General features: G+C 44.3%; 6 protein-coding genes across 7 annotated transcripts in view; 4 read left to right on the forward strand and 2 right to left on the reverse strand.

The window, feature by feature from the left end:
* LOC8086291 (probable xyloglucan endotransglucosylase/hydrolase protein 27) lies at positions 17,599–22,723 on the forward strand. The gene is made up of 3 exons (XM_002464825.2): positions 17,599–17,974; positions 18,139–18,239; positions 21,689–22,723. The coding sequence occupies exons 1-3, from the start codon at positions 17,791–17,793 to the stop codon at positions 22,457–22,459; spliced, it is 1,056 nt and encodes a 351-aa protein (XP_002464870.1). The 5' UTR covers positions 17,599–17,790; the 3' UTR covers positions 22,460–22,723.
* LOC8055130 (histone H3) lies at positions 27,919–30,599 on the forward strand. The gene is made up of 6 exons (XM_002464826.2): positions 27,919–28,247; positions 28,510–28,684; positions 29,421–29,498; positions 29,597–29,673; positions 29,819–29,909; positions 30,026–30,599. Exons 3-6 carry the CDS (start codon positions 29,421–29,423, stop codon positions 30,194–30,196), a joined length of 417 nt encoding a protein of 138 aa, XP_002464871.1. The 5' UTR covers positions 27,919–28,247; positions 28,510–28,684; the 3' UTR covers positions 30,197–30,599.
* LOC8055131 (protein rpi-1) lies at positions 31,218–33,588 on the forward strand. The gene is made up of 3 exons (XM_002464827.2): positions 31,218–31,433; positions 31,566–32,068; positions 32,644–33,588. Exons 1-3 carry the CDS (start codon positions 31,367–31,369, stop codon positions 33,256–33,258), a joined length of 1,185 nt encoding a protein of 394 aa, XP_002464872.1. The 5' UTR covers positions 31,218–31,366; the 3' UTR covers positions 33,259–33,588.
* On the forward strand, positions 40,450–42,996 carry LOC8055132 (protein HAIKU1). Its single transcript, XM_002464828.2, has 2 exons — positions 40,450–41,778; positions 42,402–42,996. The coding sequence occupies exon 1, from the start codon at positions 40,698–40,700 to the stop codon at positions 41,655–41,657; it is 960 nt and encodes a 319-aa protein (XP_002464873.1). The 5' UTR covers positions 40,450–40,697; the 3' UTR covers positions 41,658–41,778; positions 42,402–42,996.
* LOC8055133 (WEB family protein At3g02930, chloroplastic) lies at positions 45,747–49,817 on the reverse strand. Of its 2 annotated transcripts, none has more exons than XM_021457859.1 (3): positions 49,536–49,817; positions 48,733–49,021; positions 45,747–48,642 (listed from the first exon to the last, which is right to left on the reverse strand). In XM_021457859.1, exons 1-3 carry the CDS (start codon positions 49,553–49,555, stop codon positions 46,099–46,101), a joined length of 2,853 nt encoding a protein of 950 aa, XP_021313534.1. In that variant the 5' UTR covers positions 49,556–49,817; the 3' UTR covers positions 45,747–46,098. The 2 variants fall into 2 exon arrangements, with proteins under 2 accessions (XP_021313534.1, XP_021313525.1); XM_021457850.1 differs by lacking the exon at positions 49,536–49,817 and having other exon boundaries at positions 45,747–45,938; positions 46,062–48,642; positions 48,733–49,527.
* Positions 69,595–70,785, reverse strand: part of LOC8086292 (WEB family protein At5g16730, chloroplastic) — a 3,833-nt gene continuing 2,642 nt past the window's right edge. The window contains exon 3 of the mRNA XM_002467386.2: positions 69,595–70,785. This exon is cut by the window's right edge and continues 1,491 nt beyond it. Coding sequence (XP_002467431.2) covers positions 69,859–70,785 — 927 coding nt within the window. The 3' untranslated portion in view covers positions 69,595–69,858.

The following is a 70,785-nucleotide window of genomic DNA, read 5'->3' on the forward strand; positions in this document are numbered from 1 at the left end:
ACTGTCCATCATACAATCTCTAAGACAGTTCATAAGCAGACTAAATCTAGATGGGCATGAGCTTAAAGAGGATGAACAAACGAATTAGGATAGATTTAATCTATGAACTTTAATCGATTTACTTTCCCGTCAATGCATTGAAACTGCAGAGAAGCAGTTGCCAAGGCCGGCACTGCCGACCTTAAGCTCCGGCACTGCCGGAGGGCATCTTTCAATACGTCGAGAGAAATCAAATCCATTCAAATCCATCCACTAAACCTCTTCCTAGTTCATCATCCATCCCCTAGAAACTGAAACTTTTGCCCAAAAATAGACATTGCATAGATCGAGATAGGTTAGGGTTTCACCTAGCTTTGCTTCCTTGGATTGAGGGGATGACAGAAGAATGTCCCTCCTTGGAGAGGGAGCAGCACACCCCAATGCACCACTGGAGATGACCAAGGAGGCCTCCTCCTTTCTCCTTCTTCCTCACGGCAGAGAGGTGGCCGAAGGGAAGAGGTTCCCTGGAACCTTGCGTGAGGGAGAGAGAGAGACCGAGAGGGGGATTGCGGCGCAATGAGGAAGAGAAGGAAAGGTCACGGGCACGACCAGAGAAAGAAAAGAGAAGCGGGCCCGAGAGATCCAGTCCAAGGCAATTTAGCCTGAACCGCTTAGGGCGGCACTGCCGCCCTCCTTGACAGCAGAGGGATTTAAGAGAAAATAACTTTTCTCTATTGCATTAGATATGAACACATACAACCCAAACACCATGACTAGATACAAGGAAACAATCAAACTATAGTCATGATATTTGAGACAAATTTTAAGAGTTTTTTTTTGAAAGACATAATTAAATCTTTTCAAGTATTTTCTCCTATGCATACTAGTTTTTCAAACAAGGTGTGTGCTGGAGTTCAAACCACGTTACGAGAATCCAAGATATTCAGTTCACTACGCAAAGCACAAAACCTTGTCTCGTCTAGAGGCTTAGTGAAGATATCGGCTAGTTGCTTTTCGGTGCTCACATGGCGAATTTCGATATCTCCTTTGGCTTCGTGGTCTCTCAAGAAATGATGTCGGACGTCTATGTGCTTGGTTCTTGAGTGACTTACAGGGTTGTTTGCAAGTTTTATGGCACTTTCATTGTCACACAAAAGTGGGATTTTGGTGAATTGACATCCGAAATCACGAAGGGTTTGCCTCATCCAAAGTAATTGAGCACAGCATGCACCGGCTGCAATATACTCGGCCTCAGCTGTGGAAAGGGCTACACAATTTTGCTTTTTAGAACTCCAAGACACTAAGGACCGTCCAAGGAATTGACATGTCCCCGAAGTGCTTTTTCTATCTACTTTGCAACCGGCATAATCAGAATCTGAATAGCCAAGTAGATTGAACTTGGAGCCCTTAGGATACCACAAGCCAAGGTTAGGAGTGTGTACTAAATATCTCAAGATTCTCTTAACAGCCACTAAGTGACATTCTTTCGGATTAGCTTGAAATCTAGCACACATGCACACACTAAGCATAATATCAGGCCTAGATGCGCACAGATAAAGTAAAGAGCCGATCATGGAGCGGTATACCTTGATGTCCACGGCCTTCCCTTTATCATCAAGATCAAGATGTCCATTAGTTGGCATGGGAGTATTGATAGGCTTCGCTTTCTCCATGTCAAACTTCTTCAGCATATCAAGGGTGTACTTGGTTTGACTTATGAAAGTCCCTTCCTTCAATTGCTTGATTTGAAACCCGAGGAAGTACTTCAGCTCACCCATCATGGACATCTCAAATCTCTTTGTCATGATCCTACTAAATTCCTCGCAAAACACTTGATTAGTACTACCAAATATTATGTCATCGACATATATTTGGCACACAAATATATCATTACCAATTTTACGAGTGAAGAGAGTAGAATCAGCTTTGCCTATTTCAAAGCCTTTCTTGAGCAAGAAATCCTTAAGGCATTCATACCATGCTCTTGGTGCTTGCTTAAGCCCATAGAGCGCCTTTTGGAGTTTATAGACATGGTTTGGAAACTTGGGATCTTCAAAACCTGGTGGCTGCTCAACATACACCAACTCTTGTATAGGGCCGTTGAGGAATGCACTCTTGACATCCATTTGGAACAACTTGAAGTCGTGATGGGCAGCAAAGGCTAAAAGCATTCGAATTGCTTCAAGCCTTGCCACCGGTGCAAAGGTCTCCTCGAAGTCCAAGCCCTCTACTTGAGTGTAACCTTGAGCCACCAGTCTTGCCTTGTTCCTTGTCACCACGCCATTCTCATCTTGCTTGTTGCGAAAGACCCATTTGGTGCCAATCACATTGGTATTTGGCCTTTCAACGAGAGTCCACACTTGGTTTCTCTCGAAGTTGTTGAGCTCTTCTTGCATGGCCAAGACCCAGTCCTCATCCGCCAACGCCTTCTCTACCTTATCTGGTTCAATGGAAGACACAAAAGAGAAATGTTGACAGAAACTTGCTAAATGTGAACGTGTCAACACTCCCTTTCGAAGACTTCCAAGGATGTTGTCGGCAGGATGATCTCTTTGAATTATTTGGCGTAGTCTTGGATGCTCAACACCGTCTTGTTCTTCATATAACTCTTCATCAGCTTCAAGCTCAAAGACTGGTGCAAGATCCAGCCCTTGAGGTGTTGAGGAAGTTGCTGCTGCTGAGGGAGGGGCGGCACTGCCGCCCTGGACAGCCTCACTGCCGCCCTGTTGCTGAGCAGCAGGTGTGGCTGACACATTTGCATCGAGTGCATCAGCGGAAGACTTGTCAGCAGCATCTTGGGGATCCTCCTGAGCAGTGGCTTTTTCTTCTTGTGGCCTTATGTCACCAAGAGCCAATTGCTTGATTGTCTCACATGGTGGATCCTCCTTTCCAAAATAGGTCCGAAGTCTTATACTCATCAAGCATTGTTCTTGCCATATCAATGAGTGTTCTATTCTTCCTCTCTACCACGCCATTTTGCTCCGGGGTGTATGGAGTTGAAAACTCATGCTTGATGCCTTCATCATCAAGAAATTCTTCAACTTGGGTGTTTTTGAACTCGCTGCCATTATCACTTCTTATTTTCTTGATGGGCAGCCCAAACTCTCTTTGTGCTCTTCTCACAAAGATCTTTACTTTCTCTTGTACCTGAGATTTCTCAAAGACAAAGAATACCCAAGTGAAGCGAGAATAATCATCAACAATAATTAATCCATATTTGTTACCCCCGATGCTTAGGTAGGCGACCGGTCCAAAGAGGTCCATATGTATCAACTCCAATGGTTGAGTGGTCGTCATGATACTCTTTGGTGGGTGTGGTACACCTACTTGTTTCCCGGCTTGGCAAGCACCACATATCCTGTCTTTCTCAAATTCAACATTTGTTAGTCCAATGATGTGGTTGTCCTTTTGGAGTTTGGCCAAGTTCCTCATGCCAAAATGTGCTAGACGGCGATGCCATAACCAGCCCATGCTAGATTTTGCCATTAAACAAGTCTCAAGCTTGGCCTTACCTTTGTTGAAATCAACTAGGTAAAGCTTGCCCTTCAAGCGACCCGTAAAGACAATAGAGGAATCCTCCCTCTTAAAGACTTCCACACCTTTCTCCGTAAAGAGACAATTGTAACCAGCCTCACACAATTGTGAAACTGATAACAAGTTGTATCCCAACGGATCCACATGCAAGACATTTGAAATGGAAGAATTTGTTGTGATAGCAACCTTACCAAGACCGACAACTTCCCCCTTGGAGTTATCACCAAATATGATAGATTCTTTTGAATTTGTAGTTGGGGAATACGTTGAGAACATACTCTTCTCTCCGGTCATATGATTTGTACAGCCGCTGTCAAGCACCCAACTTGACCCACCGGAGGAGTATGCCTGCAAAACAAGTTTAGTTCCTTGGTTTAGGTCCCCAATCTTTCTTGGGGCCTTGCATGTTAGTCACAAAAATTTTAGGAACCCAAATGGAAGTGTTAAGATACACATTTCTGCCCTTGCCAACATATTTGGCAATCACTTCTCCTTTGCTGTTATTTTTCAACACAAAGGAAGTATTCACAATTGGGCTTTGTATCTTTGCCTTTGGTTGATAGAAACTTTTCTTTGGAGTCCCCCTGTTCTGCTTTCTGGGTTGCTGGGACTCCCCCTGAGGCTGGCATACCTTCTTTTGTGCTTTCACAGGCTCAGGTTTGAGGTTGGTAGCCTTCCCTTGTCTGGGGAGGGCGGCACTGCCGCCCTTCAGGGCCTCACTGCCGCCCTTGGCTGGCCAGTGGGCTCGGGACTGCTTTTGTACCCCCTTCTGTGCAGGCTGCTCTACACCAACCTTGCCTTTGCTCGTGAATTTAACACACTCAATGCCATTCACCAGGTCTCTTCCATTGGTCTTTCCTCCTTTTGTGTGGCCAAGTCCATCCTTGACTTTGGGATTTCTTCCATCCTTGTAGTTTGGCCTATTTTGCTAAACTTCTTTACCTTGTGGTTTGTTTTCACACTTGGTGTTCAACAGAAGTGTGAGCCTAGTAATCTCCTTTTTCATAGCCTCCATGTTTGCAAGATTTGTGGAATACATGTTTAAGTCAAGGTTATTGCATTTTCCACAACTTTCACTAATGGAGGGAGTACTAGTCTCATTTGACTTAGAGGACTGTGAGGTACTCTCCCAAAGAAGATTGTATTGCTGCTCAAGACCTTTATGCTTTTCATCTAAGCCATAATACTTTTGCTTGAGTGCATCTACTTCCTTCTTTGTGAGAGTGTGGCTTTCTTTTTCTTTCTTTATACTTTTCTTTAGTGCAGCCACCTCACTTTCCAATGAGTCAATCTCTTTAATTTGAGCCAGATTTTTCTTAGCTTGCTCCTTGATGTCATCATTTCTTAAATCAATTTCATTATTGAGATCTAGTACTTCCTTCATTAGCCTAGAGATGTAGACTTTAGTTTTATGATCACACTTTTTAGTCATTTCATTAAATTCATCATCACTAGAGTCATCATCACTAGAGGAGTCGCTTAGTTCACTACTAGAGATTTCTTTGGGGATTGGAGAAGATTTGGATTTGGTTTGTACCTTCCCACCCTTTGCCATAAGACAAATGTGGGGGCTGCCATCTTGCTCATCATCGGTCATGTTGTCGAAGAGCCTTGGTGAAGATGTTGACTTGAGGACAGCCATGGTAGCCATCTTCTCATCTCCACTTGAGGTCTCTTGAGTTGAGTCCCATTCATGCCCGATGTGTGCTTCTCCAACCCTCTTGTAATCTCTCTTGTTGTCATGCCTTTGTTCCTTCTTTTTCTTTGCCTCTGGACATTCTGCAACAAGATGCTCGGTGCTGCCACAGTTAAAGCACAATCTCTTCTTCTTGTTTTGGAACTTCCTTGGAGTGAACTTGAATCCATGTTGTTTCAGCCCCCGTCTATGCTTGCTTATGAAGAGGGCAATATCATCTATCTTCTCATAATCACCATCATCACCATCACTATCACTAGAGGATGAAGATGGATCACATTCTTGAACTTGCTTTGCTTTCTTGGGCTGACTTGTTGATACTTGCTTGCTGCTCTTGGATTTGCTGCAGCCACCTTGCTTGTTTGATTGCTTTGCCTTGAGTGCTATATCATTGACCTTCATGCCTTCTAACTTGGCTTGCAGCTCGCCAAGCTTCCTTCTCTCATTAGCCTCTTCTCTTTGCATGTCAAATGTCAACAATCTTCCAAGCACATCACTTGGGGTGAAATGCTCGAAATTCTTCTTGTCTCTAATGAGAGTGACCACGGTCTCATTCCTTGGTGAGTATGCTTCCAACATTACTTTCACAACTCTATGGTCATCAAGGTCACCACCATAGCCTCTAATTTTTCCAACTAGCACCATCAACCTATCAAACATTTCTTGTGGCCCTTCATCACCAATAATCACAAACCTATTGAGCTTGGCCATCATCAAATCAATTTTGGCCTTCCTCACTTTGTCAACACCTTCATGAGCTAAAACCAAAGTATCCCAAATCTGCTTGGCCACATTCACATTCATCACCCGATTGTACTCATTTCCATTGAGAGCACTAAGGAGAATGCTTGTGGCTTGATTATTGAAGTGGACAGCAATCATTTCTTCATTTGTTGGATTCTCTGGATCTGCAGGTTCCTGAAATCCATCACAAACAACATCCCAAAGACCGGGGTGAAGAGCTCCAAGATAGCGACTCATCAAATGCTTCCACTTAGCAAAGTCGGTCCCATCGAAATGAGGCAACTTGCCAGCGGGCACGTTGACAAGACACTTCTTGTCTCGGTTAGACAAATAAGAATAGTTAAAGGATACAGCGGAGTATTTCTTTTTGTTGTTGTTGTCCTCCTTCGTTGATTTGCCCTTCTTGTCCTTCTTGGAGCGGTTATATGATTCATCATCATCACCATCATCCGTACTAGATGATAGCTCACTTGATGATGCATCATACACCTCCTTTTCTTTCTTCTTCTCTTCTTCTTTCTTTGCTGCCCTTCTTTTGGCTCGCTCTTCTCGTTTGGCTTTTCTTTCTTCTTTTCTCTTTTTCTTGGCAGCTAGCTTTTCATCTTCTTTTCTTTTTGCTTTAGCTTCTCTTCTTGCTTGCCTTCTTTGCCTTCTCTCGGGGTCGGTAGTCATACCACCATCAGGCTTGAGGGTGGAGTTGCTGGCTGTTGAGACTGATAGCTCACTGCTATCACTCTCAACCAGCACATCCTCAGCTTGTGCAGCTGGAATGGACTTATCCTTTGCCCCCGAGCTTCCCGCAACTTCCATACTTCACGCGGTGAAGCGTATACGAAGCAACTCTGCTCTGATACCACTTGTAGGATCTCTGGATGTACAGGAAGTGGCCTAGAGGGGGGTGAATAGGCCTGTTCAAACTTTTTCAGCAAAGTTTATCAGTCACACAGGCAAGGGCGGCAGTGAGGCCCTCCCAAGGCGGCACTGACGGCCTCAACAGAAAAACAGACAGAAGCTTAATTGAATTGATTCAAAGTTTACCCAGGGAAATTTAGATCGACTAAATTTCCAAGCTTCCTGCAAGATGTTAGAGCACAGGTACGTGGCTAGAATGTGCTGGAGCCTCCCCACCAAGTAGATCGGCCTCAAATCCTAACACAAACTCATACACAAGTGAAAGCACACAAGACACACGATTTTTACCGTGGTTCAGCTGTTGCCACAACAAGGCTTGGCCTACTCCACGTTGTTGAGGTGCCCACACTAGGACCGGCTTAGCCACACAGGCTTACCTTCTCCTCGTTCTCAAAGCAAGGATTTTACCCCTTGCAAAGAGTAAAGAATGTATTAGCTGCAAGGGTAACCTTACAAACCTTCCCTTGGCTGCCACACAAGTTGGCAAGCTCTAGGGCGACGCCTAGCCGGCTAGGAGCAAGCTCCAAGAGTAACAAACTCAAGGCTGCCGGCCAAACGTGAACCAAAAGCTCCTTTTGACGCTGGGAATCAATGGATCTGCTCTCCAATCGAAGTTTGCTGCCTTTTCCCTCAAGTTTTGATGGCTAGAATCAAGGATTGGCTTGGGGGCTTGAGGAGCAACAATGGAGGGAGAGAGAGGTGAGCTCTGGTCTGTTTGCAACGGTTGGGAGCGAGGAAGAAGAGCAGGTTACCGTTTGAGACGGTCTGGAAGGGTATTTATACCCAGCTCTCCAACTGTCACAGGGTAGGGCGGCAGTGCCGCCCTTGCCTGAACCAGCCTGAAAACACCAAAGTGTAGAGAGAAAGATATGCTGGCTAGGCTTGGGTCTGAGGATGTTGATGAGCTTTTGAGCCTTTGGTTCACAATTTGATCCACAACCTTGGAGTCCCTCTTTATAGTACGGCTTTTCCTATACTCAAATTCAAACCGAAAATGAATTAAACCTCCTTTGGAGCTAGGAAAGCCATCCTTTAGAAATGGGGGATCCTCCATGGTATTCAACAACCTCTTTGTTATATTCCCTGCTTGTCATCTCAGCAAAACTCATTAGTTCCCTAATTCGGTGGTCATCAACGCCAAAACCCACAATAGGCTTGATTGCACTTACAGAAGGTGATTGCTATGTGTGTGCAAGAGGAAGAAAGGCTCAAGAATGCAAATGGTGGTTCTGTGAACTTTGTGAAAGGATAGAACAAGAAGCCATTCTACAACAAGAAAGCTCCAGATGCCTCCACCTCCCAGAACAAGGGAGGAAGCACTTCACAGCCTAAAGCACAGCCAAAGCAAGACAACCAGCACAGGCAGGAGGACCCGGATCGCTGTAGATGGTGTAATGAGACAGGGCATTGGAAGCATGACTGCCCTAAGTTCATGAAACATTGCCTAGTGAAAGGTGAGGACATTATAACTTTTGTTGATGAATCCTTATATCTAAGTTATGCTAGATCCACATGGTGGATTGACTCAGGTGCAACTGTTCATGTTGCAAACTCTTTGCAGGGATTCAGTGGAGGGAGAACTCTTCAAAGAGGAGAAAGACAGATTAAGGTGGCCACTGGTGTTGAAGCTGAAGTTCAAGCTATAGGAAATTTATCTCTAGATTTAGCTAGTGGCTTCACCCTTGAGTTGCATGATGTTCTTTATGTTCCCTCTTTAGCTAGAAATTTAATTTCAGTTTCATGTTTGTCAGACTATGGTTTTGATTGCCATTTCAGCAAGAATGATTGTAAGCTACAGTTAAATAATAAATGTGTGGGTCTTGCCTTCCGACAAGACAAACTTTATTTATTATCTTTGTCTGAGAATGTGAATGCTGAATGTAATAATGCTGAGAATGCAATACCCGCAGATGCTAGCAAGAAAAGAAAGAGAATTGATTCCTCATCGAAATTATGGCACTGTCGTTTAGGCCATATTTGGAGGGGGAGAATAGAACGCTTAGTCAAAGAATCAATCCTCCCACCATTAGAACTCTCAGAGTTAGAGCAATGCGTTGATTGCATTAAAGGCAAGTTAGTAAAGAACATAAAGAAAGGCGCTAAGCGAAGCATGGGAGTACTAGAATTGATCCACACAGACATCTGTGGACCTTTTCCAGTGACATCTGTGGATGGTTTTGATTCCTTCATCACATTCACAGATGACTACTCTCGTTTTGGATACATCTATCCAATCAAAGAACGCTCAGAAGCTTTAGACAAATTTAAGATATTCAAGGCTGAGGTTGAAAACCAACTAGACAGAAAAATCAAAGTAGTAAGATCTGACCGTGGGGGGGAGTACTACGGTCGACATACCCCTTATGGACAAGTTCCTGGACCTTTTGCAAGGTTCTTATAGGAAAATGGCATAGTAGCCCAGTATTCAATGCCAGGGGACCCACAGCAGAATGGAGTAGCAGAAAGGCGTAACCGTACTCTAATGGATATGGTGCGCAGCATGATGAGCTATTCCACTCTGCCACTGAGTTTGTGGATGGAGGCCTTAAAAACCGCCATTCATATTCTCAACAGAGTTCCAAGCAAGTCAGTACTTAAAACCCCGTATGAGTTGTGGACCGGCAGGAAACCCTCAGTCAACCATCTGCGTGTCTGGGGGAGCCCCGCTGAAGCAAAAGTGTTTAACCCAAACATAGGAAAGCTAGACCCCAAAATAGTAAGTTGTCATTTCATTGGCTATCCAGAAAAGTCGAAAGGTTATCGTTTCTACTGCCCTGGTAGACATACCAAGTTTGTGGAAACGAGACACGCTAGTTTTCTAGAAGATCAGATGATCAGGGGGAGCAAGGCAGCGCGAGAAATTACCCTTGAAGAGAAGCGGGTGTTCGTGCCCATTCCCATAGTGCAAGAACCCTACTTTACACTGCCTGTTGTTGTTGGATCTACACCAGTAGTGACAACACCTGTTGCTTTTTCGCCTATGGCTAATTTGGAACCTGTCCCTCAGGAGCCGAATGAACCCATAGTTGAAGAACAGCAGCCCCAACAAGAGCAACCTCAAGAAGAAATGCCAGTAGCAGAAACTTCTGGCAGACCTCAAAGAGCGAGAAAGTCTCCTATTCCAGATGACTATATAGTCTATGAATGCGAAGAAGTTCAGATGGAGGATGAACCCACTTCATTTGAAGAAGCCATGAGGAGCACCGAAGCATCTAAGTGGCAAGAAGCCATGGAAGATGAATTAAAGTCTATGAGTACCAATAAAGTTTGGGACCTAGAGAAAATTCCTGAAGGAGCCAAAACAGTAGGCTGCAAATGGGTCTACAAGGTGAAACGTGACTCCAAAGGGAACATAGAAAGGTACAAAGCAAGACTGGTAGCCAAGGGTTTTACTCAGCGAGAAGGGATAGATTATAATGAAACATTCTCTCCCGTCTCGAGCAAGGACTCTTTTAGAATCATAATGGCCCTAGTGGCACATTTTGATCTAGAATTGCATCAAATGGATGTGAAGACAGCTTTCCTCAATGGGGATCTAGAAGAAAGAGTATACATGGCACAACCGAAAGGTTTTGTTGTGACAGGCAAAGAAAGAATGGGCTGTCGCCTGAAGAAATCCATTTATGGATTAAAGCAAGCATCCAGGCAGTGGTATTTGAAGTTTGATAAGACAATCAGAAAGTTTGGGTTTAAGGAGAACGTTGAGGACAATTGCGTATATGCAAAGTTTAAGAATGGGAAATACATTTTCCTAGTACTGTATGTAGATGACATTCTACTAGCCAGTAGTGATGTCACTCTACTGCAGGAAACCAAGAGATTTTTGTCCTCAAATTTTGATATGAAAGATTTAGGTGAAGCTTCTTTTGTCTTGGGCATAAAGATTCACCGAGATAGAAGTCGAGGGGTATTGGGATTGTCCCAAGAGGCATATATAGAGAAAATATTGAAGAAATTCAATATGCATAAGTGTAGACCTTCACCTGCTCCTATTGTAAAAGGTGACAAGTATGGGGAACATCAATGTCCCAAGAGCAAGTTCGAGCGCGATCGCATGCAAGCCGTTCCATACGCTTCAGCTGTCGGAAGCTTACAGTATGCTCAAGTGTGCACACGCCCAGACCTGGCTTTTGTGACCGGGTTACTTGGTAGATATCAAAGTAATCCAGGTATGGAACACTGGAATCTAGTAAAGAAAGTCTTAAGGTACTTGCAAGGCACGAAAGGGCTCATGTTAACCTATAGAAGATCTGATGACCTACAAATAGTAGGGTATTCAGATTCTGATTACGCGGGAGATGATAGAAAGTCTACCTCAGGGTATATATTCACTCTCGCGCAAGGAGCCATATCATGGAAGAGCTCAAAACAAACAATAGTCACTGCATCGTCCACAATGTATGCTGAGTTTATTGCTTGTTATGAGGCATCAGGACAGGTGAATTGGCTTAAGAAATTTATACCCAGTTTAAAGGTGGTCGACAGCATCGATAAACCACTAAAGTTGTATTGTGACAACGAGCCAGCAGTGTTGTATGCTCACAACAACAAGTCAAGCAATGCTGCCAAGCACATTGACATTAAATATTATGTTGTCAAGGATAAAATCCGGGATCACGTCATAAGTCTTGAACATATAAGCACAGAAAAGATGCTAGCGGATCCGCTTACGAAAGGCTTACCGCCCAGTGTGTTCAGAGAACATGCAGCCGGCATGGGTTTAAGGGAAAGCCTGTGATTCCTGGATAGTAAGGGGCCCAAGGCGAGAATTCATCTCTAAACAGAAAAGTGTTTGTGGCTGTCTAATCTAGCAGTGATAACTGTTAAGATGAAGCATGCTCAATACACTGATTTGTGATGGGGTGAGTTGACAAAGCGAGAAAGCATAGATGAGATCAAGGGGGAGAATGTTGGATTGATCTCAGGCCCAGCCCAACGGCTGGGGCCTTTTTCCCTCTGGATCGCGCCCTGATCGGGGGCGCCCAACCGATCCATGGTTGGTGGGCCCCCGACGCGCTGCGCTATATAAACAGGAGTGGGGGCCGCAGGCACGCCGACCCTAAGTTCGTCGTGCATACACCCCACTCGACAAAACCCTAGGCCTTCCGATCGGCAGTGCGCAGTGGCGTCGGGAAGCACCACCGCGCCGCCTCCGTTCTACTCCTACCCCGCCGTCGTCGGTCAGTGCCGGTGGAGGCCCGAAGGACGACGTGATCTACTCCGCCACCGCGTCAACGCCCTCGCCATGGACCCCACTGGATCTGCACCCGCCGCCAACGACGGTCGAAACCCTAAACTCCTGATCTACGTGTTTCTACTCAGTTGCAATAGATCTACTTAGTTGTAATGTATCTAGTGCATATATATGTATCATTGTTTGCTGCTATATGTTTTGTTCCCCGACTCGATACACTGCTAGTAGATCCTGTTTCTATCATACAGATCTGATACGGACAGTTTGTTTTCATATTTTTGGTCGAATTCGGATAGATAATCTCAACTCTGTCGGATAAGATACGATTGGATGTCGACGTCATAAATATACGATTTAAGTATTCGGATACGGATACGGTATTGAATGTTAAATATTTAGACTCCGATACAGATAGATCTGAACCCCTCTTAACGAATTCGATCTCGAATACTATCGGAAAATATGCGTACCATTTTCATCCCTATATCGACCCCAAAACGTACCTGCGGCCTGCCACGCGTGAGCGTGATGTATATCGACCCCAAAATGTAGCATGATGAATCTGAAAATCTGGCAAAGCTCTTTGGCGGGCCGGCGATAGGTTTAGCATCCGTTGTTGGGTTGGGCTCCATGCAAAACTGATATGATACGACGGTGGCGTTTCAAGGGCTGAGCTGGGCTGGTGAAAAGATAAACTGGAAATGGGCTGGATGGTCAAGGGAGAAGAAGAAGGAAGAGGAGGAGGAGAGTTAATGGGTCAAAACTGATTCAGCCCAAGGATGAATTTGTAGGCTGCAAATTGATTGAGGGCACTCTCGGAGCTTTTGGATCCAATTCAAATTTCCATAAGTTCAAAAAAAATCCATGTTTTTTAATGTAATTTTAGAGGTTCTAGGTGTAGGAGACCAAAAAATGCAGGCACATATGTGTAACATTTATGCAAGTTCAAATTCGAAATTAAATTCATTTTACTATCAGTCAGTTGATCCTTATTAATCCTAGGATCTTGCATGAGTATATACGTACTCTACTAACTAATGTGTGTGTGAGAGAGAGAGAGAGATAGTGATGTCATAAAGAAACAAGCTAGGGGTGGGTATGTATGTATATATGTAGGCACCTCCTCCATCCACCCATTTTCCTTTTCCGTGGATTGCGGGGGGTTTCATCCCATCCGGCTGTGACCACAAAACTCTCGCTCTCGGCATCATGCATCAGCCATGTCGTTATGTGCATCAGATATAGATAGATAGATTGATGATATGCACACATACGGACGCTGCTTGACTCTCAGCTGAAGAGGATCACACAGGTATGGACCAAGAAAGAAAGGGACTCGATGAAACAGCAGCTAGCTAGCCTAGAACCAGCTTGCAAGGTCTGATAATTGGTATCTTATCCGGCATACACATTCACTTGTGTGATGCCTGTGGTTCCTGCAGTCCTGCTAGCTGGAGCTTCATCGCTCGATTCTCCCAGGCTGCCCAAATATTGTTTGCATTGGAAGCTCGTCTGAACATATAATACAAGGGGTTACCACTGAAACAAACGAACCCAATTTCTGTGGCACAGTGGCTGTGCACCTGTGCAGACGAGGGCCTGCATGCGCAGCACTGCACTGTGCTATGCTATCAATTTGTTGGTTGTTGGCAAACATTTTGAAGAAACTTATTTTGGTTGGCAAACTTAACAAACGTCGTGATCGGTCCAAGGCTCGGCCAAAACCAGAGAGACAGAGACATGAGACATGCCTGCCGGCGAGGCAAGGGCATGCGTGCCAAAGCGCGTAGCAGCAATCAAATGGGATTTGGGAGCCGCCGCCGCTGGGAGCTAAGCTAGCCCATCGTCGTCACTCGTCAGCAGAAAAAAGAGGATCACATCGGCATGAACCAATCGACAGCAGAAATGTGTGGACAACAGATCAGTTCCCTTTGCCGTCCACGACCCTTCTTTTTTCTCTCTTGCTGTTTTCTTCATCATCAGCAACAATCGATTAATTAACTAATATACTATCGCTGCGGTGCTTACGTGCTGGGCTTCTGAGAAAACAAAACATGAGCCACCAACTGGCGACTGCACTTTCATGTGATCTTCTGAATGAATATCTGTTGCTAGCAGGGATGGTGAGACATCGTCGTCATCAAGAACGGACTATTTCACGGTGACAAGGAAAGAAAGTTACTTATCACCACACCCAGCATAATCTGGTATAGACTGGTAGCACGCACAAGCAGAGTCGGTCAGTCGTTCTAGAGGAAAAAATATATACACACAGATCAACAACAACTCGTACAAGTAAAAAGAAAAGTCATAATGATGACGATAGGCGTGTAAGATTCAAATGCTAGAGAACTTTGCCCCGCGGGTCGTTGAATTGTATAATGCTGAGGTTATTAGAAAAACATCTAGAAGAGTTTTCTTTAACCTCTGGACAGTTGTTTTAGCTTCTCCACAAGTTGTATCAATAGCAAAAATTTCTAAGAGAAGGTTAGGGCATCCGCAATGGTGTTCAAATCGCTAGCTATTTGATCTCTAGGAAGAATGTTATTGGTTCTCAATGGCAATTTGTAAATAGCTAGCTTAAGAAGTCGCTCGCTATTAGAAAGTCACTAGCTATTGTGGAGAGTATTGTGAGAGAGTTATTTCTAGAAGATTGTGCTAGATTAGCTATTTATGAGTCGCTAGCTATTAGGAAGTCGCTAGCTATTTGATCTCTCTCCTCGATAGCCAATGAGAGTGCTACTTTTTTATTATTTTTATACATCATCTCACTAGCTATTTGTAAAGTGCTATTGAGAGCCAATATAATTTCTCCTAGCTAGCTATTTGATAACCATTGTGGATGACCGAGGGCTCTATGGGTCCGGGTGCACTAGAGCCCGTCCCCCCACCGCTAGATCCACCCTGGAGGTTATGGGTAGGACCTTATCAACATTTTTAATGACTAGTTCTAGGTTAGTATTAGATGTTTCTTAAACAAACCGGCAAAAGAGTTGCCTACTAAATTGAAAAGAAAAGTAGCCTAGACGGTCCTGTACAACCCCACCAAAAACACAAACAAAGACATTACGATGCAAAAACAAGGAAAAAACACCAATGGGAGGAGAAATGTTGATAAAAACTGAGGATGGTGGAGCACAGCTAGAAATATGCTTTGCTCCCACCATGATCCAAAATCTCGCCTTTTCTTTAATTTTCTGTAGCACCGTGAAATTTGTCAACTCCGTGAAGCTCAAGCATTTCTTTACTTTCAAATCTCCTAGCATACTTAGATAATGTGTGAGTGAAAGCCTTTGGACATTTTACTTGTCTGTCTACGGTCTCACTAGTTGGCTATCTAGGTACTCATGTGCAGGTTAGAGTTTGCAATCCAGGTAGCGATGTCTCTTCGTAGTCGCTTGGTGAACCTGCGGGCTCTGAAAAGGTGTAGCCCTATGTCACATGAGGGAGAACGAAGACAAAAACTATTATGTTATCGGATTTACCTCAATCCTTGGAGTGGATTGAGGTAGAATTTAGTTCAAGTTCCACTCCAACCCACCCCAACACATGTGGATTGATGTGAATCTGACTACATCCAAACAAGGCCTTAAGCTATTAGAAAGAGACAAGCTAAGCTGTTTTGCACATCCCAATGTATAAGTAATAACTCCTCTATCTATGAGGCACAACACTAAGACCAGTCTTAGGTCATCCCCAGTAAGGATTTCATGACCCAGTTTACAATGCATCTATATTTTAGAAACAGTGTAGAAAAGTTTCATCCCCATGAAACTTTCTCTACTCCTATAAAACTTTTATCACCTCTCTCTTTATTAATACAGTGTCACATCATCATATTCAATGTCTATGAAACTTTGATGAAACATCATTGTGACCGGCCTCAATGGGAGTTTTATATGCATTAGATAAGATGATGTGGCATAGTTTAAATAAAGAGAGAGATAAAAATAGTTTCATGGGATGAAATGAGTTTGATCGAGTATGGAGGATGAAATTTGTTTACATTGTTTCTAACACCAAAGAGTCTTGAAAACAGATCCATGAAACTCCCATTAAAATTGGCCTAACAAAATTTGTTAGACAATAAAAATGACATTAATAAGCACTACTCAAGCTTAGTCTAACAAGAGTACCATTATGCAACTCTAGTGTGAAAGGTTGTTGGATTTATAATGGGCTTGGCCCATTTTAAATTAAATGAATTAAACTCTATGGTCCGTAACATAACATGGTGATTAATTAATACCGTACGTCTCAACTTATAGTGGGATTTCTTCCGTTTACATTGAGAAGTTAAGAAAGGTATGAATATATGCCACACACACGCAGTGCCACCACAGTCAGCCGGTCGGGCTAGGCCGGGGTGTGCCGTGTCTTGATGTCTCTCATAATTCCAGGAGTTTCTTCTTTTGGATTATGATGATTAACTTTGTTGTTACAAACCTCTCGCCTGCCTTTGTCTCTTCACCTGTCCGCGAAGGCGATCTCCATCCTGGTGCTCTGTGTGCACGAAATATCACGAGAGCAGGTGCCTCCAGAACCGTCGTTTGCCTGAGATCATGCTCGGGGTTGTGGGTGATTAGGTTTTTGGGGAGCGAATACGCGACTGCTCCCTCGTCTTCTTCCTCTGGTGGATTCACGGAAATCGGCACTGCGAACACCTTCCTGCATCAACTGAGGTCCACAACATCGAACAAACTCACTGCTTCCATGGCCTACTAGTGAGAATGGAGCCTCCAATTCCTTCGACATTGGACCCTCCTCTGGGTACACTCTCAAGCACATTTTTGTTGTTCTCATGTTTCATGTCATGGTTTTTTTATGAATATCTGGTTATACCCGCTGCAATGTTTTACAACATGGTTATGCTTGATGGTATGATATATAATTTGAACATGCCATGTTTACATGTCTTAAATCATGATGCAATGATTTATTTGATTACATGTGACTGTATCTTTACCATGATAAATTATTTATGTCATCATATTTATTTGCATATTTTTCTAGATTAAATCGACATGAAAATTGCTTAATTATCTAAAAAAGGTAAACAATAGGCTACACACTAGAACAAGCAACTCCTCGATTACACTAGCAAGAAGGACAACTAGACAAGCAAGCTAATTCTACTCAACTACACAAGCTAAAGAACAACAAAACTAAAGAGCGGTTTATTAAATCCATTATCTAAAAAAATAGTAAAGAGCAAGTGTAGCCAGATGATCCCAGCAGTCCCCTTCATTCCATCCACATAATCCATTTTCCCTCGCTATCCCCCAATAATGTAGCTAGCATGCGCGTGCACATCAGAATTCAAAAGGAATGAAGATCTAGTAGCAAGAAAAAATACGAACAATTGAAGGGGGCGATGCTGATTTGTCATAAGAAAAAAAAAAGTAGAAGTTACTACTGATTTATTATGAAAATAAAATGTTATTTTATAGTTAAAAAGTACTGGTGATAAGTTCGCAAATATGGCAGAAGTCACTTTTTCTCCACTCTAACGCGGTACCGCCGTACTGGTACGACACCGATATCGATAGGCTGGCCGGTACGGTGCAGCTCCTAGAAAGAGAGCAAGAAACGAAGCAAGTCATCAGAGAGAGCGAGGACGTGCGAGGTTGCTTGCTTGCCTAGCTAGCCACTACGGAGTACTACTAAGGGCCGGGCTTGAGCATGCTTATATAGGACGTGTGTACCGGTAAAGATACGGTAGCTAGCAGCCATGGCATCATCAAGTGCTACCCTCGCTTTCCTGACGCTCAGCTGGGCGGCGGTTCTCGCCGGCGCGTCGCTGGACACGTCGCCGGTGACGTTCCACGCCGGCTACATGCCGCTGTTCGGCGGGGGCAACCTCGTGCCGTCGCCCGGCGGCCGCTCCGTCCGCCTCAAACTTGACCGCCACACCGGTAAGAATGAATATGAATGATGATACTGGTATTAATCTCTTTCTGCAGCTAGGTAGCTAGCGCGTGTATCTTTGATTAATTTGTTTCTTCTTCCGATCCTCTTCGATCTCCTTTAAATTTCTTAGGGTTCAATCAATCTTGATTGATCGTGGTTCCACCTGCAGGCTCCGGGTTCGTATCAAAGTCGGCTTACCACCATGGATTCTTCAGTGCTTCCATCAAGCTGCCCGACGATGACACCGCCGGTGTCGTCGTCGCCTTCTATGTAAGTTGCTTCTTGTCTCCAAATTCCATCGATATCTCGCTCTAGATGCTTATTATGTGGTTGATGTCAAAGATTAACTGCATGGGGCATCAAGCAAAAGTTCAGGAATGAACCACTTGCTTGCTCCTCGATGTTAGTTTCTTAATTTCTTCATGCATACATAGTCCAAGGTTTTATGTGGAATTTGGGGAGGACTCTAGTCCTTATGAAAACTATAAATTCTGTGTTTTTTTTTAAAAAAATTCAAAATAAAGACTTCTTCCATCCATATACACAAATTTCTAGATTCCCCAATAAAGAAATAAATGTGTAGACAATAGTGTGTTGATATAGATGTGCACACCCGGCCACTTAATTGCTCGTCTTTCTTCCTTTCGGTCTGCCCATGAATGAATTGATCATCATATCAGCCATAGAATTTGGCCATGGCACGAAGCGTGCGCCGTGCCTACACAAGTTGGTTACTGGAAAGTACCCTAGCTAGAACGCATGGAAAGAAAAGAGTGGTTGCAAAAAACCTACCCAGTTGTTTTTTTTTTCTTTCGTTTTTTTTGTGACAACCCAAAAGGTCTATCCACGCCTACCTTTTAGAAGTTTCCTATACGCACGGTCCTAACGAGAAATGCTTGACATCCTTTTCATTTCGTTCTCTCGAAGCATTGGACTAGACCTTCTCGACCTTAATCCCTTTTTTCCTTTATACATATGCTTTCTCTGTCCTTAACAACTTCAATTCCTAGAATCGGTGTTAGTCAAAATTTTTTAAGTTTGACCAACTTTATAGAAAAGAGTATCAATATCTATGACATAAAATGAGTATCTTATAAAAAATATATTCTATAATAAATCTAATGGTACTAATTTGGTGTCATAAATCTTAGTGTTTTTTTAGAAATTTAATTAAATTTAAAATTTTTGACTTAAGATAATTCTAGAAAAGCTTTAAGAGCCAAAATGAGTACACACGACGGACCCACAAATCTGCTAAAACCCGGGCTGAACCATGTAATAGATGACTAAATTATTTTTCCCTTTAATTTTTATAGCTGATGAAGTAAGTTTATATAGAGTTTTATAGCCAAGGGTCAGGGCTATAACACGGATAGTCCTTCCCCGAGAAGCCATTTTTTTCTAGCTTTCCTAGCTTCCAATTTAACTTTTTAGAGCAGAAAGGTTAAAGAAGATGGATAACTGACTTGTTACTACAGCGTACTCCCTCTGTCCCGAAAAATAAGTGACGTCTTTTACTTACATTTGTGTTGACTGTTTGTCTTTTTCAAAAAATTTAAATGAATTATAAAATAAATAAATTATTATTAAAGTATATCTAATAATAAAATAAGTCAAAAAATAGATAATATTTATACAAAATGTTAAATGAAACAAACTGTAAAACAAGATGTCTAGAAGTAAAAAAAGTGACTTATTTTAGGATGAAGAGAGTATAATATTTTTTTTCTTAGAAAACAAAGCCGTTTTATATGAAGAGAAAGTCCTCGCATACTCTTTATTTTGATACTGTTGCCCCACCTGCCCACCCGGCAAGATGGATGTAACGGATTGGCCATTATCTGTATGTCGACGTGTCATGTATCTTATTTCCTCTTAGCTTTAATTTGGTACTCCTAGCTCCTAAACTACAAGTGCTTCGCTGCCTTGTATGGCTCATTAGTGGTCGATGGTTAGTTATGAGTAGTGGTTGCAGATCGAAAGCAAAAGCATCCATTAAAGATGACGGCCATTACATTTGCTAGCTAGCTTAACTGTAGTAGGCGTGGTGGACATGGTAGGAGGCATGTACCTGTCACGCACTAACGGTCTCACGCATGTACATTACCTTGAGACAGAACAAAGACGAAATGGCCGGCGCTTACAAAATTTCTAGCCGCGCATCGCATCATTATCATCGTTCTTAAAGCTACGAGACACGTGTCAAGTCTTGCTGATGCACTAAGGACATGCTCAATGCAAATTACAAATAGCTAGTTATTTGTGTGAGAACATTCTAGATTAACTATTTAAAAGTCGCTACCTATTTAATCTCTCTCTTTGATAAAGTTCTTGTTAGACTAGCTATTTGGAAACTATTGAAGACAGTAGGCAAGTTTCTCATTGTTTTTCTTTTTTTACTAGTGCAGACATAATCCTGGATATGCTTTGTGTTTCTTTGTCATTGATTCAGTCTTAACAAGCTTTCTTAGTTGGTTTAAAAACTCCTTTCGTTTCAAAATTGTAATCATGTTTTAACTTTTCTAATAGATACATCTTTTACTATGGCCCTGTTTGGTTCCACCAACTAAATTTTAGCTAGCTAAAATTATTTTAGCTACTCTTGGGTGACTAATGGAACTAAACTATTTTAGCTTCTTTTAGTCAATGTGTTTGGAACTTTAGCTACTAAGAGCATCTCCAAGAGATTAGCTAAATCATTTTCTAAAGGACAATTTAGCTGTTGTTAAAGGAAAAACGTTTCCAACAGACTCTGTAAATGACTCTTCAAATTTAGTAGCTCTCTATCCCACCTTATTTGCTCTCTACTTTTGGATAGCCTACCTCACTAACCATCCTTTTACAGAGTCTGTTGGAGTACTCTAATATTTTTTGTCAAATCTATTTTAGAGAGTAGCTAAATCAGTAAATTTGGCTAGTGTTTTTGGCTAATCTCTTGGAGATGCTCTAAAGTGACTAAAATTTAGCTAGCTAAAATTTAGTTGGTGGAACCAAACAGGGCCTATGTATCTACAAGGTCAAAAGTGTATTTAAGAGGTAGTCAGGCACACCAACGATGGAAAACCCCTCTATGACGAACCAAATAATTATTCAAATTATTTCTCCATGAATTTTCCACCGTGGGATAAAGTCAGGGATCCCAAGAGTATGTGAGCATCCAAAATAGCCAAACGTAATAACAAACTACAATAATAGCTACTTGCGTTATACATATAAAGTACTATAGAAATCATATTTTTAATAAACTTTTACTACTAAATATAGCCGCACTGTTTTTCCTGTTGCATATGTAAAACAAGCGGTATAAAAAACATACTTAAACCTACTTTTACATATGTATTATTTTTTATAGCTTCAATAAACATAACACTATTAATTTTAATGTAATACCAAAACACCTATTATGGATCTAAGAGTTTTATGTATGATTTATGTTATAAAACATAGTAAAAGATATGTACATAGAAAATGCCAGAATTCCAATTTATAACTGAGGGATGGAATAGTATTTAGTAATCTTTTCCTTATATGTTGTTTTTAGCATTTTTTTTAGATATATAGTTTTTTTCGATCTTATATGCATCTAATGTATACTTTAGTAAAAATATTTATATAAAAATTAGGGCTAAAACGATCTCACCGATCGAAGTAATACTAATACAGTAGCTTGATTTGATTTAACTAATAAATTGTGGGTGTGCTGTGCATTAATTCATCAGCTGTCGAACGCCGACGTGTTCCCCGGCAACCACGACGAGGTGGACTTCGAGCTACTGGGCAACCGCCGTGGCCACGAGTGGCGCGTGCAGACCAACATCTACGGCAACGGCAGCACCTCCCGCGGCCGCGAGGAGCGGTACCTCCTCCCCTTCGACCCCACCCTCCGGCCGCACGCCTACGCCGTCGCCTGGACCCCCACGGCCATCCTCTTCTACGTCGACGGGACGCCCATCCGCGAGGTGGTCCGCGTTCCGGCCATGGGCGGCGACTTCCCGTCCAAGCCCATGTCCGTGTACGCCACCATCTGGGACGGCTCCGCCTGGGCCACCGAGGGCGGACGCTACAAGGTCGACTACGCCTTCGCGCCCTTCGCCGCCGACTTCTCCTCGCTCGTCCTCAGCGGCTGCGGCCCCGTCGCCGCCGCCGACGACGACGACGACGCCGAGTGCCAGGTCGCCGCGATGACGGCGGACTGCGCCGTCATGACCCCCGCCAAGCGCGCCGCCATGCGGCGCTTCCGCCGGCGGTACCTCCTCTACACGGTGTGCCACGACATGTACCGCTACAACGGCACCGTCTTCCCCGAGTGCGACGCCGACGACTCGGAACGCCACGACTTCCACAGGTGGGGCGAGTCCAAGCGCGTGTCGCCCAGCAGCCGCGGGTACAAGCAGCCGCGCGCGGACAAGGCCGCCGCCGTCGACGTCGCCGTCGCCGCGCCTGGACGGCCCGACACGTGGCCGGTCATTGGAACGTTACGTGTCGACTAATAATTGGGTTTATACTACACGAGTAGAGATACGTCCAGGATACAAATCTCATATAGCTAGGTACAGTTACATGGTGCTACTCCATGGACACACATAGGGCCTGTTTGGATCGTAGGATTTGTAAAGGAAAAGTACAGGAATCAAGATTCCTCTATTTTATGCACTGTTCATGCGTTTGGAACACAGGATTGAGTATATCCTTTCCTATGGAAAGTTTCCTTCACCCATGCATTTTGAAGGAATCAAAACATCCAGTCTAGGCCATTGGAAATTTTCCTGCGACAATGATACGCATCTGTCTAAGCTCGAACACTATTGCCATGCATCAGTGACAAAAGGAACAGGACACAAGAGCCGAGGAAACATTTTTTATCTATTCACGTCACTTGTGTTCTTGCCATGCACCAACTCCAGAACTTTGATCTACGATCTACGCTTCAGACCTCCATTGTTGAGTTAATGACCTACCAAAGCTAATCTCAAGCTACCAAGTTTAGCAAGACAGGCACATCATTAGTCCAAATAAAATGATATTCTTATGCTACCTTATTCCTGCATTCCAAACACTCATTACTGTAAAATTCCTGTGTTTTTCAATTCCTCTGTTTTACCACCACATTCCTTTCCTAATCCTGTATTTTCTCCTATTCCTACATTTTTTATTCCTCCGTTCCAAACAGGCCCGACATAGATAGAGATTCCATATATATGTACACTTTACTTTTTTTTAAGTCTAATAATATATAGTATCTTCTAATTTTATTTGTACTAGCAGTGTCCGTAGTCAGGCAGTGCAATGCAACAAAGCTGCTAAGTTCATAGCAACATCAGTTAATTAGATTATGTTTGGCATAGCTTAGCTTCGCTAGTGAAACTATTTGTTTGGTTTCAACTTAATTGGTAAAAACAGAGCTATGTTCGTGATTCCATTTAGCAAAACAACTTTACATAGTAGACATCGGGGTTGATTAAAAGCCACTGGATTCTGCAATGAGAAAATTCCAAGCATCGGTGGTTCCTCGGCGTGATGACACGCGTCTTCATAACTTTTACAGAAAGACCCTTTGTCTTTAAGGTAACTAACCCGCGGTCCAACATGTCGTTTCTACACAGCAATCAGGTTTGGATATTTTATGTACGGGACCTTTTGTAACTTTTATTTCAACACAAAGAAGAAAATTTGGCAACCTCACCGTTTTGCAAACCACCCCCTGAAAGCAACAAGGAGAGCCCCTACAGCCAACCCTACCGCAGTTTTGTTTCTCGGTCTCTCTCCCCTCTCCCCATCCTTACCGCCGCCGCCACCTCTCCCCTCCATGCCCTCTCCTCCGCACGCCGCCTCCATGGCTCTCCCCTCCCTGCCCTCTCCTCCCCGAGTTGCCTCCAAGCTGGCATGAGCATACCTCCTTTGCGTGACGACTTGACGAGCAGCGGTCCCCGTCCTTACCGCCGCCGCCACCTCTCCCCTCCATGCCCTCTCCTCCGCACGCCGCCTCCATGGCTCTCCCCTCCCTGCCCTCTCCTCCCCGAGTTGCCTCCAAGCCGGCATGAGCAGACCTCCTTTGCGTGACGACTTGACGAGCAGCGGGGGAAAATCGGAGAGGAGGAGGTGTCCACGGATACCGCGTGCGGAGGACCGGAGGATGCTTCCTTACTCCCGAAGATCCCCATGCTCTCCGGATCTGAGCTCACATCAAACAGATCCAGCCTCGACGACCATCGATCTGGCTGGCCTGTAGAAGCCCGTGGTGTGCGCGCAGCAAGCTCCACGAAGCAAGTGAGTGGGGGCTGAGCTCGAGCTCCTGGATTCACCTTTCTTCTATATTTCTTTTTTATGTGTACACTGGGATCTATGGCAGCTAGATGTTTACCTTGCTTCTACTAATATTTTTTTCATATGCATATAGAGCTCTGGCCAGGTAATATTCGATCTTGACCATGTACCATGTTGTACTGAAATTGATAATTTATTAATTCCTCCTAATATTATTTGTATTAGGAAGTTAAGAATAATTTTATATGAATGGATACAAACAAAAATTTCAAATGACAAGATGATTAGGTGAAAAGAACCCATTTTTACTAAAAATTTCACACGTTCAGCGAAGATATGGTGGTAATTTTTCTAGGATAATTGGATATTTATAGTTAAGATTAGCCATCCCCATTGTGACACATTACCTCTATTGATTAAAATCCTGTTTTTGTATTGGATGTTGATGATTGTTTACTTTGCAGAATCATCAAGGCAACCTAGGAGGCATCTCCTTCAGAGCTGTTAGAGTGTGTTTGTTAGTTCAAGAAGGTAGCAGCTTTCACAGAGATTGTTCTCTTCTCTAGCAAGAAAGCTGGATGTGCTGTTACTCAGCTCATCTTGTGAAGCATACTTATATTATTAAATTGTTATTAAATGAGCTTTTCAGTGGATGAATTCTTTGGTTAACATTAGTATGGTTTTGATTGTTAGGAACACAATCTAAACCATGTAATATTTTTTATTTTAGCAACATATATTTGTCTTTCTCAAATCAGTACATAGATTACAGTTTCATCTAATGGTTGCATAGTTGCATTTTGATTAAAGTTAAACATGGACCAGTTATACATACTTTTCTACTAACTAATAAACACAACAAATGATTTGAATAACTAAACTAAGGCCGCCAGTCAAATAACAAGAATGGAGCCACAAAATTTATTGTTCTTTTAAATAATAAATATCCAGTATCGGGCTTTGTAATAGTTTTCCTCCCGATTTAAGCTGAACATAGTTGCATGCATCTGAATCGGCTTGGCTTGCTGCTATGGGTTAGTCTGATTAGGTATCTTGATCATGGTCATGTGTTATATGTATTGTAAATACATGAGTTTGGTAAATTTCAGGGCACTCCTAGCTGCAGAAAAAGAATATGTTTTTGCATTGCGCTACTAGCCAAAGACGAGGTTGGTCTCTTTGCTTCATAGAGCTTTTTTTTGCTCTTGTAGTGTTGTCTATTTGGAGTAGAATGAACCTGAAGTTATAGCCTTTTTCCTCGTGAAGTTCAGAATGTTCAGCTTGGCTTGCTATTTTTGGTCAGTGCCATATAATTTTGACTATATTTTCTTTTGTCAAAAAGATCTGTCAGTAGAACATCATTAGTTTCTGCACATATCCTTGCACATGTTTCCACCCATTTGAACCAAAGTTAGTTGTGGTCTTGGTTAGGATAGTATGACATAAATCTCTTAGCACATGTTTCCACCCGTTTGAACCAAAGTTGGTTGTGATCTTGGTTAGGATATAGTATGACTTAAATCTCTAATGCTATTGAACCAACGATGCATCATGATTGTATATACTTCAGTAATCAGATTATGTATCTTGATCTTGGACATATACTTTACATGTCCTTAATGAGCTTGATAGTTTCCATGATACTCCTAGCTGCAGACAGAGGATGTATGGCCTCCAGGCTGTATAGCCGCCATATGGGTCTCACTGATGCTGTTTTTGTTCGCAATAGAGTAGAGTGACCGTGCCTCCCAATTCTACTAGAACAAGAGGCATCATTTGATCTATGAATTACCAGAATGAGATGGCTATAGTGTATGACCCTCATGATCTATTTGTGACCTTCATGTGTGAAATTAATGTGGTTGTTCTCACTAATGATGGCATGTCCTTATGTGTTGCTTAGTGGAGTATTTGAGTTTGGAAAATTTTGATTCTAGGAAAGAAAGGTTTTCCTATGTGTTCAAACCAGATACAACAAAGCTTATATATCAAAGTAATGCTTAAATCTTAATGTTACTATGTAACTAAAAAGTCATACTTATTAAGTATTGACAATAACTTTTGTTCTTAAAGTCATTGTAGGGCGCCGGAAGGGCGCCAAATGTTCTAGTGGATTATAAAGTGTCAAAAGCACCATTGTTTTTTCTTCTTTCTTTCTTTCCTTCTTCTCCCTGTGCCTCTGTTCTTGAGATGAAGGCTGCGCTCGTCCATGCCGACGCTTGTGCCTGGGGAAAATCCTGTATAAGGCCTTGTTTAGTTCCTGAAGGAAAAAATTAAATCACACTGTAACACTTTCGTTTGTTTGTGGTAATTATTGTCTAAATATGGACTAACTAGGTTCAAAAAATTCGTCTCGTCAATTCCGACCAAACTGTGTAATTAGTTTTTATTTTTGTTTATATTTAATACTCCATGCATGCATTTAAAGATTCGATGTGACGGGGAATCTTGAAAAATTTTGGGTTTTTGGACGGGAGTAAACAAGGCCTAAATCGACCCTATAGCAATGGAAAAAAAAAGAATATCGTGGCAACAACTACCATTTGCCACATTGTCACTTTCGTTGCGGGCCGTTAACATAAAAACGAGTGGTGAAAGGTCTTTGTAACGGGTTTGCGTTTTGTTGAAAGTACCGTGCTAATTGCAATGTAATTTTTGCCTTGAAATTGATTGGTGTTGCAACGGATCGCATAGTGGCAATATTGTATATTGCGACAGTAGAAGCATTGCAACAAGCTTTTGTTTTTACCACACATATATTTCGTGGCAGTAAAAGCTACTGTCATGCATATATATCGTGGCAGTAGGAGTTATTACCCCACACACACATTGGTTTATTGCATTAGATCATTTCGCAACGCCATTTGCTTAGTGGTAATATGCATTGTATATCCATTAAGTCTAATTAAACCGGATAATCTTATAAACTATGGCATGGGGGGTGTTTGGCACTGCTCTGCTCCACGTTTTTCAGCTCCGCTCCACGTTTTTTAGCCAAACGGTTTCAGCTTCACGCACTCAGTTCGAGAAAAAAATGTGGAGTTGTGAGAGCACCTAAAGAGATACTCCACAAACTCTAGTTTTTTGTGAAGCTGCTCCATGGTGGAGTTTGTGGAGCAGTCCTAAACACCCCTATAATCTTGTAAATAGCATTCTATTTAAACAAGATATATAGACATGAAACTGTGCATAGTATCTTTTTTAGCCTACAAACTAACATTCAAAGAATGGTGTAAATCTAAGTTTAAAACATCGCCTAATCTTCAGACTACAACAGCAAAGACAATCAAATCTTAATTCCAATGGATCAATTTCACTTACCGTGCTTTTTCCCTTATCGTGGACGGAACTAATCACCGAGAGAGCGTCTCTTCACTTTACAACTGCTCTTTGTTTACTTCCCAAAAAATTTTGCAAAATTTTTTTTAGACGTGTGCATAAAGTATTAAATATAGACGAAAATAAAACTAATTGCATAGTTTGGTCGAAATTGATGAGACAAATCTTTTGAGCCTAGTTAGTGCATGAGTCAAATACAAACGAAAGTGCTACAGTACCTGATTTGCAAAAATTTTTGGAACTAAACAAGGCCCTGGGCCATAAGCGCGTGGGCTTCTCAAGTCCTCATCACGTGAACGGGCCCAAAAGGTCCAACAGCGGTAACTCTTCAGCGGTTCGGCCTTCACTCGTCCGCACTCCGCAGCGGTCTTCTTCCTCCGTCTGAGACTGCGCTCGCACAAAAACCAGAGCTGCAGAGGTCGACCATGGCTGCCAGGTCTGGGCGCGTCGGGAGAGGGGACGGGGTCTCGCCGGAGGAGAGGCCGCCATACCTCGCCATGTTGGTGGATCCTCCCCTGCCCCTCCTTGCCCTCACCCGCCAAGGCTTCCGACCCCGCCCACGGCTCGCAATCGCACCCTCGACGAAGTTCCTGCTGGGGTCGACGCCGCCCACCCCTGCCGGAGCCGCGGCCGCCCACTCCTGCCGAAGATCTCAGATGCGAGGTAGAAAAAAAGGTAATCGCTCGACCTAGCAAGCTTGATCCTTACTCATCGTATATATGCAATTATGCATATAGCGAAATAGGATTGTCATTTTAGCGAAGCCATTTGTTTGGAGTCCCATTATAGCAATTTTCTCACGGAAGGAAATCGTATATGCTGTGGTTAAATTAGATAAATCCGCGTCATAGTGCCACCAGCCAATAAGAATTCAGTGTTTTCCTACACCAATCCGCGGCACATCCTAATCAGAGCCGCCCGATGAACGATCATGCAGGAACCGACCTGAGTCCGTCGTGCGTCTCTCGCGTACGTGCCTATATAAATAGCGCCCCCTTCCCCCCGGCAAATTACATCACGGGCTCACGAGGCTGAAGAGGGACCTATAGCTCTACGACTACAAGGGCATCATCAGTAGCGTAGCAGTTGCTAGCAGACACCATCTGTGAGAGGTAACTAAATAGACCCATCCCCTTCGTGTTAACTTATTCTACTGATTACTACTTTGATCCATCTTCTTCATTCGTGTTTGCTTATTCTACTTATTAATTACTAGCTGTGCTTGGACGACCTTGGTTGTTGCTATTATAACGAGTATATATGTGTTTCTAGGGTTTTATGGTGTGAAATTATGGATTGCAAACTCTAATATGATTACGCTAGAGAGTAATCTATATATCCCCACTCTGCTCAGGGTTATTTATTCATCATTTTTTGTTGTTGATAAATTTCGTTGCATGAGTACCAAGTGCACATGATTTTGTTTGCACTTTTCAGTTCTGTTCTCTTGACCCTGTATCTGTATATACATGTTTCTGTGTACTGTTATACCCTGATATTGTAACAGAGGAGACGGCAACTCAATAATAATTAGTGTTCCTTTAGTATTCAGGTGATGAATAATTAGGTTTCTGCTCAATAATGCTCGAAACATCATGCTGATTGGCCTTTATTTGCACTGTGTAGTTCCCACATCTCAATTCATACATCTGTCTTTATCTGCATAGGTGTTCTCAATTTATTTTTCCTATACTATTACATTACATGACTCAGTTAATGCTAGTGTGTGACAGTATGTAGTTCTGTGCACATTTCAATTTGATGCAGGATACTTCTGTCAATATATGATACATACTTATTTACATTCCTCGGGTTTTATCTTTTACATGATCGGTCATCAATTACAAGATGGCTCGTACTAAGTGCACGGCGCGTAAGTCGACTGGGGGAAAGGCACCAAGGAAGCAACTCGTTCGAAATATCTTTGTATGTATAATATATGTAAAATTTGCATGAGAAGTATCATCAGTACTTGCGTGTCGAAACTTGTTCTAACATTAGTATGGCTTGGTGATCATTTACAGGCTGCTGCTCGCAAGACGCCAATGACCGGAGGAGTGAAGAAACCTCGCCGTTACCGCCCTGGAACCGTAGCTCTTCGGTACGTGCACGTGCAACACAGCTGGCTGATTTTGTTTTATTTATGTTTGCCAATCAATACGATTGTACGGCTGTAATTTTCATGCAAGTAATCGTGTCATAACTCATCACAACTGAATCTGAACCTCGCATTTATTTTCTTCCAGTGAAATCCGCAAGTATCAGAAGGGCGCCGAGCTGCTCATCAGGAAGATGCCCTTCCAGAGGGTCGTCAGGGAGATTGCCCAGCTTCACAAGGTACGGTCGTTGCCAATTTGATCACCACATGCAGGATCGATCTGCAATTTGTCCTTGGGTTTTTCTTTCGAAACATTTGTAATATCTGAATGCAACTTCATGTATATGCATTGCAGAGTGACCTGCGTTTCCAGAGCCATGCGATCCTTGCTCTGCAGGAGGCAGCAGAGGCCTATCTCGTGGGTCTCTTCGAGGACACCAACCTGTGTGCCATCCATGCCAAGCGGGTCACCATCATGCCCAAAGATGTTCATCTGGCTACCAGGATCCGTGGCGAGAGGCACTAATCGTATCGCGTCGTGAATAAGTGGAGGCGCCGACAATCTGCTGGCTGCTGCATACTAGTAGTAGTTCATTTGGGAATTCCTGGTCTGGACTTTGTCGGGAAGCAAGTGTTACCTTAAGTTCGAGTCAAAAATTCTACATGTCGAATAACTAGCCAGACAGCCAGTTAGTGGGTAGCCTCCTCCGCTAGGTTTTCTTTTGCTGGTGTAAGACACAAGTTCTACGTAACTGAAGTTATGTCAGACACATTTTTCTGCTTGTTTACCTGGCTGTTATTTTTTTTTTTACGTAACTGCAGATATATCAGTCACAAGTTTCTACTTGCTTTCCCGGATGTTGAATTTCTTTTGACCAAGTCGTGATACAAGAAACAATGTATAGGCAAGGCCAGCTTTTGGATCCAAATGAAGAGAAATCGCCACATAATGTTATTTTTTTAGTTCAACACATTGTTAATTCTGCCTCCTCGTTTTCCTCCGTTGGGACCTATAATTTGATTGTAAGCAAATAGTTGTTTGATTGATAGCTTAAATTGTGGTCCTTTTTTTTTTCTCTCCTGTTGTTCTAAGCCATAATTTCATAGTCCTTCATGTCGTGCTCGTGCAATGCATTTATTTATGATATTGTTGTGGCAGCCAAATTGCAGAGACACCGCTTTCATCAATGGTTCCCTTGGGTGGCAAGTTCAGGCCTTCAATTGTGTCCTGTTGTTCTATTATCTTGACTTCAATTGTGGGCGTTCCAAGTTCTGAGAACCATGTTTCAAAAAAAAAAAAGTTCTGAGAACCATGCACACAAAGGAAAGGCCAGTACCCAGTAGAAGCAGCCCTGCCCACAAGAGCAAGACGGGCGATGCCGGCCCAACCCAACCCAACCCAGCAGCAACAAACCACGCAACGGCTAGTACGGAGGGAGTGGGGGCAAGCAGAAGCAGCGCCGTTCCGCCTTCGCCGTCTCCTCGTCAACGGTCATATTACCGTTGTCCTGCCACAATCCCCACACTTTAAAACTGCCACCCCAAGCGCTCCCCCTCCCGCCGCCGTCTCCACCCCCGATTCCCCGTCTCTCCGGCTCCCTCGCCCTCACACGCCGTCTCTTTCCTCGAGCCTCCGCTCCGCTAGCGACGCCGACGCGCGCCTCTCTCACCCGCGTCGACGAGAAAGCACCCACCGATGGAGACGCCGCTGTCCACCAGGAGGATCACCCGCTCGCTCGCCGCCGCCGCCGCCGCATCCGCCCGTGAGTCCTCTTCTTCTTCTCCCAGCCACCTCGCCTCTCTGTTTCTTGATCGCCGGTTCGATTCTTCAGTCTCGACGTGTTTCTTGGATGTGTTTCCTGACGACGCCCACCTTCGATTCTTCTTCTCCGCAGAGAAGAGCGCCGCCGCCGCCGGGTCGGACTCCGCCGCCCTCTTCTCCCGGGCCAAGAAGACCGCCGCGGTGGAGACCCAGGCCCAGACGCGCGCCGCCCTGCACGACATCAGCAACGACTCCCCCATCGTCGGCCTCGCGGCGGGCGGCCTCCACGCCACCGACACCACCCCCGCCTCCACCGCCGCCAAGACCCGCCGCAGGGCCCCGCGCAGCACGCCCGGATCCGGGGAGGCGCTCCTGCGCGGCCAGGTCAAGGCGCTCCTGCACAAGGTCGATGAGGACCAGGGCTGCGCCGCCGCCGCCGCCCTCGTCAGGCCCGCGCGCATCCAGGCGCTGCTCGGCGTCTCCAGGTCCCCGGCTCAGCTTCTTGCGCCCACCCCGGCCAACACGCCGCAGATCGGCCCCGTCTCCGCGCCCAGGGAAGGCCTCCTCCAGCTTGATGGCGCCGCCGCCGTGACCTGCGTCCTCGACGAAGAGGAACCGCTGATTCCTAAGCTGAAGGTAATGTAATTGTTGATTCTTGTCGATTCAGCAATGGATGATATCTTCCTACTGTTCGAGGAGCAACAGTCTACAATTCGACATGCATGGTAGAGTTTTGACCCCAATTTTTCTGTTCTGAGTAGTGGATTTCCAATTTCAATCAGGGAACGCATGATCTTCTTGTCAATCTGATGCAGAAGCTTGTGTACCATTTCGTCTAGTATCTTTATTCGTTAACGTTCTTTGTGCACGTACATGCTAGTTTAGGTGCAATTCTGCACGAACTTTTGTATGATAAGTTTGATTCAATGGTTCTCTGTGTCGGCTGTCGTAGGTGTCAGCTTGTAATCTTGATATATGATTCAAATTTCTGTGTGTTTTCATGCTGCATTGTCTTGCACTGTTAGCTGCATATGGCCCGTTCTCAAATCTCAATGGAATGCTAGCTCTTTCAGAACTGCAAATTGATGTAGTATCGTCTAGTAGAGCAGCAAGTAGTAATCTTGATATATGATTGAATTTTCCTTCAGCTGGTTGTGCAGTCGCTACTGAATTTGGTCCTAAGGTGCTTTGCTGCTCCCCTTGTTGTGCAGGTCATTGCAGCTTCCCTGCCTCCACCTCAGGCAGAGGAGAAGCTGGGCGAGTGCCAGCTGAACCGTGCGCTGGTGTTCGACGACTCCCCTGAGAAGTCCGACGAGTCCAATGGATCAGCCGTCTCGTCGTCCGTCTCCCTCCAGGAGAGCAGCGCCGGCAGCTACATGGACAAGTCATCGTCACCTGACGACGACAGCTCCTCTGCTTGGTCCATTCAGGTCCATGCCAGCTCCGAGAAGGGCGACGAAGAAGAGCTTAGCGTGGAGGAGCTGGCGGCAGCAGAGTACACTGAAGAAGAAGAAGAAGAAGAAGAGGAGTACACTGAGGAGGAGGACTGGGAAGAAGACAGCGACGACGACTGCTACGACGACCTGTGCGAGGAGATGAGCAGGATGACCGTGTTGGACGAAGAAGAGAAGAAGGCCGCCGGGCTGCCGCAGTTCGAGGGGAAGCACACCAGGTTCATCTACAACAGTGACGACGAGATCGAGCGCGAGGAGGTGGCCGACGCAGCTGAGGCGACGGCGGAGCTTGGCGCGTTGATGCTCAGGGGGCTGCCGGTGCCGAAGGGGAGGCACCTGCTCTTCCACGACGAGGAGGATGACGAGGAATAAGAATGTCAGTTGTGTTCAGGTTATTGGGTTGCATGCAGTGGTTGTCTTTCCCTGACACCAGCCAAATTGATGCTCAGGGGGCTGCCGGTGCCGAAGGGGAGGCACCTGCTCTTCCACGACGAGGAGGATGACGAGGAATAAGAATGTCAGTTGTGTTCAGGTTATTGGGTTGCATGCAGTGGTTGTCTTTCCCTGACACCAGCCAAAATTCTTTTGGGGGCTTCCGGTTCTGTATTTTGAATTCATGTCTCCGTTCTTCAGAGAACAATATTTTATCGATTCAACTCTTCTGAAATTCAATATACTATTTCTCGGTTATTGTGGAGTAAATATGTTTTGTGGTGACTTTCCTTCGGTAAGTCACAACGTGACTTTCGCCCCTGTATCTGCCGTCCAAAGAGGATCCAAGGGCTACGAACATTTTCACCCATGATGAGTCGTGCTCTGCTCGCCTCGCCGCGCATAAGAGGAGCAGGCCGGCCGGAGGTCCGTGGGATCTGGCGAGGAGCGCCGCGCCATGGAGGAGGTCCCCTCGGACTCGTGACGCCGTACAGCACCGCAGGGAGATGTTCGCGCCCGTGCACGGTGCACTCACGCTGTACGTGCTCGAATGGCATGTTCTGGAGTCGTTGCCGACCATGGCTTGCGCCGACATGAAGGCACACCAGGGCGGCAGCGGTGTGCTTGATTGGACCATTTGTAGGGGAGTTCGATGATGATGAGATGCTCCTCCTGCACGGCTGCACGCTTTGCAAATTTGAAACATGCAACACATCAGAGAATGACATCCATCTCTACTGTATCGTCAATCACAATGAAATGAATTGCAAAGACCAAAACCTGCATTAGGAAAATTAGTGAGATGAGCGGCCCCGTGACGGCGGCGCTTGGCTGGGGCACATCCGCGTGCGGCGACGGCGCTCGGCCCGGGTGCGTCCCCACAGCGGCGGCGCGCGGCAGAGGCGAGCTCGCAGTGTCGCCCTCCGTGCTTGCCATGCCCAGGCCAAGCGCTGTTGGTCGCTGAGCGCAGTGCACGGGCCCGCGAGCTCCCAGAGCTCCTGCGTTTTTTTTCCAACACTCAGAGCTCCTGCGTTGTCTTCACGGGAGAGAGAAGCCAAGCCAACGATTGAAGCCCTTAGATCTTGCGTCAACGGTGGAGATATAGCGATAGTTACAATGTGACTTGCTGGAGGCAAGTCGCTGAATCTGCATCCGTTTTGTGGCATTTGATTGCATCGCGAGTTTTTGGCCTTGTTTTAAAGATTTTTCGTCACATCGAATCTTACGGTATATGCATGGAGCATTAAATATAGCTGAAAATACGAACTAATTACACAGTTTGTATATAAATCATGAGACAAATTTTTTAAGCCTAGTTACTTCATAATTAGACAATGTTTGTCAAATAAAAACGAAAGTAATACAGTATCAAAATCCAAAAAGTTTTTGATGTAAACAAGGCCTTTATGTACCGTCCCTGTATACTGTGCTTGGAATCTTGGATATGTTCCTGAAAATTAGCATACTCTAACTCTAGGATAAAACCATTTCTGGCGAGCCAATGGGACTCGGGAGCTCTGTATCTGTGAGATGTGACAATTTTTTAACATGAGTCCAAGAGAATCGACGAACTCCAGTTGTGCGGTCATCTCCAAATCCCGTCCCTTTCCAAGTAGTTCAGATACAGGATTTGTTTTGAATATCGAAAGAATTTTTGGTTTCATCTCTCCGTGGGGAAAGAATTTACGACCTTCTGTTGGAGGAGAAATCAAATAGATGGATCGACAGATAGGACCTGATACGACATGTGCAGATGGCCTGCTAATAAGAATAGTAGCATTTTCGTTTGTATTTAACAAATATTGTTTAATTATAGACTAACTAGGCTCAAAAGATTCGTCTCGTCAATTTCGACCAAACTGTACAATTAGTTTTTATTTTTATCTATATTTAATACTCTATGCATATGTCTAAAGATTCGATGTGACGAAGAATCTGAAAAATTTTGCAAAATTTTTAGAAACTAAACAAGGCCTGACAGACGTTTTGTTTACTTGTGTTTTTTTCTTCATGGCATCGCGTTAAACTCGCCCAATTCTTTTGACGTTTGTGTCCATTGCATTGCATTGCATGTCCAGGCAGCCACCTTTGTTTACGCATTGCACTGCCTGGTGCAATCCGTTACACCTGTCATGAAATTGACGGCGACTGGGGCTTTTTGTTTTTCAGCAATAATACTGACGTCACACCATGCCATAGTTTCCCTATCATTTTTAAGGAAAAAAACAACTAAAATTGCCTGCATATCATGGGTAGCAGTTGCAGTAAAGTTGACAGTAAATTGCAGTACAGTTTTACGGTTGCAGTTGCAGTAATGCTTGGTAAATTGTCCCTAAAATAACTTATTTCCGTTACATTAATCTTTTTTTTGTCTCTGTTAGCTTGGTGCTTTGTTAAATTTGACACTCGATTGCCATAAAGTTGTTGTGTGGTGTTGTGGTTTGTCTTTCGATAATTTTTGTCTCAGTTTGCAGTTTCACTTATCACGGCTCCATGTTTGTAGGCTAAATTTGTATTTGTTCTTTCTTGTAAAAGTGAAGCAAACGCCACTAGGTTGTTTCTAGCGATGTTGATATGGAGGACCTCGAATGCATCGTGTTATCTAAAATTTTATCATAAATACACTCCTTATGGAAGATATCTATACACCCACAAATTAAGTGCACCTTCTCTAATTTACTTTAGCTTCGCCACTATTACAACTTACACCACCTCTCACATGGTAAACAAGACCAAATATTTGTTCTATTCATGGCAACATATTATTGTTGCTCCAAGCTATAAAATCCCAAACAAAGCTTATAGACCAGATGGTTGGAGAAGTACATTGTGATTGAACAGGCTCAAGAGTGTTCACGTCGGAGCCAACCTTGAGGCGTTGTTGAGTTTGTAAAGGAGCCATGATCCTTGACTTGCCTCAACATGGACTAAGGGGTTGTTTGGTTGCTACCACAATTTATCACACTTTACTTTAGGTAAGTTTGATTAAGTTGACAAGTGTTTGGTTGACAACTAAGTTTAAGCATGATTCTTTTGGGCTCCACATGTCATAGAGTTAAAAAGTATGGTAAGATTCCTTTAAATATGACAAAGTGTGGCAATTAATTTGCTAGTACACTTTTTGTGGCTTGCCACACTTACCTAAAGTTAGTTGTGGTAGACTATGGCTAGCAACCAAACATCCTCTAATATGACCAACAAATCATCGAAACACATAGATATTTCTTGTACCATCCTCTTGTGTGGTTTGATCACTTTACCCTTGGCTTCATTTATTTCTAACGAGTTTGCCTATGTTGTGCCTTTATATAAATTTTTAATTAGATTATTTATCCCCCTATAGCCATCCAAAGATCTATTTAACCCCTATCAACAAAAAGGGATGAGAAGGGTGTTAGGCAGTCCCAACATTAGGCCCTATGCTTTAAGAACCATCTCGTATGTGGCAGAATACATAAGTCAATCATGGTTGTCAACACTTGCTAGCTATCACAGTAATTCGGAGAGTACACCTCAAACATAGATAAATTATATTTTAGACACCACAATATACTAGTATATGTTAGTATTGTAACCTGGATCCCTATGATAGATTAGAGCACTCAATATGAACGCGGTGAATCTGTGAATAACAAGAATAAGAACTAAAGTTAGGAGGTGTTTGGGACTGCTCTGCTACACTTTTTTTTAGCTCCGCTCCACGTTTTTTAGCCAAACGGTTTCAGCTCCACGCACTCAGTTCGAAAAAAAAAGTAGAGTTGTGAGAGCATCTAAAGAGGAACTTCACGAACTCCAGTTTTTTTTGAGCATGCTCCACGGTGAAGTTTATAGAGCAGAGTTCGTGGAGCAGTCCCAAACACCCCCTTAATGAACCAAAGTAATCAAATTACCAAAAATAGTCCCAAATGTTTATTCGAAGCAAAGCTCCTTTGAGATACAAGTTGGAGAAGAGACCGGTAACCACAACTCTTCCTCCACAAATCCCCTCACTCTTTCTGGGTTTTCTAAGTATTACGATAGGGCTTTGCCGTGTTATCAAAATCTGCCGCCTTCTTGCTATGCTTTGCGTCGAGCTTCTAAAGTGTTATTTTATAGCATCTTTATGTAAGTTCTTTACAAGGGTTAACCGACAGCAGTGTGCCGCTTGCCCACTAGCGATTGGAAGCAGCAACGGTGGACCGTTAAATTTCAAAGAATCGTGAATAGTTAAAGTTTTTCCAAATTTAACTAAAATTATAAAAAAATTACAAAGATTTATGATATCAAATAGATATACTATGAAAATATAATTAATGAAAAACTTAATGATACTTAGTTAGTACTATAAATATTATTATTTTATTATATAAATTTAGTTAAATTTGATATTAATTTATATTTTAGGATTGGAGGAGTATTATTTTTCAAAAGTAATATTTTAAAGGGTCAGTCCCTGTATATCCATAGTAACGAATAGGGCCTTGTTTAGTTCACTCTGCAATGCAAAAAGTTTTCAAGATTCCCTATCACATCGAATTTTGCGACACATGCATGAAGCATTAAATATAGACGAAAACAAAAACTAATTACACAGTTTGTCTGTAAATCGCGAGACGAATCTTTTTATTCTAGTTAGTTCATGATTGGATAATATTTGTCAAATAAAAACGAAAGTACTGCAGTAGCGAAATCCGAAATTTTTTCGAAACTATTTCGAAACTAAACAAGGCCTAGATTGGATTTGATACGTGGAACTCAGGAGGCATCAAGTGGCCAGTAAACGTGGGCTGCTAGTTGAGTTGCCCTCACCCCACGGGCATGCCGACGCGCACGCTACTAGTAGTAGCGCGTTCACACTCGCCGTCGAGGCGACAGGGAGTCATGGAGAAGACAGAGAACTGCGGCGTCGGAATTAAAATCATTATTAACTAGTAGTAAATAACCCGTAGGCTGGCTGGTTTGTGGTTTAGCTTCCACGTAGAGTCTCCTCGCGAGGTCCCACTGACATTCTACTAAATAAATACACTGATGAATGTGATGTGCTGTACAGAACTCAGCGAATCGGTCAGCAACACCTCAGCATTGAGCATGCGGCAACGAAAGCGTAATATACTCGCTGTTACCTGTTGCTCATGGTCAGTGGTCGCTACCCTCCATCATCATCATTACCATAATAAATTCACGGTTGCTGCTGATAATTACAGGAAAGGACAGGGCGAAAGCCGGGTGAAGGTGAAGCAGTGCCAGTGTGCCACTATGCCAGTCCAGACTCCAAAATACGTATTGCAGCGGAGGAAACGGACTCTCAGACGTGGGATTAGGGTTGTAAGTGGTATAGATAATCCTCCGCTCCAATTCACTCCAAATCCGAATTTTAAGGATATAGATAAATATTTTTAATATTCATGTGGATATAGATAATCCGAATCCGATTATGAACGCATGCGGTATAGGATATGGGATTGGTGAAATCCGACGTATATGGATTATCCGCTAATTGAACACAGATTATCCGACGCTTATAATAGGATATCCGAATGTTTTAAGAAGCACAAGTGAAAAGAATATAAGTCAGGCTAGCCTCTGACACAAGCATTATTATATTATTATAGCCTACAGCAAAGCTTGTCTAATGAAGGAACTCTACCAAAGTGAAGGACTAGTAAAAGGCAAAAAAAGACAAAGTTTTGCCTAATTAAGAATATTTACTTATTTCACACATTTTTTCTACTCTTAAATTCAAACGGCTAACTTGTATTAAATTTTTTAGATCTAAAATCAAGTAGTGGATTGATGGTGATTATTTTGTGTTGCACAAACGTTTTATAATAATAAATTGTTTCTTATCATAAAAAACATCATGTAAGCACATATTATCCGACTTCAAAAAGTTTGCTTCCTCTCCTATACCCGTCTGAATCTGTACTATTTCCGACATCTAAAAAATCTGAATCCGTATCTGAATCCGAATCCGCGTGATATCCGATTCGCTCCAAATCCGATCAAGAAAAAAAGATTAGGGCCTTGTTTAGTTCACCCCCAAAACCAAATTTTTTTTCAAGATTCTCCGTCACATCAAATCTTGCTCCACATAAATGGAGCATTAAATATAGACAAAAATAAAAACTAATTACACAATTTACCTATAAATCGCAGGATGAATCTTTTAAGTCTAGTTACTCCATGATTGAATAATGTTTGTCAAATAGAACTAAAAGTGCTACAGTTCCGAAAACTAAAAAGTTTTCGAAACTAAACAAGGGCCTTGTTTAGACTGAAATTTTTTTGTATTTCGCTACTGTAGCACTTTTGTTTGTTTGTGGTAAATATTGTCCAATCATAGACTAACTAAGGTCAAAAGATTCGTCTCGTGATTTACAGTCAAACTATATAATTAGCTTTTATTTTTGTCTATATTTAATGCTTTATACATGTGCCGCAAGATTCAATGTGATAGAGAATCTTGAAAACTTTTTGGATTTTTGGGTGAACTAACAAGGCCAAGGGTCTAGGATATGAGAAAAACTATTATCCTATTCGATTTAGGCCTTATTTAGTTCACTCAAAAATCAAAAACTTTTCAAAGTTTCCCGTCATATCGAATCTTACGACACATGCATGAAGCACTAAATATAGATGAAAATAAAAACTAATTACACAGTTTACCTGTAAATCACAAGATGAATCTTGTAAAACTAGTTATTTTATAATTAGATAATGTTTATAAAATAAAAATGAAAGTGCTACGGTTTCGAAAATCAAAACAAGGCCTTAATCCGTTTTCATCCCTACTTGGATCGGTATGGGGCAGTGTGAAATGGTGAAGCAGAATTGCCAGGTCTGCTGGTCCTGCTGCCACTCGGGCCTTGTTTAGTTCCAAAAAATTTTGCAAAATAGGAATAGTAGCACTTTCGTTTGTATTTGACAAATATTCTCCAATTATGAACTAACTAGGCTCAAAAGATTCGTCTCGTCAATTCCGACCAAACTGTGCAATTAGTTTGTATTTTCGTTTATATTTAATACTCCATATATACGTCTAAAGATTCGATGTGATGGGGAATCTGAAAAATTTTACAAAATTTTTTGGGAATTAAACAGGGCCTGGATCCATCGGCGGCAGCGGCACACACATAGGCAAAGTCAAGCGGGCTGGTCTCCGTCGCCCCTGAAGCAAAGCAAAGCAAAGCAACCTCCACACTCGCTCCGCCTCCGCTCCTCCACTTGCCCCCTCTCCTCTTCCGTGCGCGTCCCGTCCACCGCCCCCGGCTCGCCCTCCCCCCCGCCGCTTACGCCACACCCAGCCCAATCAACTCGCCGCGGACCGCGCCCATGCCCTCACCCCCCTGCTCCTCCCAAAATTGACCACCGCCTCCTCACACCCCGATCCGTCCGTCCCCATGGATCGCACCACCAGCAACAGCGGCAGCAGTAGCACCACCACAGCCGCCAGCCAGAACCCGCACCTCGGCGTCAACAAGCTCGGCCGCTCCATCCGCAAGGCCACGCCGCCGCCGCCGCAGCCGCAGCAGCAGCCCGCCGCCAACCGCCCGCCCCAGCCCCAGCCGCAGGTCTACAACATCAGCAAGAACCAGTTCCGCGACATCGTCCAGCAGCTCACCGCCGGCACACCGTCCCCGCCGCCGCCGCAGCACCACCACCAGTTCGCCCACCGCCCGCCGCCGCCGCCACCGCAGTCGCAGCCCAAGACGCCCTCCATGCGCCTCCAGAGGATCCGCCCGCCCCCCATCGCAACCCCCGTCGCGCGGCCCCCGCCCGTGCACCCCAACCACCACGCCGTCCCCCACAACCCTAACCACAACAACCCCGTCTTCCACCGTCCGCCGCCGCCGCAGCCCCAGCCGCAGCACATGCCCGCTCCCGGACCCGCCTGGGCTGATTCCCCGGTCTCCGCGTACATGCGCATCCTCGAGAACTCCCTCTTCAGCGCCACACCGCCTGGCGCCGCCGCCGCTGCCGCTGCCGCTGCGGCTGCAGCAGCTGCGGGACAGGGGCCGCCGCCGCCGCACCCTCACCACCCCCAGCCTTCGCATCCTCATCCCCCGCCTCCGCCGCCGGTGCCGTCGCCCGGGATACTTCCTTCCCCAAGCGGCTTTCTCAACCTGCTATCGCCCACGCCCAGGTCGCCCTACCCGCTACTCTCGCCGGGGTTTCAGCACCCGCCGCCGCTCACGCCCAACTTCCCCGCGCTGTCTCCGTTGCCGGGGACCGGCATCCTTGGCCCAGGGCCCATGCCGCCGCCGCCGTCGCCGGGTCTCTGGTTCCCGCAGTCGCCGTCTGGGCTCCTTTCTCCATCAGGCTTCTTGCCGATCCTTAGCCCAAGGTGGAGAGATATATAGCAAGGCTGCCTCTGACGGTCCTGAGCAAGGCGGCCGTGTAACATTTGACGGTAGGGACATAGCCACGGTGAGGTCAGTTGGGTCGTCCGCCGGAGTTGGCTGGAGAAACACACACACACAGGTGGGTTGTAACTTTGGACACCGATATTTGTTGCTGCTACTTACTGCTTCTGTGGATGATTAGTCAAGTATGTCTGTCTGTAAGGTCTTGGTAAAGGAGATTGGTTATATATTTGTAATTGTATAACTGGGGAACATTTCAATTCATTCACTTTTCTTATTAGATGCAAATTCTCAAGAGATTAAACTGGGCTTGTTCTAGTTTAGATTTCTCGAGTGACTAGGCTTGGAAATCTGTAATTGTAAACCTCTAGTTCATGAAAGATTAGCTCTTTCTGACAAACCTCAAACTGATGGGTATTGTTGGTCTCGTCTGCCTATTAAGGCATGGAATGTTCTCCATGTTCTTTTTTTTCCCTTATATTACTTATTGGTTGAGAAGATTAACTTCCTGGACATAATCTGGTCAGAAAATCACCATCAAACAAATGTTGTTAGTTATCCCTATAATGAACTACTGAAGGGCTTAGTCTTTAAGATTGACACACTATTGTTATGGTTATAAGTTACTACTTACAGGATCATGCTATCCTGTGCTAATTGTGCCCATATATGATACAAAGGTTGCTCTTTTGCTCATTTTGACAGTAGCATTTTATGATTTCTGAATTGGGTCATATGCAGTTCAACATGGCAATCGACATAAGCAGCACTTCTCGGCAGGGACCACATTGTATACCTTGGCCTTTGGATTTCAGATAGAAAATATTGGCTCCTAGTTACTGCCTGGGCTAGCATAGGATAAGATAATATTGTCTTATGCCTATGTCAGGATATTAAAGGAAATCTATTCACATTGTTACAGTTGTACAGACTTTGTATGCGTTACTAGCTTATTTCCTTTCTTACCTACAATAGTGGAAGTACCCATAAGTTTATGCAACACCATAATTGGGCACACACTCCTTTTGTAGCATATCTTTGAAATTTTTCAATGCCCCTAATTGTCATGATTGATTTTTCTTCAAGTGGTGTCCTTGATGCACACTATGCTTGGAGTCCCCAAAGTTCAAGTCTTTTTCCTAGTGGGAACTCTCAGGCTATCTGAATGGTCTTCTGGGTTATGATGAACACCATGCCATGAGTTCCAGAAATCAAATGTCTTTCCATGTAGGAGTTCTCATGCTTTGTATATCATTTTGTAGCTATATGCTGTGTGGCATATTATAGTTTGTTTGTGTCCTCTGTTTAGAATTAATATACGAAATATTCTACTCGACCCCCTTGGTATCCAGTGCTAAAGAGGGAATAATCAAAGGGTGGTACTTGTTGTTCCAACTAGTATTATTTGTGCACAGCATCTTCTTCTAATTATTAGGTATTGTTTTTGTACAAATGTTCTACAAATACTACTCTAGAGACCATTGCGGAAGTTATTTCTGCACTGTTTCATTTTGTAAGTTACCCATGTGTGAAAATATATACAATGATTGTATGTAGCAAGTCGATCCTTTAGATCTTACTGAAATGTTTGAGGTATTCCCTCCTGCATCTTTAGAGGTTCCACTGGACTGGACACTATGGTTTGCATGTTGCTGATGAACCGAGAGCAGCTACCAATTCAAATCCTTGCACAATTGTGATACTTAAATGACTACTTATAACAACATTCAGGATGGTTTATGTGCAAGTTGTCTGTTATTTTCTTGCATTATGCCCCTTTCCACGATATTGGTGCTCATGATATTGGTGAATCATTTATGGATTCTAGATGGTCTACTGAAGTTTGTGCTCACGTCCAGTTGGTGCTTACGGATAGAGAGACTAGTTCTGGATAATTTTAAGTGTTTTTTTTTTGACATTTGTTAATTTGATCTGTATGAAGTCCGACCTTTCATGGGATTTAGTGGTTGGCAAGCATGTGTCCCATGTCTGTTATCTTTGGTTGACTTGGAAGCATTGAGAATGGTATGGATATGCTTGAAGTGTTCTCACACCCTTCATCATTTTCTTTGTTTTATTTGTCTCGCAATGCAAGCTGTACCCTCAGGAAAGGGAAAAAAAAAGAGTGTGACAAAGGCATCTAGCTTGATTGAGTTACTTGTATATATAGTGGATTTTTTTCAATGCACTTCCTTTTAATTAAATTGCTTGTGCGTAGCATGCCCGCGTGTAGAGAAAGCAACTCACAGCCGAAAACTTGGGAAATTAGGTACAAATTTCTGCAGCCAAGCAAGGAACTGATGTGATGTGGCATATTCCATTTAAGGCATTGTTTAGTTTGCAAAATTTTTTGTTTTTGTTACTGTAGTATTTCGTTTTTATTTGACAAACATTGTCCAATCATGGAGTAACTAGGCTCAAAAGATTCATCTCATAAATTACAGATAAACTGTGTAGTTAGTTTTTATTTTCGTCTATATTTAATGCTCTATGCATGCGACTAAAGATTCGATGTGACGAGGAATTTTGAAAATTTTTGTAAACTAAACAAGGCCTAAATGCAAAGGAATTTTTTTTTTTTTGTTTCCCTTTTCTTCTGTCGTCCCCACGGACCGTTGACTTGCATGGAGCTGGAGCCTGGAGAGCAGCGATGTTCTGGCTCCTTGTGTCTTCTGTGTGGAGAGGGAGGGTAGATTGGATCTGGTCATTGGTCAACAAAATCTGAAACCATCGACCTCTAGTTACTGACAGATGCAGGCCGGCTTGCAGATCTCTGTTGATGTGGCATTAAGGTCGTATTTAGTTTCCACTTGAAAACTTTTTGTCCCATCACATTAAATGTTTGATATATAAATATAGATTAAAAAATAACTAATTATACAGTTTACATATATTTGATGAGATAAATTTTTTAAGTCTAATTATTCCATGATTGAAGACTAATCGCTACAGTTACAAATATGTTATAGTACGTAAAAACTTTTTTTCGCGAACTAACTGTGTAATTGAAAAAAAACAAAGCCTAATAATTCAAAGTAACTTGAGTGGCTGTCATGGTCTCATCATCACTTGTTTACTGCACTACGTACTTGTTTACCTGATTATACCTCGTCGCCTCCCTTTTTCATTTGTTCTCCGGTAGAAATCGGAGGGCACTTCCAAAAGAGACCGGAGAATATTAAGCAGCCGATTCGAGTGTGACGACAGCGACGCGCTTTTGGTCCACACACACCTATCCGTCCGCCATCTGCTTTTGTTTGGCCGAACCTGCAAGAATTTTAGCACATGGATACGTAAAACCAGTCCTAATCTGTGTAATCTTTACTGATGATATACTTTAATCTGGATTCGATAGGAACTAGTAGAGCACAGCACTATGAAAAAAAGGGTGCTGGGAATCCACAGGATATTTGTGTCTTTTCCCCCCTACAACGGTGTATACTCCTACAGTTCTACATCCTAACAATAATAATAATATCTTCAGTCCATCCATCCAGCCGCTATTTTTGCAGGAGACGGAGGACGGCGACGTGCCAGCCTTATGCTTGTGCATCTCATCTGCCTGAGTGGGCGCCGGAATGGTGAGAGCGATGGCTGCTTGCCATCTCAAAACTCCTCAAGGGCCGCCGCCTGGAGCTGGTCGCTAGCTGGAGCAACAGCAAGCCGCCGGCTGGCTGGCAGGTTGCCCGTGACAGCGACACCAGGCGCCAGACGGGCCGGAGGAACAACAGCGACAGGACGCAGCCGTGCATATGATCTCGTCTGTGTGCCATGGTAACCGACGTCTCCTCAAGCTCTACCTTCCTCCACCAGTGCACCCCTGTCTGTGTTGCACAGTCACAGACCGGAGGAATTCGATCGTTTTAGGTTTTGGCTGTTGAGTTTTTATACTACTTCATCATAGTTCTGAAATGTTTTGGCTAATGCAGATGGCAGCAGCTCTCTATGATAGATAGTAATATGATAGACTTTGTACTGTTTCTTTAGAGATTCAGAAATACACACCATGATTCAGCAACATTAAATAGTGTGAATATGTAGTATCGCTAGCTTTAGTATAGATAGTTGTCATAGCAATCCAGAGCATCATTCAGCCAGGTACAGACTTTGATAGTAATTGAGTTGACATTTTAACAACCAAAGAATAATTGCTGAAGGATGTGTAGCATAAAAGTACAGAAGAAACTAATTGGAAGGAATGGATTGCAAGTCGCTCTCTTGAGTCTTGAATCTCTGGCCACTACAGATCAGATGCCGTCTCCTTTAGGCTCATAATAACTGCAAAAATTGTTCATAAACCAACAAACCTAATCACATACTCATAATTGTATAAAAGAAAAGGCCTTTGCTCAGGTAACCATATACTGATTTTGGGGGCCATCAAACTGGAGGTGCAATTACCCGCTGTCACTGACACGTGGGTCTGAACCGCCGGTAGCTAGGAGTGAGAGTGACTGCTCAGCTTAGTGAAGTGAGCTTTCTTCTTCAGTAGGCTCCCGAATTTCTTGAGCAGAGCTTTCTTCTTCTTCTGGACGACGTGCTGATCCCGGTTGAACGATGATGTCGGGCCATGGATCAGCAGTCCGTTCATCTGATCCACCAGCGCATCGTCCCCCGGTGACTCGACATCGTCATCGTCACCGTCACTCGTCTCGGAATCGTCGTCCCTCTCTTTGGACAGGTCGTCCTCTATGATCTTGCTGTTCTCCAAAGCGTTGGCGTCCACTGCTGATACACCGCTTTCCTGCTCATGCTTCACCAGCTGCCTGATCGTCTCCACTTCGACGTGCTTGATATCCTCCTTTGGGTTTTGGATGATCTCGCCATTGTTGTCGTCGTCTCGGACATTATGATGCATCGGCGAGCAGATCAGCTTCAGGAGCACGCTCGGTTGCTTCTCTGGGCTCCTCGTGACCGCCTCCGCCGCCGCCCCATTCGATAACTCTCCTCCATTCCTGGCCGTGGCTTCTGATAGCAGCACGGCGAGCTCATCGATCTTCGCGTGAGCAGCCGCTTCTCTTGCTCGCATCTCTTTGTTCTCCTGCACAATGCTTGCCAGCTGCTGCTCCTTGTCTTCCAGCGCCTCCTTCAACCTTAGGCTGCTGATCTTTGCCTCCTCCGATGTCAGGTTGGCCTCGGTGATCTTGGACTCGAGCAGCCTCAGCTTGTTCTGCAGCTGCATCTTCTCTTCCTTGGCAGCCTTCGCTTCGCCCTCCGCGGCTTTCAGTGATTCCAGCGCATTGTCCATTTCCAGCTTGCTTTGCAGGGCCTTGGACTTGTCGGTGCTTTCTTCCTCGGTTTTTCTCGCTGTCATCTCTCCAAGCAACTTAGAGACCTCACTAGCTTTTTCCAGTGCGGCGCTCTCTCTTAGTCGCAGCTCGGTGAGCTCATGATTCAGAGCAAGCAGCTCCTTGTCCTTGGAGGTCAGCAGGTCTTTGAGGTGCGAGCTCTCTGCCTTCGCGTCCTCTTCATTGTTCACTGCTGCCTGGACTTCGAGTTCTTGCAGCTTACTGAGCAGCTGCGTCTTGTCTGCTCTGAGCTCCTGCACTTCGTTCTCTGCAGCTCTCAGGGACTCCGTCAGCCTGTTCAATTCCAGCTGGATGGAGCTTGTTCCATCATCAGATCTCTTGAACATATCAACAAACCCAACCTCTTTAGATACCCAATCATCCTTCGAAATCTTTTCCTCTGCATTCTTCATCGCCGCCTTCAGCTCTGACATCTGAAGCCGGGCATCGTCTAGCTCTGCCTGTTTCGCGAGCACCCTTTCCTTGGCCTCTCTTGCCTCCGACGACACTTCACGCAGCGCGGCAGCTAAATCCTCTACAGCCTTCTTCACCTTGTCATTCTCTTCTCTGGTGTCGGCAAGCTCCCTGAGCAGCCTGTTCTTGTCTTCGGTGAGGTGGCCGACCTGCGCGCTGGCTGTCTTCTCGGCGCCGATGGCTTGCTGACGAGCCTCGTGCAGAAGCTGGTGTTCAGATCTCAGTCCATCAATGGCCGCATGTAGCTCGCATGCCTCCTCTGTTGCAACGTCGAGGCACCTGCTGGTCTCGAGGAACCGTTCCTTGTACTCACTCGCTTCCTTCTCCAAGGCGGTCACCTTGGCTTCGAGCTGGAGGAGCTGTGACTGCTTGTCCTGGAGCATGGACGTGCGGTCCTCAAAGCTGTTGGTCAGTGACGCGAGCGACTCCTCGTTGCGTTTGCTCAGCTGCGAGGCGGCTTCGAGGCGAGTCTCCAACGACTCCGCCTTGCTCTTCCACTCCTCCACCGACCGGCTGGCGTCCGCTTCGGCCCCCCTGGCGTACGCGACGTCGACCATGAGCCCCTCCACCTCCTGTTCCGCTTTGGCGAGCTTCTCCTCGAACTCCTTGGCCTTCCAGAGCTCCGCCCTCAGCGCGGAAGCTTCAGACTCCAGCTTCTCCATGGCTTCCGCGGCTTCTTTGGCTTTGTTCTCCAGCTCGGTGTCAAGGCGGGATTTGAGCCGGGCCACCTCGGCCGTCAGGGCCTCCGCCTTCTTGGCGTTGCCGTTGGCGATCTCCTGCAGCTCGTCCGCCTGTTTCAGAGCCGAGGCCTTGGCCTGCGCGGTGGCCGACAGCTCGTCCCTGACGGCCTCGAGCTCCCTGGCCGTGGCGACGAGCGACGCGACGTCCTCGGCGTGGCGATGAGCGACGCTGTCGTACTTCCTCCGCCACTCGCCCTCCGTCCGCTGCGCCAGGTCGATGGCGGATTGCTCGCGCTCCGTGGACTTGAACCGCTCCAGCTCCAGCGCCTCCTCGGCCCGCCGCTGCGCGAGCAGCGAGTCCTCCAGCTTCCCGTGGGCGTCGGCGGCGAGGCGCTTGGCGACGGCGAGGTCCTCGAGGATCTGAGCCCTGTCATTCTCGATGGAGGCCAGGTGCTCCCTCGCGGTCCTGAGGTCCTCCTGCACCAGGGTCAGCTGCGCCTGCAGCTCTGACGTCCTCGCAGCCCTCGGCTGTCGTTGTTTCTGAAACCGAGACGTGCATACGACATGAATGAGAGACGAATTTGCTAGCGCGAGATGATGGATGTATTGTATTCTCGCCTTGTCTCTTACATCGGTAGTGCTGACGCGGGACGACGCCGGCGACGCCTTGAAGGATCGGCGATCTGCCGCTCCTCCCGGCGATGGCTTCGTCGTCGTCGTCGGCGTCTGCAGGTCGATGGACGCCGTGGATCTGTTGAGAGGGGTGGCAGCACCAGCAGCATGGTGGTGCAGTGGGGAAGGCACGCGATCCGCTGGCTTGCTTGTTGCAGGTTTTGCGAGCCTGGCGACTCGAGGTACCGACGTAGCCCTGCGGTTGGATGGTTGTTTGTGGTTCGAACCTTCAGAGAGACCGCTTGGACTGCATTCAGCAACACGCGTACCCTCCATTAGACCATTTTACTCTCATGCTTACAAAATGATGCAGTTGTGATGTCGTCGCCCTTCCAGAATATTTCATTCTACTCTAGGCATGTGCAAGTTCAGAGCTGCATAAACGTCGGCTGAGCTAGCTATCTAGTAGAGGTCAGGAGGAGCTCCAAGAACAGCATTTGTCTCTGTATCAACATCATCGCGCGCGTGCGATGATTGAATTTCAAGGGCTAAAGATTGGTAAAACTTTGTAATATTATTTGTATGGTCACAAGCATCTCACGATGTTGAGATCGGGATATTTTTCATTTTGCTTGATGAAATAAACTTCCCTTTATCTAAAAAGTTTGTGATTAGCAAGACAAGTTGGCTTAATTATGAGCGCTAGGAAACGCATAGAGAGATGCAGCATTTGTAAGAGCAAGGCTGTCGGAGAAAAGAAGATACAAGTAGTAATTACTGGTAGGAAATAAAGAAAGGTGCAGGGGATGATTCTTGCTTACTTGGGTTTGGAGGCCAGCATTGTCAGATGCCAAGTGCACCTGGGAGCAGCAGTAGTTTCTTAATGAACTGCTTTCAGGTTCAGGCTCCAGGACTTGGAGAGAAGAGGGGTAGGTGATAAGGAGGAGCCGGAGGAAGAAGAAACCGAGGGGGTGACCAGACCATCCATGATGGTTGATGGTGGAGGAGCAGATGCCAGATGGGGATGATCGTGCAGTTCATGCATGCTCAAAGCACACTAAAAAAATCCGTGTGGCAGGGCGACGTGCAGGGGAGTTCTTCTGAGCATGAGCATGGGCACTGGATTAATGGCAGCCCACTACATACTGTACAATACAAGTTCTTGTTTTTTGAGCACGAGTGACATGAGCTTTCAGGGCCTCCAAGGGCTGGAGAGGTTATTCCCGTGGACGCTGACCTTTTCTTACACTCCTGTCCCAATAACAGTGCAATTCTCACCTTTCAAGTGGTCAAATAAGTTGTTTGACCAAATCTACACTGTAAGATGCAAACATCTACGGTACTAAATAAGTATATTTTCATAGTAAATCTAATTGGAGACATAAATATTGATATTTTTCCTATGAACTTAATCAAAGTTAGAAAAGTCGACTTGTCTGAAACCTAGAATTGCACTCTTTTGAGACGAGGGAGTAGGTAATTCTTGAGCAAAACATTTGACGTTTCCTTCCTCTGTTCCACGTTTATGTTTCTCATGCACTTCTCTTATATGTGAGGTGCTTAATTTTTTTTGTTCTTGTTTAGGCAAAATACAATTATGTTATTATTTGGCTATATAAAAAACTTGTGAATTGTATCTTGCTTTAAATTTTACTAGTTTATAAGATTGTTGTCTACCTAATTAGCAACTCCAAAATTGATGTCTCAAAAAATTGAAAATTGAAAAAATAAACATCTCAAAAAATCTAGAAAAAATATCTAAGACGTTCTAATTATTGTCTAAACATGTTTTGAAAACTTTTCACAATAGAAAAACATAAGACATAACCAGCATTAATGCATTCAACATTAACGTATGTTTCATTCGTGATGGTTGATTTTCATATTTTTATAGTGCAAAGTTTTTAAAACATATTTAGACATTGATTACAATGTTTTGAAATTTTCTAGATTGTTGTGGAAATTTTTCTCATTTTCGTAGAGCTACATATTTATTTTAAGCTTCTAGATATATTTTCATGACCTCTAAATATTTTACTTGGATTCTTCACATCCTAATATGTCTTTATGATTTTTTTTCAAAAAGTTTATAGGGTTGGAGACATCTTCTATGGTTTAAAAACCTTGCCAAGTATTTATATTTTTAACTAAAAAGATAAAGAAGAAAAAATAGACTATAATAACTTCCAGTGATACGGGCTGGGGGAATGGACTGCTCAACGGACCTTTTGCAGTTGAGAAGGTACGACTGCCACTTTAGGCCCATTAGTAGGGATTGGGACAGGCCCTTTACTCTTTTCAATCAAAGAAAAAAAATCCTTAGGCTCATGGGTCTTGCTTCGATGCAGTTGGTACCTTGCTTTCATTCTAGTTACATTTTCCTCTCCCAAAAATAGAACAAAACAAAATATAGTTACACTTATTCTCTGTTCCTTTTTCAGTGAACTGGTGATCGTACATGCTTGTAGGCTTGTGGTTGAGAATGGCTCAGCTGGTGAAACAAGATCCACCTACCTCATGATTTAGTGAAATGGAAACAAATGATGGAAAACCTGGTTTTGTTGCTCATCCACACCACACGGCAATGGCATGATTTTTGTACGGCAAGGCCAGTGCAGGGGCGAAATCACGAGGTAGGTCGTAGGTAGCAGCGAATGAATTGCTGCGCTGTATCCTGTGTTGGTCAATCAAAATACTTGCACAGTAAGAGTAAATTCTCCCATTAGCATCTCTAACCATTTGGCAAAATTCTTTACCAACTCCCAAAATAATATGGAAAGAAAAAAAATCTCATATCCAACAGTTTGGCAGATTTCGTTTCTAAAAACCCGCTATGAATAGTCACACTAAGCGAACGAAGAGCCCCGCTAAGCGTGAGGTAAAAGACCGATGCCAAGCATCGAGCCTACATGCATATTTGCGCGCTAGCCAAAGAGATATGTCAAGTTAGAAAAGATAGAGAATTAAGATGCCAAATTGTTGGAGAAGGTTTTTTCTTATTTTGCTAAAATAATTATGGATGATAAGTTATTTGCCAAACTATTGGAGATATTTACAACAAGCTATCTAAATGGACTACATATCCTTAAATTAGTAGTCAGAGCCAAAAAAAACCTCCAACAGACTACCTACTAGATCCAACAAATTTGTTGGCTACCCAAATCCTCCCTCCCCTACCCATTCCTGTTGTGCCAGGATGGACTACCCAATTTCTATACACTTGTTTTCCACCCCGTGTCCGGACGCTGTGGCCACCGGACTCCTTCCCAACCACCGTCGATGCCCTAGGCATGTTGCCGGACCTCTGGGTGGCCGGATCTAGACCTCCACCACCGGGACTAGCCCTCCTCCACCGTGGCATGTGCCCCAAAGCGGCGCCTTGCCCCGATGAGACTAGCTCCTCGATCCAGCGCACTGAATTGTCCACGACGCAGCGGCCTTCCCTAACTAGTGGGCCACCGACAGGAGTGACTTCCTCAGCGGGAGCGACTTTCCCAATATGCGCGACTTCCCCGGTGGCCATGACTTGCTAGCGGTAGCGGCATCCCTAGTGGCCGTGATTTTCTAGCGGGCTCAACTTCCCGCTGACGATGGCTTCCCCAGCGGCAGCTTCCCGGTGGTGCTCTCGTTCTCTTACGATGTCGAAGTCCAGTGGCCGAGTTCCTCTGTAGCAACTAGAAGAGGATGACATGTGGGTCCTACATCCTTTGCTATGATGAATTTGGATGCCTGTTTTATGTAGTATTGCTGGAGACAACAACAAAATATGGGTAGTATCAAAATTGGTAACTACTCAAATAGACATTTAGATAGTCTCATTTAGGCCCTGTTTAGTTCTCCACCTAAAAAAATTTTATCCATCCCATCGAATCTTTAGACACATGCATAGAACATTAAATGTAGATTAAAAAAATAAACTAATTACACAGTTCGGTTGAAAATCACGAGACGAATCTTTTAAGTCTAGTTAGTCTATGATTAGCCTTAAGTGCTACAGTAACCCACATGTGCTAATGACAGATTAATTATACTTAATAGATTTGTCTTGTAGTTTTCTGACGAGCTATGTAATTTGTTTTTTTATTAGTTTCTAAAAACTCTTCCCAACATTCTTCCGACATATCCGATGTAACACCCAAAAATTTTTCATCTCCAATCTAAACAGGCCCTTAGGTAGAATTGTTGGAGATGCTCTTAGTTTGGTTTGTAGAGCGGCCTGGAGGTGCTCACCCAGGCAGGTCCATCCGACCACTAGGCGCTCAAAATCAATAGCCTAGGAAGCTACCGCTCAGGCACCTTTTGGCAGGGTCAGAACCAAACAGCCCGTGTCTACCTCATCATCATCTTATGTGAGCTAGAGATCTTCCTATTCTTATTCACTAGTAGAAAACGCGCGCCCCTGCGCGCGAGTGAATGAAGTCTGATGGCTCATATAATGATAAAGTGGATGAATAAATCATAGTGTTGCGCACACAGGTTGTAACCATAGTTGGCAGCTGCAGGTTGACCCTATCTATTTTGCAAGATTCAAATGGAAGCAGATAATGTTTCGTCAAAATTTTGAAGGAAAGTTCTCATCTACCCAACATTTAGTAAAGTGAAAGGATTTGGCTGGTTACAATGCACTATAAAAGGAATAGTAAACTCGGATTATTATAGAAAAGTAGTCTTAAGAATATAAAATTTCCCCTCATGATGAAGAGGTTCTTAACTTTGAATGGCACTGCACATCACCCAGCAAGAGAGTTTTACCTTTACTCCTTCGGTGTGGTTTATGGGAGCGACAATAATTAGGTCTCCTAAATATCTCTGTGATAGACTATGGTGAGGTTGTTTTAAGAACTGTATTGACTTCATATCATTCATGGTTGGTAGGGGATATATCACTTCTATTTGAGATGCAACCTATTTTCTCTCATGTAGTCTCTTTTTGTGTAGGCCATCTGACTATAAGAATAAAACTACTGAACAAAAATTAAAATGTTACCAGGTAGTAGCCAATGTAGGGCTGCATTCAGCTCAAACATGACCTCACCACAGAAATATTGTTGATTGGCTGGCAACAATAGTACAGGGGGCAGAGACTCACCTGGGCTACACAAACAACAATGATTTGGTTGATGTAAGGGATAAATCACCATGTTCCTGTGATAATCTCTGTACTCTTATCTAGCTTGTGCATCTTGAAGTCATGTCCAAACTGGAGAAAATTAAATGCTTAGATGGCATGACAAATAAGCTTAATTCAGGAATAGGTGGCGAAGGCTACTTGTTCCTTGGTATTTAATATATTTCAAAGTGGTTAGGAGAGAATCAATGTTTAGTAGTAGTGTACAAAGAATCTAAGTTTGATCCCAGAAGTACAGGCAGAGGCTCAGGAAGGAGAGAAATCTAATGAGGCTCATTTTGGAGCCTTTCACTGCATGTAAGGATTTGACGAAGGATCATTTCAGCACATATGAGCAGGTCCTGTAAAGGCTTATGATGATTCCAATTGGTTATTTAACCCTGAAACTACACAAATAGAATAACACATGGACATAAATTTAGATTATCAGAACTTCAAACCTCAGAGCAACCTGTCATTCAAATCAGCCATTAGAGCTATGTGTATCGTAGTTGTGGAAATATTATCATACAGGTAGAGAAAAATTGGTTGTACTATCATTGAGATAAATGAAAGACACCTATTAAAGGTAAGGAAAAAGATGTGCACATTTTTCATCCAACACATACCTTGCAGATTGGTAGCTGTGTGCATCTACACAGCACAGGAGGTGTTGCACAGTGATAGCCATGGAATTCTGGAAGAAAGAACCAAATGAACAACAAGCATCCACATCAGCATAAAGTGCATCTCCAGATTTTTTTGCAGGCCAATGGGGGAAGGCGCTCCCCACCTGATTTTTATATATATATTGGCCTCAACCGGTCTCTTATGGATAGTTACAAAAATTTTGCTCTTTACATCATTAAAAGGGAGGTGATATTGAACCCATAATGAGATATGAAGGCGCTAATGTTATCTTGCCCTATCAAAAATTTGACACCACTTTGTGCCACGTGTTTCATTTTTTTTCTTGAATCTGAACCACCATTGCTCCGCCGCTGCTCTGCAAGTTCCTAAGACTTGTGCAATGTTGTTCCCAAAGACAGGTGTTTCTGGCTTTCCATAGTTTTCACCAGGACAGGGCGATGAAGGCAGAGAACTTTCCTTGCAGAGATCTCCAGATTTCAGTTTAAGAGGAGAGGCGCTGACCTTATATTCTTATTGGACCTGCACAATAAAAGGAAACAATAAATTCATTTGAACTATATACAACAACAACATATGTATGGGCACGAACCTGATCTTATAACTGAACGCGCATGTTGTGGCATACTTCACCCAACAACAAAAATGCAGGGCAACAAAAGGAAGTAGCAACATAGGCTGGGGGCAAATGTTAATAACAACACAATAAAATATGTTTCCTGCTTAGAAAAAACATGGTAGCTTCAACTTAAGAGAATAGTGTAGTATCACTGAAGATGAAGAAAAATCAAGAGGCACCATGGCTATATTTTTGTAGCCTAGAATATCCTTGAGACCTGTACCTAACAGCCTATAGCTTTAGATATCTTTGGTAAACTCAGAGAGCTTTAGATGCAGGAGTAAACCTCATGCGCAGTTTGCATGGAGACTAAAATGCAAAGATCTGAACTGTACTGGAAATAACATGGCCCATTGTATGTACACCAATCCAATGAAAAAATTGACGAATCATTTCGGAGCTTTTTATGAAAAAAAAAGAGCACATAACATTCTATATAGAATATTGTCAGTTACATATGACACTACGCTACGGAGTGTGGACTTCAGGACATCACAAAATGACACATAAGGTTTAAAGATATGCGCATGAGATTCAACTAAACTGAGCCAGCTCTAGTCACAGCGAAAAAAATATGCAATATACTGCAAAAACAAGGAGTGGTCACAAAAAGCGATAATAAAAATAAAAATGGCACCTCAGAAATTGGCTGAGCTCGTGGTCTGAGAACCCAAACCTGCAATGGGACAACAACCCAAACCTGTAATGGAACAACACATAGTTAAGGCCAGTACACACAATAACAAAAAACAAATTTCATATCTATCTAAGGAGTTACCTAGCTGCAGCAGTTGAACCTTAAAGTTCAAAACTAATGGCATACTCATCCCTTGCAACGAAATTCAAAATCATATTCGTAACAGACACATAAGGTACGTACCTAGTTGTAAAGAATAAAAGAATGATTAAAGAAAGAGCAGAAATGAGAACAATTAAAGAAAGAGCATCAGAATACCTTAATACTGAATCACAATAATTTTTGCAAATAGCAATGTGGCGTGGGAAACAAAACTGGATTGTTGGCCAGGAATAGTATGTCATCATTGCACATGCCACTTAACTTGCTCCTACATTGGAAAATTAGCATAGGTATTTACACCACTACAGATGCAGCTTTCATTACGTACAGATGCCTCAAAAGCTAGAAAAAAGAATGCTCAGAAATTACTACATCCAAATCAATTGGCTCTAACACATGTATTGCAAAAATGACTACCACATCCAAATAAATCACAGCTCCAAACATGTATCCACCAAACAATGTAAGGGAGCTCTTCTCTGTACTGAAAAGAGCAACTTATACCAGGAGTTCAAAAACATTTGTAATTTGCTGTCCCAAGAAGATACAAAATTTACAATTGGTACTCAGTTTAAATAATCTGGGATCCGTAAAATTATTTTTTAGACAAACTGGACTGCAAGAGGGGGCCCAAATCATCTTAGAACTCTAGAATACGTCTTTGATCACTTCCATGTTTCAAAAAATTAGGAGGGCCTCCACCATCGTGAAGGGGGTAAGGATGGGTTTGAAGTCCCACCTTCCCACCCCACTGCTAAATCCATGCCTGTTTGTCAGTACACATACCGACAATGTGACAGCCAAGATAGAAAAATGTGGAGGCTGATGCTAACTTGTACAAGGCATCTAAGATACTTGTATTACCATGGCCAAATAATTCTTTTACTTGTTTAGCATTTCTAGGTGTTAAATGGAGGCAGGAGGGTACTCTTGTAGCATGTAAGCCTAACCAAGAGAGCAATGATAAATCATTAGAGCTTTGTTTATATGACAGCAAGAATAAATACCTTTAAGCAGAAATTATATTCATACGAAGGACTGACTGTAGAGTAGAATTTAAAAAAATCCCTTCATGAGAACCTTTGATTTGTCCATGACCTTCACTACCTCAACAACATAGGAGGCGGGCTGTTGAAGCAACTGCAACTCTTCCCTGAGCATTGTAACTGGGAAACCAAAATTGCAAGGGCAAACTTAAAGTATGGTAATCAGGAAAAAATACATGTAAGAGGATGTGTTGCTCCTGAAACAGAGATAGCAAGAACTTAATAATCGATTTAGCAAAACAAATAACAATAATATTGATAGAAACTGATTGATGTAGCAAATCAGAAGGCAATATCTTTGTACAACTCACCTTTAATTCCACAATGGATCGGTCATGTTCTTGTTCCTTCAACCTGATGTCCACCTCTATGATGTGAGAAAAGAAAAAAAAAGATAAGTCTGAGCACGTTTGTAAGTGTCATTGGTAACTTGTAAACTATTATTTGTTTGAGAAATGCATTCTCAGATTCAGATTATTGTCATTATTTGGCTGTCTAGGTTTGCATTCTAAGGCCACAATCCAGATAATCAAGTCTCCTAATTAATAAGGAGTAAAACATAATTATTGATGCCCCTAACATGCAAACAACAGTAGTTACCTTTGCTCGTACCTTTTAGTGTGCAATACAAATGTCTTCTTCGTCTTTTAGTTTCCCAGAGAGTTAACACTGCTCATAAGGCATATCTAAAACTATCTTTGCATGTCTAATTAGGACACTACAAAAGAAGCAACGCAAGAATTGAAACAATGTATATATAATAATTTTCTGAACTGGAGACAGACTACTAAATCTTCAGCAGATAACATGAATGTAATAATTTATAATCACTATAGAAGGATATCAGGTCTGCACACAATAGAACAGCAAGATGGGCACTGGACGAGCTTCCTTGCCATAGCGAAGAGGGGAGGGGGGCCAAGATCCCCACAGTAACGAGAGGGAGTTTAGGGAAGGGGAGGGAGAAGGAGACAGAGAGCATTCCGGAGTTTAGGGTTTGGCCAGCATGATAGCTAGGGTTTCGACCACTAGAGGAGCGCAGCCATCCCTGTAGGAGGAGGCATCGAGGAGGCCGCACGGAAGATTGGGGAGAGGGAGGGGTTCATCGGGCCTCACCTGTGCCGTCGCGCCGCCTGCAGGCCGCGCCGTTGCCTGCTGCCATGCTGCCACACGGGAGGGAAGGGGAGGGAGGAGGAGGAGGAAGAGGAGGAGGAGGAAGAAGAGGAAGAGGAGGAGGGGGTGGCCGCGGCGCGCCGCTGGCGGCCGTTGCCGTCGTGGTCGCCTCCAGTGGCGGCGTCGTGGTCGCCCCCAGTGGCGGCGTCGTGGTCGTCGCCCCTAGTCGTTTCTTTTTTTTCCAACGCGAGTGGGGTGGCTGCTTATATTTGGAGCTGGCCTTGCTGAGGTGGACCAATGAGAGAAGACAAAGATGACGTAGCGCGGAGCTAGACCAATCAAAAGATTTGGGGCGACGTGTACCCTTTCCCTGCGCGGGGCGTGCCTCCGGTTTGTTAGGTTAAATTCCTCCTGCACGGCATGCATATTGAGGACAATATATTCAGTTTGCCCACAAGGTAAGAATAATTATGATACCATGGCATCCTTCACGCTAACAACTACACCTATACGTACGTACTTTGAGCTGATCAATCCCCTCCAACATGTAAATAGGTCCCTACCAAGCTTGGTTAGTTATCCAAGCACATGCGCTACACATCATAATCATAGATAATATACTCCTACTTTTATACTTTATTAGTAGTTCGAGTGCAGTACGTAAAGATTTCACATGGCACTTCGTAGCTAGGCATTTTGTTCTACATCTTCTTGTTTACGATGCAGCTACCCCCTGATGTGTAGTAGTATCCACTAGTTAAAATTTTCTTCTTCAGCCATGTTCTTAGTGACGCAGGATAAACCGCAATTGCACTATAACATTAGTGTTTGAAGGGGTACTGAATCTCTTAACCACCATATCTTAATCTCACCCAATAATTTTGGTCTAAGTATCCAAGAGTTGTATTAAACAACTATACTAATTCCTTGCTGCGTGTTGGAGCTGGAACAGTTTTATATCCTAAATCTAAAGAAGTCTTAATCTCATGATTCTCTTAAGGCGTCCCCAACGGAGCCTAAAATGTCAGTACTGTTGAAATCTTATTGGACACTAAAGGGGGAGAGCAACGAGCTAGCGAGTTATGAGTCACTAGTCTTGCACATTGTTCCAGAAATTTTCCTCTCTCCGTGTTTTAGCTTTCAAATCGACTAGGGATTTGTTTTTCCTGTTGGGGACACCCTAGGGGTTGTTTCGATCATTTGAACCATTTGTTAGTCCAACTAAAGCTTAGGCCAATGTCTAGGTGACTGAAGTTTAGTCACATGTTGTTTGGATACAATAACTATACTGGTATGGACTAATAACTAATTAAGTTGGACTAAAAATTGATCCACCTATTTAGATGATCCAAGTGGAATCCTGTGATCCAAGCATGCTCTTACCGTTTGACTTCTCCATGCCCTAGCCCTTCCAACCGATGGTTCTCCATCATCCTAGCAGGCTAGCACACAACCACTATATCGCTTAGCCTGCCACCGCCACACTGCTTGCCTATTGTCAATGGCCTTCCCTCTAACCTTCCCTCTAACACTGCCACCTCTCTCTCTCTCACGCACAAAGAGCCCCCACCGGAAGGAGAGACAGAGAGAGTAAGGAAATGAATCTAGTTATGAGAGAGACACCCGAATCAGGATTCCCTACTAAAAAAATACTACATACCTTGTTTTAAAAAAGGATGCAACTCTAAGTATGTTCTTACTCAATCTATTTTTTGTTTGATCAAATTTATAAAAAAACATTAACACTTATAATTCTAAGTAGTTATATTCTAAAAATTTATTGGATGATAAATCTAATGATGCTTTGAAATTATAAATATTTATAGTTATTTAAAATTTGGTCAAACTCGAGATAGTTTAAATTAGGACTATTCTTTGCATTCTTTTTAGGACGGTGGTAGTACTTAGTACTAGTCTATGTAATAGAATCTCCTTTACAATAGGGAGGTTTGATGCATTGGTAGACTCCTCTCGAGGGCCCTTGGTATGTGGGTCTTGGTGCCAAGTCGGATTAGTGCAAGAAAAAGGTTGCATAGGTCCGGTCGAAAAGGTTTGCTCTTCGTCCACTCACACCCTCTAGGCTACATGCTCGTCTCCTCATCCGACATGTCCTCTTCATGTGGGATACGAGTAATAATTGCGTAAGCAAGATGTCACGGTGGCCAAATTAAGTAGTCTGATGGTGCAGGCGCTTGGTGCGGCCGGACGAGGCTCGAAATAGGGTGGGTGAAGCATGATCGGTCAAGCGGAGCGATGATAGGTTGCTCTGCTTTCATGGGGCCATGGAAAAGAACAAAGGAGAAAGGAACAAAATATGAGGCAGACATTTGTGGCCTACTCTATCAGCTACTAACGGATCCAAAATGTTGTCCATTCTCTCCCTCTCCATCCCTCCTACTTAACACAAAATAAATATAACTCCATCCCCTCAACTAAAGAAAGAGATAGGATCATCCCCTCTAGAAAACTAGATAGAACCAGAGACAACATGGCCAAGAAAACTATTTTGCTCATTAATTGAAACTAGTGGTAGTTTCTGTAGCCCAGTGTTGTTGTTCATCTTTGATTTCATTAGTTATGTCACTTCAAGTGCTCCTTGCAAGAGGAAAGATCAACTTCTTTAATACCACTATGAGAAGCTAGCTTGTAGAGCAATCAAATAGTGGTAATACTTTTGCTAGGAGAGGGAAAACTAAGAAACTAGTACTGGTAGGCCCGGTGATACATGGTATGGATACACATCACAAAACATTGGCACCTCTTTTATTGATGTGGTCCTCTATACTGGAAGTGTTAGAGAATGTTAGTCAATGTGGAATTGATGGCGAAGAGAAACTGCAGTACCTGCATAGGTAGAAATAATGGAGTCATTTGATTTTGTGTTCATCTTATGATCAGATTATTAGAGAAGACTTAAGAGTTATCACATTGTTTGCAGAGAAAAAATCAGAACATTGTTCATGCAATAGGATTAATTGGATATGTGATGAAGAATATGAATGGCATGAGGAAAAATGTGTGGAATTCTTTTTTTAAGTGGTAAAAATTTTTTTGTCTCAAAATTAACATGAACATGCCTAATATGGAAGATACAATACCAATAAGATATCGTTCGAGGTTTCATGATGATAATTTGGTGGTTTAGAACCATCATTTTTCTCATGGGATTTTTAGTGTTTGTGATTGATCAGATTATTTGAGTTAATCAATCCATTTCCCGAAATATCAATTCAACTATTTATAGTGTTGCTTGCCTTGATCCAATAAATTCTTTCACCAACTTTGATGTAGAGAAGTTAATTAAGCTTGCTAAGATCTATTACCGATGACTTCTTTGATTATGACTACTTGGGATTTTGGATGAACTTCCCATGTTCATTGATGAAGTTAGAAATTAAATGATAATGATTTATCAACTTGTATTGATCTTGTAAACTTTGTTGAAAAGATGGTTTAAATTGATAAACATACACATTTCCCTTTGGTGTATTTTCTTATTGGACTTGTGAAGGGTCGAGATGGCGGACTAGAGGGGGGGTGAATAGTCCTTTCTAAAACTTATCGCGTCGGCTAACCGAAACAAATGCGGAATTAAATCTATCGGCCTAGCCAAGACTACACCCCTCTATCTAAGTTCTCTAGCACCTTGAAAAGATCCTAAACAAGCAAGCAAGGTGCTACCTTAGCAAGAGCTCACCTAATCAATTCTAGGAGCAAGGTCACACAAACCTATGCAACTAGTACTTTGCAAACCGGGGGAGCTCCTACACAAACTAGTGAGGCAAAGCGCACAAAGCCTAAGCTCACTAGCAAGCTCAATAACAAGGCAACTAATGCCAAATTAGAGAGCGCAACTTACTTAGCTACACAAACTAAGCAATGTGACTAACAAGGTTACACAAACCAAATTAGTCACGCAAGGGAACTACTTCTAGCTACACAAGCAAGAAGGTAACTAGCAAGCTACACAAGCTAACTAATTACAAGAGCAACTACACAAGCACAAGTATATGAATGTAAGAACAAGCTTGTGTTAGGGACTTGCAAACCAACGGGAAGAACAATGTTGACACGATGATTTTCTTCCGAGGTTCACTTGGTTGCCACCAAGCTACGTCCCCGTTGAGACAAGCTCCAAGGTTGCCGCCGGTCCTCTGGCTAGTGGTGACCCGCAAGTCACACTCTCCCACGTGGAGTGCTTACCACAAGCTCTAGCACTTGACCCGGCCGGACCACTTGTTGCTCTTCACGTCTCGCTCAACTAGAGTTGCTCTTCGCGATCCCCGCGGGGTGAGCACCGTACCCCTCACAATCTCTTCTCCGGAGCACCGCACAATCTCCTTGCGTGCTTCGACGGAGTCACAAGCCACCAAGCCGTCTAGGAGGTGGCAACCTCCAAGAGTAACAAGCACCACCGGCTTGCAACACGAACACCTAGTGCCACTCGATGCAATCTCACAATGCAACGCACTAGAATCGCTCACTCACACAATCGGATGATCACTATCAAGCATATGTGAGTTAGAGGCTTCACTAGCACTCCCCAAGCATGGACACTAAGTCCCAAGGGTGCTCAGCACCAGCCAAAGCCGGTCACAACTTCTATTTATAGCCCCAAGGGCTAAACTAGCCGTTGCCCCTTCACTGGGCAAAACACGTGGGCACCGGACGCTCACAGGGAGCCACCGGACGCTCAACCCTCAGCGTCCGGTGCTCAGCTGACCGCCACGTGTCACTGGCCGTTTGAAAACGACTATTGCCGCCAACGGCTACTTCACACGCGGGCCTACACAGCACCACCGGACGCTCTGCAAGTCCACACCGGACGGTCCGGTGCTCACCGGACTCGTGCGCAGAGAGGGTGTCAAACTCGCGACCTCACCGGACGCTAGGCACCGGACTCGTGCGCAGAGAGGGTTGCAAAACGCCTTCACACCGGACGCTGAGCACCGGACTCACTCCGGTGCGTCCGGTGAGCGTCCGGTGCTGCCAGCACCAGCGTCCGTTGAGTGTTTCCCGCGACTTCTCCAAACTTCCCACCGGCGCAATAGAAAATATGCACTTAATTTTCTCAAAAGCGCTGAATCCCGCCTCGCAAGCTCGGCGGGAGGGAGAGAGAAACCCACACCTCTCTCAACCCTAGGAACACCACCTCCTTTGTAAATGTGCCAACACCACCAAGTGTACACCACCATGTGCAAGTGTGTTAGCATTTTCACAAACATTTTTCCCAAAGGAGTTAGCCTCTCAACTTGCCACGCCACTCGATCCTAACACGTATGCAAAGTTAGATCGCTCAAGTGGCACTAGATGACCGATATGCAAACAAGTTTGCCCCTCTTGATAGTACGGCCATCTATCCTAAATCCGGTCATAAACTTCTCTACACACCTATGACCAGTGAAATGGAAATGCCCTAGGTTATACCTTTGCCTTGCGCTTTCCATTCCATCTCCTCCAATGTTGATGCAACACATGCACCAACCAATTCACCAAATGATATGATCCACTTCATATCATCACGTGACCGTATTGGTTCATCGATCTTGACCTCACTTGCTCTTCACCGTTGCCTCGGTCCATCGGCGCCAAGTCTTGCTCAAGCTTCACCGTCACACGCGGTCCCTCGCTTCAAAGCCTCCGACTTGCCCTTCACTCTTGCAACCGGTCCATCAAGCCAAGCCTCATCTTGATCTTCTCCACCTTGGTCACATGACTCCATGTCATGTCTCATATGCAATGAGCTCCTCCATCATCACATCATCACCTGTGGACTAATCTCCTGTGTATCTCACATAAACACTATTAGTCCACCTAAGTTGTCACTCAATTACCAAAACCAAACAAGGACCTTTCAACTTGCACTAACTTCGCCAGTGGCAATAGCAAGAGTTGAATGATTCTTCTTTGCTATGAATATTATTAAGATTAAATGAAGAAACAAAATGAATTATGATTAGATGAAGAGTAGTATGATATGCTACATTGAGCGGGATTTGTTTGTATTGGTTGAAGAAAAGATCTAAAGCACTTTCAAGACTTAAGAAAGCATATGATAAATTTTTCCAGCGAGGGCCCAAGAAATAAATTGTCGGTGTTTTCCCCCCGGGGGTCACACCAACGAGTAAAACTTGTATGCGTGTTCCCTTTTCCGAATGGTGATGCAAAAAGACACAAAGATTTATCCTGGTTCGGGCAAGAGAAGGCCCTACGTCCAGCGGGGGGGAGAGATTGTATTATTCTGCACCTAAGTGCTTGTACAGGGGTGAATACAAGCGTGGTATGAATGGAGATGGAGTGAGTTGCTCTACTGCGTATGACTTGTGTTGTGTCGCGTGTCTTTGCTCGCTCTCGGACCTCCCCTTTTATAGTTTCAAGAAGAAGCCCAGGGTACATGTATAGGCGTCAGAGTAGGGGTCGAAAGAGGTATGGCGCACTGACCTACTCGAGGCCTCCGTACCGGCGTGGTCTCGAGCCGTCTTGTCTTGGTACTTTGATGATGATTACGCGTGCCCCCTAAATCCTACACGAGGCCTCGTACCTGCGAGAAGTCTGGCAGCTCGGACGTCTGTGGTCGTGCTCCATTGTCGCGTGGGAGGACCATTGGTCTTTCCACGTACGTCTGGGCGTTTGGACATATTGTTCTGGCGAGTGATGCCGCGGCGTTGTCCAGCCCGAACGGCAGCGCTCTTGTTGTGGCGAATAACCCACACAGAAGTAGCGTCGTGTCGGGCGAGAGCGCGTCGGGCGCACTGTCTCCCGTCGTCGTCGTGCGGCTCTCGTGGTGTCGGGCCGTCATACCCGCGGTTTCAGGGCGCGGGTCTGTCGGCTCCTGCGTCACCTCCCGCCTGGCACGAACTGGCGGTCGCGATGAGGCAGAAGGGTGATGGCGGCGCTGTCCACGCCTTTTTCTTGGGCGGGGAGGCGTGGTGGCGAGGCCATCTCGGGGCTCTCGGTCGTGCTGGTGCGACGCGAGCTCCTCCCGGTCCTTTGACCGAGAGCAGGATCATGTCGTAGCCGAAACCGGTAGACATGAACTCGAGGCTCCCGAACCAAATCACCGTGGAGCGCAGAATCGGCGAAACATGGGTGGCCATCTGGAAAGAGATGGGAAATCGGTGAAAAACACGCAGGACCCCTACCTGGCGCGCCAACTGTCGGTGTTTTCCCCCCGGGGGGTCACACCAACGAGTAAAACTTGTATGCGTGTTCCCTTTTCCGGATGGTGATGCAAAAAGACACAAAAATTTATTCTGGTTCGGGTAAGAGAAGGCCCTACGTCCAGCGGGGGGGGGGGAGAGATTGTATTATTCTGCACCTAAGTGCTTGTACAGGGGTGAATACAAGCGTGGTATGAATGGAGATGGAGTGAGTTGCTCTACTGCGTATGACTTGTGTTGTGTCGCGTGTCTTTGCTTGCTCCCGGACCTTCCCTTTTATAGTTTCAAGGAGATGCCTAGGGTACATGTATAGGCGTCAGAGTAGGAGTCGAAAGAGGTATGGCGCGCTGACCTACTCGAGGCCTCCGTACCGGCGTGGTCTCGAGCCGTCTTGTCTTGGTACTTTGATGATGATTATGCGTGCCCCCTGAATCCTACTCCTGCACGTCGTTCCGGACTAGTTTATACGTAGCACGCTTGTACGTTGTGGCAGCAGCTCCGTCGGAGTGGTTGGGGTGCCGTCAATCGTCGCCCGATCCTTCCTGGGGAAGGGACATGTCTACTCGAGGGTCCGGTACCATGTAACGACTCACGGGCCAGAGCGCTGACTCCGGGCGTCTCGAGGGGGGTCGTGACTGGATGTCTCGACTCGCTCTCTGTATTCCGCCATGCTCTGGCTGGTTTGGTGGGGAAAGCTGCAAAAGGGACGACAGGACGGGTTAGGTGAGAACACTGCAGGCGCATTAAATGCCCCTGATCCCTGCGCCTGCGTCAGGCGGCGGGCGGTGTTCTTGCGCTCGAGGCCTTCCGGTTCGTACGAGCCTACTTCCGTATTCGACGGCAGCTGGCGCTCGAGCCTCGATCGATTCGCAGGACGCTATTTCCGTGTTCGAGGCCACAGTCGTCGAGGACTGTGCGTATGACTAGGCAGGGCGTCGAGTTGGAGGCCTCGACTTGCGTACGGATGTTCTCGATATTCATGTCAGTTAGGGTACCCCTTACGGATATCCTCGACATAAATAGTACATATTCATTCGTTCAATTTCATAATGGGTCTGATTGATTGCTTGCATTAGCCTTAGTCTGCAATAGACTTTATGCAACATAACCATAGCTGTCATAAATGTATACATTGTCTTGGTGTTTGGTTATTCTGCATAAGCAAATTGTATATGATAAAATTGTGTTTAGTTGTTAATATTTTATTGCATCTAGTCACCTTCATGTTTTAGTTAGGTCTCATGTTTTCGTAGAGGTAAGGCGTATGAGAAATTTTATTTTTTATGTGTGCATCAACCTATGCAAACCTACATTGTCTAATACGACCAAATCTAGCATAGTAGCCAATGCAATATTGGACTGTTGAGCACCGTGTAAACCTACATAGGACAGGCAACGAAACACAAGCGAACTCAGTGCACAAGCCCGGATATGAGCTAATATAGGCAACCAATTAGAACCAATGTTATTTTATTTTTTAAGAACTATGGTGTTTTAAAAAAAATATGTAGACTTGATGATGGCGGTCGAAGTGATATGAAATTTCGATGACATATATGATCCTTTGGTTATCGGATGCTATTTATTTAGTATTTTTTTTATTCACAATATTATACGTATTTGCTTCAGCACTTCGATGTTCTTTGTTATATTTAATGAACCTGTTAGGGCTTGTTTACTTCCATCTAAAAACCCAAAATTTTTGTATGGATTATTAAATGTAGATGAAAATAAAAATTAATTGCACAGTTTGGTCAAAATTGACGAGACGATTCTTGACACTAGTTAGTCCATGATTGGACAATAATTACCACAAACAAACAAAAGTGCTACAGTGTCACGAAATTTTTACTATCACGAACTAAACAAGGCCTTAGTGTACGGAAAATGAGATTTTTGGCTTCTATCATTCAATCCCCCGGCCTCATATACGTTTCTAGATCCACCACCATCTTGTCTCACCTCATCCAAAACCAAATTAACATAACCTACATCACCTGGTTCGTGCCTAGTCCACCCTACTGCTGTATTGTACAACTGAACACGATGCTCAACCGTGTGTCACCCGTCCTGGATTCAGACCAACAAAAAAGACAATGACAAAAGCAAAGCAAATGGTCAAAAAGGGCGAAACATGCACGACGGATGCCCTCCAAAGGGAAAGGGATGCAATGCACACAAAGGGGGAAAAAAGAAAGATACCTAATGCATGGTTAGCGAGTGATGAGTGCATTCTACCAAACGAACCTACCTTACCCTCCCTTACCTAATGGGCTAATGGCATATACTACCTTGGGTATTCACGTCACGGCCAAAGCTACCAGCAGATTCATGAAGCAGTTGTGCATGATGGTTCCAGTTTGAGAAATTAATGGCCGTGCTGCCTTTGATTTTAGGGCTTGTTTAGATACACCCAAAAACACAAAACTTTACAAGATTCCCTATCACATCGAATCTTGCCGCACATGCATGAAGTATTAAATATAAATAAAAATTAAAACTAATTACACAGTTTATCTATAAATCGCGAGACGAATCTTTTAAGCCTAGTTACTCCATGATTGGACAATATTTGTCAAATAAAAACAAAAGTGCTACAGTGTTAAAATCCAAAAAGTTTTTTATCTAAACAAGCCCTTAATTTGTATGCTTGGGAAGGACATCGATTTCGGCTGCTGCATTGCTGTCAGCAGCGCGGTCGCTTCCTCCCCAACTCCACCGCAAGCAGACAGTGCAGCCGAGGAAGGCTCCAAAAACGCAGTTGATGAGTCGTCTCGTATCGCCTCGTCTCGTCTGGGGTGCTCTGCTATCCTAGTCGTAGCGCAGCTTGCATGGCCCAGCGCAATTTATCTTTAGGCCTTGTTTAGTTTTCTGAACAAAAAGTTTTTAGTTACTATAACATTTTTGTTTATATTTGATAATTATTATCTAGGTTTAAAAAATTTGTGTCGTAAATTACAAGCAAACTATGTAATTGATTATTTTTTTATTTATATTTAGTGTTTCATATATGTGCTACAAGATTCGATGTGATAATAAATTTTGATTAAAATTTTAGATTTTAGGTGTAACTAAACAGGATCTTTGTTTTTTTTTTCTTTTGCTAGCTCTAGCTAGTCTCTCCAGGAAAGGATGCTACTTGATGCCAATGTGGCACCTGCGACTGACGTCGACAAGACTACGTTACTACATTACGTACTACTACTAATATAGTACTATCATGTAGTAATGATCTAGGATTAGTTAGAGCTGTCGCCTGTAGCTGCGGTAAGGCCTCAGGGACTTGCCTCCCTCTTGTAAAGGTTCTGCCACTATATACTACCTGCTGGACCTACCATGTCTGTCTGGTCTTTCTGCAGGTAAAATAGTGAATTTACGAAGGAAATTTCCTAAAGACATCAATCCGGCCGGTCCACAGCATGAATGCTGCATCCCAAAACCAACCCAAAGAGTGAGGAGAGTCAGCAGTAGTAGGTTCTTACAATAACAGTGGCCACTGTAGCAAGACGGTGCAGTACTACGACATGCCATGAAGAATATACTCCTACTCCCGTAGCCGTAGTAGAGGCGATCCCCACAATTTTGGACAAGATGGCTGGCGATGCAAATTGCCACAGTACCCCCTAGTACAATGTTTGTTCACATTCGGGTTGCACGTCGCCATCGGCATCAGATACCCAGCCGGGTCCCCCTCCTCGGCCGGCCGGCGTACGACTCGTGCCATTACCTCCACGGCGCCGCTGCCAGCGACGTCTCCGGCGAGCGGCAGCAGCTCTCCCCCGATCGAGCGGGGAAGGTTGGGAGGTTCCTGTCCGGGAAAGTCACAGCGCGCACGGGACGGCGACGGGCGGCGGCACACCACACCTCAGTCCCAGTCCAGCGCCCATGATTCGACGTCGGCGGCCACGACTCCAACCATCCAATACACTAGGAAATCACACGTCATTTGCGCTTGGAACAGCTCGTGGGTTGGAACCGACCGACGAGCTAACCGAGCCGTGGCGTGCGTCAGGACACGCACAAGGGGATAATGCATCCGACAAAGCCTGGAGTGGATTTATAAACAAACCTGGGTGTTGGCAGAAATGATATGATACTTCCTCTGCTGTCAGTGTGGTAAAGAGGCGATGGCCAACCTCCCGTGCATGCCTCTGCCTAATGATTCCAATCTAGTCACACCTGCTGCACCTTTTTGTGCACCTTGAATCTGATCGATGCCGTCTTCTTAAGCAACCACAACAGATTAGGAGGCTACAACCACAAAAAGACAATCATAAGCCAACTCATTTCACTGCAAGTGTTCAGCACTATGATATCAACTGAATGCATGCCAGATAAGATAACATTCTCTGCAACAAGACCTCTAGTAAAATAAGTGAGCTGCACAGTTTCTCAGAAACGAATAGCCATTCTGATTAGGAGGAACTCCATTTACACACATGGGATCTGCCATAACCGTGTAGATAGCAGCAGCCAACACCATATAGGTCCCAAGTTAAAAGGAAGAAAAAAAAATCACGACACCCACAAACTTCTCCAATCACCACAAATACAGGCATTGGCAGTAAACGCATAGGAAGCACAACACCTCGTCAAACAGACCAAAAAAAAAAGAACATCAAAACAACACTAATAGTACAGCCACTGTTCGGCTACTTGCTGTTTTTCTTTTTCAGTAAGCTCCCAAACTTCTTCAGCAGAGGCTTATTCTTTTTCGGCTGCTGTGGTTTCGTAGGAGACATGGCTGCCACTTTAGTCGTCGCGGTATCCTCTGATACAGTCGTCCCGTTTGCACTCTCGGTGCTGCTGTCCTTCTTCGAGTCTAACTCATCATTCGACGATTCAGTTTCTTGTCTTTTGTTTTCGGTCTGTGCTTCCTTCTCGAAGCTAACTTTGTCACTCTCTTGTAAGCTGAGCTCAGTTTTCAGTTCCTCTTGTTCCACCTTGCTGTCATCTTTCTCTTCATGCTTCGATTCTCCGTTGGAGTTCATATCGGCTGTGGCAACTTCAAGCCTTGGTTTTTGATCATCAGTTTCTTCTGTATCTTCATTTTCTGCAACAGAACGGATAACTTCTTCGCGCACAGAATTGTGCGCCTCATCAACAACCACCAGCTTCTCTTCCTCCTCAGGATGCTTCTTTGTCATGGCTTCAGCAAGCAGAGCAGACAGCTCCTCTATTTTCTTCATGGCGTCAGCTTCTCGCATCCTGAATTCATCATTCTCCTGGGTTATGCTCTGCAATGCGTTCTCTTTGTCAAGTAAACGCTCCTTCAGTTGTGAACTCTCAGCCTTTGCCTCCTGCACAGCCTTGTTGGCTTCAGCAACCGCCGACTCCGTGTATGTCAGTTTCTCTTGAAGCCTCTCGATCTCAATCTTAGATTCCTCTGCAGCCATGTTGGCCTCAGCAACCTCTGATTTCACGTGTGCAAGTTTCTCTTGAAGCCTCTCCTTCTCGGCCTTTGCCTCCTGCACAGCATCGTTGGCTTCAGCAACTGCTGATTCTGCGCACGCCAGTTTCTCCTGAAGCCTCTCTTTCTCTTCACTGACTGCTTCAAGCTCCAGCTCCGTACCTCGCAG

This window comes from Sorghum bicolor, chromosome 1 (assembly GCF_000003195.3).
Source record: "Sorghum bicolor cultivar BTx623 chromosome 1, Sorghum_bicolor_NCBIv3, whole genome shotgun sequence".
NCBI lineage: Eukaryota > Viridiplantae > Streptophyta > Magnoliopsida > Poales > Poaceae > Sorghum > Sorghum bicolor.

Bases quoted from the DNA above. Each gene is read 5' to 3' on its own strand.
- LOC8086291 (XM_002464825.2), top strand. From the start codon at position 17,791: ATGGCATCATCAAGTGCTACCCTCGCTTTCCTGACGCTCAGCTGGGCG. The intron at 17,975-18,138 runs GTAAGAATGAAT...TTCCACCTGCAG, and splicing joins CAAACTTGACCGCCACACCG to GCTCCGGGTTCGTATCAAAG. The intron at 18,240-21,688 runs GTAAGTTGCTTC...TTAATTCATCAG, and splicing joins GTGTCGTCGTCGCCTTCTAT to CTGTCGAACGCCGACGTGTT.
- LOC8055132 (XM_002464828.2), top strand. From the start codon at position 40,698: ATGGATCGCACCACCAGCAACAGCGGCAGCAGTAGCACCACCACAGCC.
- LOC8055131 (XM_002464827.2), top strand. From the start codon at position 31,367: ATGGAGACGCCGCTGTCCACCAGGAGGATCACCCGCTCGCTCGCCGCC. The intron at 31,434-31,565 runs GTGAGTCCTCTT...TCTTCTCCGCAG, and splicing joins CGCCGCCGCCGCATCCGCCC to AGAAGAGCGCCGCCGCCGCC. The intron at 32,069-32,643 runs GTAATGTAATTG...CTTGTTGTGCAG, and splicing joins CGCTGATTCCTAAGCTGAAG to GTCATTGCAGCTTCCCTGCC.
- LOC8055133 (XM_021457850.1), bottom strand. From the start codon at position 49,050: ATGGAGGGTACGCGTGTTGCTGAATGCAGTCCAAGCGGTCTCTCTGAA. The intron at 48,643-48,732 runs GTAAGAGACAAG...TCTCGGTTTCAG, and splicing joins CCCGCGTCAGCACTACCGAT to AAACAACGACAGCCGAGGGC.
- LOC8055130 (XM_002464826.2), top strand. From the start codon at position 29,421: ATGGCTCGTACTAAGTGCACGGCGCGTAAGTCGACTGGGGGAAAGGCA. The intron at 29,674-29,818 runs GTACGTGCACGT...ATTTTCTTCCAG, and splicing joins CCTGGAACCGTAGCTCTTCG to TGAAATCCGCAAGTATCAGA. The intron at 29,910-30,025 runs GTACGGTCGTTG...TATGCATTGCAG, and splicing joins AGATTGCCCAGCTTCACAAG to AGTGACCTGCGTTTCCAGAG.